This window comes from Cheilinus undulatus, linkage group 12 (genome assembly GCF_018320785.1).
Source record: "Cheilinus undulatus linkage group 12, ASM1832078v1, whole genome shotgun sequence".
NCBI lineage: Eukaryota > Metazoa > Chordata > Actinopteri > Labriformes > Labridae > Cheilinus > Cheilinus undulatus.
In genome coordinates this window covers 33,226,601-33,291,875 of record NC_054876.1, presented here as the reverse complement: position 1 = coordinate 33,291,875, position 65,275 = coordinate 33,226,601, and the positions used below count along the sequence as shown (strand labels likewise).

General features: G+C 38.6%; 3 protein-coding genes across 3 annotated transcripts in view; 1 reads left to right on the top strand and 2 right to left on the bottom strand.

The window, feature by feature from the left end:
* Window positions 1-8,398: 8,398 nt before the first annotated feature.
* Window positions 8,399-26,207, bottom strand: slc43a2b (solute carrier family 43 member 2b). The gene is made up of 14 exons (XM_041801434.1): window positions 26,157-26,207; window positions 25,097-25,371; window positions 20,628-20,919; window positions 20,456-20,511; window positions 20,295-20,371; window positions 16,620-16,712; window positions 14,351-14,484; window positions 13,722-13,918; window positions 13,495-13,638; window positions 12,697-12,826; window positions 12,410-12,542; window positions 10,197-10,270; window positions 9,979-10,102; window positions 8,399-9,880 (listed from the first exon to the last, which is right to left on the bottom strand). The coding sequence occupies exons 2-14, from the start codon at window positions 25,254-25,256 to the stop codon at window positions 9,719-9,721; spliced, it is 1,776 nt and encodes a 591-aa protein (XP_041657368.1). The 5' UTR covers window positions 25,257-25,371; window positions 26,157-26,207; the 3' UTR covers window positions 8,399-9,718.
* Window positions 26,208-28,919: 2,712 nt separating this feature from the next.
* On the bottom strand, window positions 28,920-56,863 carry LOC121518570 (ferroxidase HEPHL1). Its single transcript, XM_041800940.1, has 20 exons — window positions 56,357-56,863; window positions 52,488-52,732; window positions 48,442-48,654; window positions 45,405-45,614; window positions 44,546-44,800; window positions 43,864-44,035; window positions 41,239-41,369; window positions 41,009-41,140; window positions 40,203-40,408; window positions 39,074-39,209; window positions 38,738-38,950; window positions 36,210-36,426; window positions 35,953-36,092; window positions 35,748-35,873; window positions 35,551-35,657; window positions 33,191-33,425; window positions 31,342-31,481; window positions 30,891-31,044; window positions 30,766-30,777; window positions 28,920-29,332 (listed from the first exon to the last, which is right to left on the bottom strand). The coding sequence occupies exons 1-20, from the start codon at window positions 56,527-56,529 to the stop codon at window positions 29,247-29,249; spliced, it is 3,303 nt and encodes a 1,100-aa protein (XP_041656874.1). The 5' UTR covers window positions 56,530-56,863; the 3' UTR covers window positions 28,920-29,246.
* Window positions 56,864-60,649: 3,786 nt separating this feature from the next.
* tmem135 (transmembrane protein 135) overlaps window positions 60,650-65,275 on the top strand; it is a 13,782-nt gene continuing 9,156 nt past the window's right edge. Inside the window, exons 1-9 of the mRNA XM_041801457.1 lie at window positions 60,650-60,812; window positions 61,305-61,432; window positions 63,661-63,753; window positions 63,951-63,984; window positions 64,090-64,155; window positions 64,674-64,720; window positions 64,850-64,891; window positions 64,979-65,155; window positions 65,247-65,275. The exon at window positions 65,247-65,275 is cut by the window's right edge and continues 41 nt beyond it. Of these exons, the coding sequence (XP_041657391.1) occupies window positions 60,675-60,812; window positions 61,305-61,432; window positions 63,661-63,753; window positions 63,951-63,984; window positions 64,090-64,155; window positions 64,674-64,720; window positions 64,850-64,891; window positions 64,979-65,155; window positions 65,247-65,275 (754 nt within the window). The 5' untranslated portion in view covers window positions 60,650-60,674. The remainder of the gene's footprint in view (window positions 60,813-61,304; window positions 61,433-63,660; window positions 63,754-63,950; window positions 63,985-64,089; window positions 64,156-64,673; window positions 64,721-64,849; window positions 64,892-64,978; window positions 65,156-65,246) is intronic.

Below are 65,275 nucleotides of genomic sequence, written 5' to 3'. Positions count from 1 at the left end.
TTGTTTCGATATGGTTGCTGTAAACATGTGAAAACACTGAGATCTACATGTGACTGAATTTTGGATTTAGACCATAAAAAAGTTTTTCCACCTCTTTCCTGGCTGGGTTTAATTTGGGTGGGGCAAATATGTGGGGACTGACCCCATCCCCCTAACATTATGATATAAAATCAGTTGAATGCTGTTTGTTTGTTTGTTTGTTTTTTTTATCATTGTGAGGTAGATGTGCCAAATCTATCAGCAACAGTGGTCTATGGATCAGGCACAGAGCCAGGCAGCTGTGCTCTGATCATAAGGTCAGCATTAGTCAAGGGGCAGGTTAATAGCGTGAGAGCTTTTCTCCATTCAGATTGTAACATTTTTTAAATCTGAGAGGATAGTATGTCTCCTGAGTGGGCGTGGCTTCAGCTCATTCAACAGACACGCCCACAGCATCTTAGAGCAGATTTTATTGCCTCATTTTTCATGATTTTGAAGCTTAATTTTATAGACTTAGAGATGTTTTATTTGACTAAAATTTGACCTAAGGGTTCATAACACAGGGGCCTGCCATACAACAAATATAAATATAGATTTATTTTTCACTTTACAGGGTTTTTAAGGAAGAGAGAGATGAAAATCAGCTATTTATTGTGATACTCTGTTTATAACTAGGGGAAGCTACTGATTGCTGTTTTGCTTCTGCTGTTTGATATGAGAAATTATTTCAACATCGAAATGGTTTGAAATCAGCAGCATTTTTTTCTTTTTCATAAGTAACTTTAAAGCTGACACAAAATAATCTGTTTCAAATCCCTTACAGGGATATATTTTACATTCATCTGGGAACCCTCCCATAGAAGTTGTATGGGAAGGGCAGGACTTTTCATAAGTTCTCGGAAGGTGATTGGACAAACTTTCTGTCACATTCATGATGTGCGAGAGCAACAAGACTAAATGAGCTTGTAGACATGCCCATCTCCAGTGCTAACCTCAGCTACACAGGCTAGCCCTGTCCCAGTATTTGAATGGCACAGTTTATCATGCCAGAGCAGTTTGGAGAGCAGCAAAAAAAAATTTTTCCATCATGAAAAGCTTTAAGTGTGCCTCTATGCTCTTGTTTTACTGAAGAAGTGTGGTCCAGCTCTGATGAAACTGCTGCTATAATGTAGCTACATCCAAGTAAATGGCTACACTGACGGCAGCCATTACAATCAGATCACAGTACACCAAAACCCCGCCCATAGCTACCGCTTCGTTCGCCTCAAACAAAGCTGATTGACTAGAACCGTTTTCGGTTCAGCGCAAACGTAGATTGGAGCTTTTAAAGTTGGATCTGCCTGATGACAGATGTGGCGTCTGGCCAGTTCATCTGCTTTGCAAGGTTAATAATAACTTCAGGGAATTACTATGTAGATTACCTGAATATGTAAGGACAACAAGGAAAATTGATACTTTGCATTTTTACATTTTCAGAAACTGACCATAATCCCATTATAATTTAAAAAAAAAAAAAAAGTTAAAAGTCATAACAAAAATGGATGAAAACATATGAACCGACAATGGAGTTGGGCGTATTGCTACATCCCAGTGCAGAGGCGTAGCTAGGGATTTTGGATCCCAAGAAAGAATATTACACAGGCCCTCCCTTAACCAGCTAGCTAAGCAACAAATGAGATTTTTACACATATCTATGCATTTTAATGTATATTTGAACCAGATTTTCTTCATTTATGAGAAATATTTTTACTATGGTTAAATCAAATTTATTTACATTATTTCAAAGTGCTGGACTATACCATTTTTAAGGGAGAAGCCCCCTCAGTATTTTATTTTATTTTATTTGATACAAATTTCAGTCTGATTTAATAATGATACTAATTACAAAGAAAAAATAAATAAAAACACACTTTTCATTGTAGACTTTCTAAGGGCCCCTCCCTACTGTGGGCCCGGGTAATCAGTACCCTTTTCCCCCCTGTGCTACACCCATGTCCCTGTGTATAGCCTATATCTATGTTTTCAAGCCTTCCTCGTTTAAAAGGGGACGTGTGGCTCTATCTGCCCTGTGGTGGTCAAACTTAGATTTGTATACTCTTAAAATCATTATTAGACTCATACTTGATAGTTTATACAAATATGTTTCAAGAACAAAAGGAACATTGTTTTTATGTTTCTCTGTTGGTCCTGGGGGGAGCCTGACTGTTTTAAGACGGGGGTACAAAAAAGGTTGAAACCACTGGCCTATATTCTACTAGCTATTAATTTAAGGGTCACTTGCTAAAAGTAAATATTTTCTATTTTTACTAGTTTTACAAACAACAGGTCACTCGTTTCTACTTGTGTCGGCTATGGATGATGCCTCCTAGTGCCCAACGCAACAAAGTGCACTTCCTTATGGATGGATAGACAGCTGATAGAAACTACCTGTAGCCATAGTGGAGAGGATATTTGATATGTTTCTCACCATCCTGTAGATTGGAATATGTGTCAGAGAATTACCAAGACAGAACTGCATGTCAAGCAGTAAGTGAAGCAGTAGATTTTCCGATGTTACCTGGGAAATATCTGACAAAAAAGACTCAATAGCCAAACTAGCTAAGCTAAACTAACTCCTTTAGCCATGTTTACATATTGTCTCACTTGTTTTTTAATTTAATTTTGCAACTTTCATTCAAATTTGTTAAACTTATTGATAGACATATATTGACTGATAAATCATCCTATTAATATCAACGTGATCATATCTGACTGTATTTCATATTATGCTTATAGCTCGTCATAGCCTGTTAGCTGGTTAGCCACTTGTTTGTTAGATTAGCACACCTTCATGTGCTATCTCCTAAATTCACTGCAAAAGTTCCATTTTTTTAACCATCCAATTAAGGGACATTTCAGTTTAAAATATTACCGATAGAGGGGAGTTTCACAGGATATCATGGGGATAGGAATGAATTAAATTTCTCTAACCTCACCTGAGTAACCATGTGAAAATAAGGGGTAAAAATGGCAGATAGAATAATGAATAACAACAAGTATTATCAATGATGTAAACCAAAAGGCTGAATTTAGGTGTAAGACTGATCCTACATTAATAGACTACATCCACAGGCTAATACTAAAGCAGAAAAACTATGAATATGCCTTTTAATAGGGAAACTATTATTAGAAATGGGTAATATTAAATGTATTAGTATCCTTATACATGAATGAATGGAGCCAAAGGTACTTCTCTGGACCGTTTTTCTTCAGAGTGTGCTACACTCTCTGCGTCATCACTGTCACAGTGACGTAAGAGCTCGGTTATTCACCAGCACAGTATATATGGGCATGACACGGGGACCACCACCGCTGGCACAGACGCGCGGTGCGTCAGTTCCCTAAGCCCTTTAAACCAAGTCCTCAAATCTAATGTGATTATCTGCCTCCAGAAAGTCAGAACCATTACATGTCCATCACATCCCTGCAGAGCAGCACTGACGATTGTTTTTTTTAACAGCAGAGCAGCGGCTTTCAGATGATCGTTTTCTGACGATGGATTCATCTTACCGATCATGTAATATAATCATAGGGGCAACGGGAATTCTTGGCTGGTCTGATTGTCTCCTCTGGACTCTGTGGAGGTCTCCCGACCACGCTATGGTCCACCTTAGAGCGCTATAGGACGGTGGTGGCGCGTGACGCTATGACAAGGCATCACCGGTCCTTAATCCCGTCCCACGTCCCGGGGATCGCGGGATGTGAGAGTGTGTGTGTGTATGTGAGTGTGTGTGTGAGTCTAAAATTATGTAACAACACACTGCTGCTGTATTTATAGCACATCTGTATCCGTCTGCCAACATCCGCTTATAATTCCTCTGTGTCCTCATCTGTAGGACCTCTGCATCTATCTATCTATCTATCTATCTATCTATCTATCTATCTATCTATCGATCGATCGATCGATCGATCGATCTATCTATCGGTCTATCGTTCTGTCTGTCTGTCTGTCTATCTATCTATCTATCTATCTATCTATCTATCTTGTAGATATTACTCATTTATTTTATGCATGCAATAAAAGAAAACATTTTGTGCTATAATATTGATAATGACACCATTTTTTCTTGCCATTTCTGAAAGAACTAAAACCCCAATTCCAAAAAAGTTGGGGCGCTGTGTAAATTGTGAATAAAAACAAAACACAATGATTTGAAAATCTTATAAACCCATGTTTTATCTACAGTTTATCCACACAAACAACATATCTGATATTGAAACCGAGACATTTTACCATTTCATGAAAAGTATGAGCTCATTTTGAATTTGACGTTCCAACACATGTCAGAAAGTCGTGACACAGCAACAAAAGGCTGTAAAAGTAAGCTTCACTGATTAAAAAAAACAAACAAACAAAAAAAAAACAGCTTGAGGAGCATTTTGCAGCTGATTGGGTTAAATGGCAACAGGTCAGTAACATGGCTGGGTATAAAAGGAACATTTTAGAGAGGCAGTCTCTCAGAAGTAAAGATAGGCAGCGGTTTGCCAATCTGCGAAAAAAAAGGAACAACAACAAACAAAAGGGAAAATCATGCTCAGCCACATATCAAAGAGATAAATGGCCCTCTAATGCCTGATTCAAAAGCATCAGTCAGACTGCTGATGTTGTGGATTGCCTTCTTCTTGCTTTGCAGTGACTTTTTGGTGCAGTGGTATCATGCTGCTTCTTTGAACTGTGTCCCTGAACTCACCACAGGAGTTAGACAGCAAACAAACAGTGGGCTCTCCATCACAGGAGCAGGAGATGAAGGCCTGTCCCTGATTCCGGTGGTGCTGCTCTCAGATCTGCTCTCGGGTGTCAAGAGGGGCTGAGGTGTCGAGTGATAACCTGTTGGAGTCAAGTATCAGGTACAGTAGCTGAGCAGAGTGCAGTATGAAACACCTGATAAAAGTGAACATGCAGTGAGAGTGTAATGATGGTATCTGGAGGGAAAATATAGTATGACTGTGAGCTCAGTGCTGCAGGAGCTTCATGAAGGACATGGAAGAAAAACAGCTGGAGCAGCTAAGGACTGTTTTAACAGCAGTGAGTTATACGTCACACATAACCACACAAAACACAAGAAGTGAACCACTGAATCTTCAGCACTTTGTCATTTTATTTTGGAAATTGCAAATCAACTTCAGGTTGTAACTATCAGTGAGATTTTTACTACGATGCATAGACAATTGTCCAGGGCCTTTTGCTCCACTGGGCCTCAAGATATGGTTGATAAGCATGCATGTCCACGTCTGATATGATTTTCAGTGATAAAGAGGTGTATTTTCAATTCAAATAAAAGGCAGAAAGTAAATAGATAGCATCAAAATTAATTTGAATTATCTAAAAAGGACCTGGGGAGGACATCTGGTCCCAGCTGCAAAGTACGAGCCCTTTAAAAACTCCCCCAATTCTCATATCAGGCCAATTATAGTTAGGTAGATGCCTGCCTACGTAAACTGGAGGATCACACTGTGGTAAAATGGCAAAAAAATATGAGTTGTGACGGAAGAGAGGATATTGCATCAATATTCAGTGTGTATTTTTATGTTTTTATAAGTTACACATGGTCATGAGTCATGTTGGAATATTTAGGTGTGGTGTATTTGAGTTATAATGCCCATCTGAGGTCATGAGTATGAATTTTCTTTCAGATTACATGTCCTGTAATTAAGGGTCCTTGTTGGGCTTTTCACAGAGCTTCCAAATGACTAAAACCGCCCCTGGTTATCATAAAATACCTCATCTTAACTGTGTTTTCTCATGCAAGAAGTTTCCCCTCCAGAACATGCTTTTAATACTGACCTCTGCTGGTATAATGCAAAACAACCCATAACTTAATTAAATGGAAAATTGTCCTTTTTTATTATTATTAGTAATATGATTATCATATCAAACAAAAATAACTGAAAATCAGATTTTAAAACTCATTGTGTCACAATGGAGAATGTTAACTTTATATTACAGGGATAGCAATGGATTGTCACTGGAGACTGTTGCACCATATAACACACTTTATGGGTGCATTTAAACCCTAACTACATATTTGAGTAACAGGTAGAGACTCTAACCTGTAAACCAGATGAACTACAAAAAATACTACCTTACTCTTTAATTTCTTATTCAATGATTCCAACAACTGGTTTTCAATGGACTCAGTGGCAATAAACCATATAAGATACAACAAACAACTTACAAAACAAACCCAGTCACTACAGATAAGCATGTGCAAGAATCACATAATACAAACTCAACAGCTGGCAGAATATAGAGTTTAAGCCTAGGCCTATTCAATTAGTGGCCCGGGGGCCACATGCGGCCCAGAACCATCCCCCAAGTAGCCCAGACTGTGGTCATGCCAGAGATGCAGAGGGCAACAAGTGTCGCAAGTTTTCATAAATTCCCATTGTATTTCAGACTGTGAATGCAACACTCCGTTGCTAGCGTTGCTGACACTAGTAGCCCCTTGTATAAAACATCCTTTTCAACTGTAGCTACAGGTGTACAGATTTAGTTTTTATGCACTTTAAAATATGGGTAAGATGTGACCAAAATTATTATTTACAGAATTTCATTTCATTTTTTCATGCTATTTATTTTATTTTTATTCAAGTGAAAAAAACATTTCTACTAACTCAAGTTATATTCTAATTCAGCTCTATTGTTGTGTCTTTGTGCACTTTTTCATGTGCTTTTTTCATGTTGCCATATTTCAGAGGGAGTCTATGAATAAAAACGTGAATATTTTTCATCAAATTGATCTGTATTGGTTTGAAATTTGACATTAACAGCTGCTTACTGGGCCCTGAACGTGTCTGGCCTGGCTACATTTCTTGATTTTAAAATTTGGCCCAGTTATATTTGGACTTGAATAGCCCTGGTCTAAGCTAACATTAAGACCACGTGCTCACTAGCTTGATTAAACATACAGTATAAAACAACATCAAAATGCAGTAAAGTTAACAATAAATCCAAACATATTAAATTCTCACATGTTATTCATGTAACACACAAATCTCACATCTTGTGGCTTCAGTCAGTCCTGTGCTCTGCTGAACTCTTAAAACTCCAGACAGCACAGACCAACTACCTCTCATGGCAGTAGTGAACTCTGCCAGCAGAGGGCGCTACCACCACAGCTGACAGTCTGTCCAACAGTCGGTGACATTGACGAATTAGACTGCAGAGCACCCTGCACCACAGCAGTCACAGATGTAAACAAATCAAATGGAAAGATGAAGAAAGAGTGATGAAGCTGTGAGATGAGACAGAAGAAAACTCAACTGTGATGCTCAATAAAAAGTATGACAAACATGTTCCCTGCTAAGAGCAGTGGTCATGTGTTGATTGAGGGAGACAGAGCAAATGAGTTAGTTCTTACAGCTGTTTTGAAACTAGTGACCTCTCACAGGAGAAAGGTGACTGCTGACCGTGATGTGGAGTTATTTATTTATTCATTTATTTTTTATTTTTGCCCTGATAAGGCATCAAGACCAGACAACATCTCTGGCCATTCATCAAAACCCTGCAGTGAAGAATTTGCAGAGGCATTGTGCCTCATCTACAAAATATCTCTGGACACACATTCTGTTCCCTCTATTATTATTCCTATTCCAATAGCTGCAAAGAGAATTATGACTTTAGCCAGTAGTGCTTATTTAATGAATTGTTTAGAGAAAATCCTGATAAATCTGGTGAAATCTGCTCAGCTCTAGATCCTTTTCTGTTTGCATACAGGAAAATCAGAGGAACAGATGATGCCATCATAACTTTGGCACATTTTAATTTATAAGCAATTAGAAGATCCTGCTTCTTATGCACATCTTTTGTGTTGATTTTTGTTCAGCTTTTAATACAAAGCAGCTACATCTTTTAATCAAGAGACAAAGATTTTTTTTTGAGTGAACCCTACCATTATTAGATGGTACCATTTGTTTTTAACAAACCAGAAACAGCAGCTCAGTGTTGATGGCACTTTATCACACTCTTGCTCACAACATCCCTGCCTCTATGTGGCATATAAGGATGACCAAAATGGACCAAAAAGGAGAAATATTGGAGAAATAGTAACCAAAGAGTCACTGTTTTTACCATTAGCATCAAGCTAATGCATCATTATTCATGTTTGGATAGACGAACTTATATAGTAAAATAAATACAGTATGTTTATTTACAGTACTTCATTTCTTATCATCACATCGGACGTTATAACTGATTGTGTACTTCTGTTTAGTCTGCCATGTCTTGGTCAAGTCGTGGCACAAATGTATGGCTCTGTGATCTCCTAATCTGGCATACTGACCATCATAATAGATGATGTAATCTGACCTTGGCTAAACACAGACAGAATGTAACGTAGCTTGTGGAAATATTGCATTCACTGAAAAGGATCAAGCCGTCTTTATTAAGATCATCCACAATACAAACAGGAATGCTTTAAAAACAACACATCTCTACATCAAGAAAAAGCTGAATGCCAACAACACAGTGTAAGATCAGACACATGTAGTTGGCAGCACAGCATAATTTACAAAAAAACATAAAGACATTTATCTTAAAAGTGTGAGTGTAAAACAAAAATAAATACATGTAGTGGGACTTTCTATGTAGAGACAACAGGAGAGAAGTGCTGAGAAGCTGATGGGTGATGTTTGTGAAATGAAAAAAGTTAACAGATCAAAGTGCTAAAACAGAAGATCACTAAATTAAAAAAAAAATCATTTAGGCCACAATGATCGATATTTGATAAAAATTAAGCATGTCTAAATGACAAAAAAACCAAAAGGTGGTCTTTTGCGCAGTTGAGGGACTGAATAAAACGAAAAATATCTTGCATTTTATCAAAAGTTATACTCAAACGGTACTCTTGGTAAATGTTAAGTATAAAAAAAGAAGAAATAATATAAATATGTTAAACATGTAAGAATATTTTGCCAAATGGAAAAAATTAAGAAGGCTTCCAAGTCCACATTCATCAAATACTACAGTAAATCCAAAACAACAGTAGTTTTTACTGTAGTACAATGTCAGTGTTGCAGAAAAAAAAACCCAGCTCAGTAATTAATAATACTTAGCCGAGAAACATCAGCAGTAAGGCTCTTCTCTCCTCTTTGTCACTAATTAATGCCATTTAGTCCACACTCACTGAACACCATCTATTAAAATATACAGCTGGTGGATTTCTAGGTAGCACCATGTGATGGGGTTTACACTCAGGATGATTTAAGGACAATATACCATACAAAAAGGAAAGTCATAATAATGGCTCACTCACTGATGATAGTGAAGTTGCCTGTGATGTGGTGCATAAAAAGGGCTCTCTTTATCCTTTTTCAGACCCTTTCAGAGATTTTTCAGCAGTCTTATTCTGAAGGAGCTGCACTCATGCATGGGAATAAAAAGAGAAGTCAGAGGATTTGGGGGAATGCGGAGGACTGATGCCTCCTTCCTTTCACAGTCTTTCCTCTCTCTTGTTCTCTTTTTTTCTTCCACATTTCATTTTCCTCCTTGATAGACCTGTTTCTGCAGCATCAGTTCATCTTGACGGGATTTTTGGATATGGATGTAGCAGTCTGTTTGTGTGCACGCTATAACATCAATCAATATGTTAGATGTGAAATTTTGAAAATTGCAAGAGGCCTTTTCAACATATTTTACTGAATATTTCCCAGTAAAATGCTTCTTCATCCTTTTTTCATATTTCTCTGCAGTCAGAGTCGTCTACACGTAAGCCTCAGGGATGTCGGTGCCATTGATTTTGATGTAGATCTTAGCGTCGTTCTCCTTTTCCTCCTGCTGCTTAGTGAGGGTCCGTCTGTACCAGACCAGGTAGAGAGGCAGCAGGAAGCCCAGCATGCTGAGAGCCAGGAGACCAATATTGACCTGGGGGGGGGACGACACACACCATAATTAGACCTGCCTGAGGGTCAAATGCATAATTGTGTTTTAATTTTTACGTGTTTATTTGTTTGTATTCATACCCAGAAAGGGTCTCCCTGCAGGGGTCCCATCATGGCCAGGAACAGGGGCTGCTGCAGGAGAGCAAACACAGCACTGACTAAAGACTGCATGCCTGTGAGGCTGCCGAACTGTGAAGATGGATACCTGGAGGGACAAAAGTGAAAAGTTCAGATTTAAATGTAGAATGAAGAAGACAATGAGTGTTTGTGGGTGTCAAAAAATGCAAAGTGAGACTTACACAGCAGCATACAGGCCGCCAACAGCAGAGTGGATGAATCCTCTCACCACAGTATGGAGAACAAAAGACACGATCTGAGGACGGATGAAAACAGAAGGGATCAATATCAATATTAATTTGGCTGAATCATTCAAACTGACTAAGAAGTATGGGACCAGGCTCTTTGTTAAATGAGAAGATACAGTTCGCATCAAGCTAGGCTGAGGCTTTTGATCTGTTGCAGGCTACAGTCAAAAAAAAAAAACCCAACATTATTGTCATTAATCTATACTCAGGACCCCATCATGACAAAGTGGAAACAGAATTTTAAAGAATGTGGCAAATAAATTAGAGATAAAATATATCCCATTGATTCAAGTATTCAGAACATTTGTGAAAAACACTTGAAATTTAGCTCAGATTCCTCCCATTCCTCTGGATCTTTACTGGGATGTTTCTACACCTTGATTGGAGTCTCCCTATGGTAAATTAATTCTTTTAGACCTGATTTGCAAAGGCACACACCTCTCAACAGAAGGCCTCACAGCTGACAATGCATATCAGAGCAAAAACCAAACCATGAGGTCAAAGGAACTGCCTGCAGAGCTCTGAGACAGGACTGTTGCAAGGCAAGTCCTAGTTGTGCCGAACTTTATCGAGGTCTCTGTGCAAATTTGTTGTAACCTTCCCTGGATCTGTGCCTTGCAACAATCCTGTCTCTGAGCTCTGCAAGCAGTTCCTTTGACCTCATGGTTTGTGTTTTTGCGCTGATACGCAGTGGCTGTGTCTGAAACCACACAATCAATCCCTACTCCCTATCCACTCTATAGTGAGCAGCAAATAGTGGACTCAACTGCAAAACAAAAACATGATTTCAGGCACTATTCCGGCTGCGGGAAATGACGTCATCGCCATCTCACAATTAAAACGTTTAGCAACAACGGCTTGTAGATTTCCATGACAACAGCTGAGGAAATTAATGATAGAATTTCACTGAAAACTGATACTAAAAAAACAAAAAAATAAAAATACTTATAGATAAAAAAGTGTAGTCTCTAGTGGTAAAATAGTACACATTTTTGTGTGTATTATCACTGATTTTTGCATTAAGATGATGGTCACATGTCTTGTAATCCTCATTGGGGGAAAAGTTACTCTGTTTTGAATCCTTAACATTTTCTTACAGATTCAATACTTTGGTTAAAACCAGCAAACAAAAAAAGCTTTAAAAACATTTTTATTTGTGTACCTGTGCTCCTCTTGTTCGTCTGTTATGTTTGAGAGCAGCAACAGCTCCGTGAGGCATGATGGTTAATATTGTTGGGCTAGTGACCATTGGTTGTTCACTACTTTTCATAATGCATTATGGGAAAGAGTGAGTGCACTATATAGTGAATAACAATGCTCACTCAGAATTCGGACACCACTACAAAATTCACTATATAGTGAAGGATATGGGAGTGATTTTGGACACAGCCATTGTCAGCTGTGAAGCCTTCTATAGAGGGGTGTTTGCCTTTCCAAATTATGTCCAATCAATTAAATTTAACACAGGTGGACTTAGATAAAGGTGTAGAAACATCTCAGTAAATATCAGGCACCAGGCTGAAATATAACCAAACTGAAAAGTGAAGAGGGTCTGAATACTTTCTGAATGCACTGTATATCAAAGATTGGCTGGTGGGGCTTTGTTTGCACTGAAGTCATTAAAATTAGCATATACTGTATTTTGCCTATTAAATGAAAGCTAGAAGTGTCAAAACAGCAAGAATGACTTTGTTTAAAAGTAACAAAATTCTTCTGGTCTCATGTCTTCATTTATAAAAGAATATGCTTGTTTAAAGCCATTTGGAGCATGTTTCTTTAACATGTTATGTCTTTTTGTACTGGCTATGTTCAAAGTAACTTAGCCACTGCATCTTGATTGTTTTCACTGTTAAACTTTATGCTATGTTAAGCTAGCTTGAACGCTAGCCCAAGTTAGCATAGCTGCATCACTATTAGCTGTTACATAAGCATATGTTTGAACAAAAAAAAATAAGACTGAAAATATAAAGTTTATATAAAGAGCTTGATTTCCTGCCAAAGTACTAATGCCAAAGTAAACTAGATTTAAAACTGGATTCACAAAAACCTTAGTAGCCTATACATGTTTTTCCCAGAAGGTGAATTTGCTTATAAGTTGTTATGTTCCTGGGTCACACTAGGCTATTGTGTAGAAGTGGACCACTCACCTGCAGGGGGAGATTTGGCACCAAGCAGGTGATCCCAAATCCAACTAAGAGGATGTTTGTGAGTAGGAAGGCTCGCAGGGCATTGGTCACCTTCTGAGTCTTTTTGTCTCTGCGCTTTTTCTTTGGTTCCCCCCTAGTCGTCAGAAAGAAGAGATTGAATGTTTAGGCAGTGACATCAGATTTATTTCTTGGTATTGCACTTAAAAAAATCTACTTTACGGTAATGTCTGGGCCCCTGAATGAACAGTGGCTTGTGAAGTATAAAGGAGAACTCAAGCTTGACTCACTTGCCACAGGGCTCCTTCTCCTCTCCGTCATCGCAGTCCTTCAGCTTCCAGTCCATGATCTGACCGATCACGGGGGTGGTCATCAGGCAGAGCAGCTGCAGCACGCCAAAGATGGAGGAGTACAGACCCACTGAGAGAGGGATTAGAATGAGTAAAGAGAGGGTTATCAAAAGGTGTCATAAACAAAATAAAATATTAAATGATATCAGAGCAGGGTTAGAGGGTAGGTTAAAAAGATAAGATGGAGATTTAAGGTCTTTTTTCTACATAGTTAATGACTATGATGGTACAGGTTATTATTAGTCCTACAGGCGGCAGATCTATATTCACTCAAACAAGAATGGATAAGAAACTAGCTCTGTATGAGTCGATTTGACTCCATTATGAGGAGATTAATGACCTGGGGAGAAAGGATAAATGAAAAGTGAATTATGTGAAGTTCCTGTGAGAGCGAGCTCTAGGGCCAGAGTTAGTTAATGAGCAACAAAGGGTATTTGCTAGTTATTGACAACAAGGTCAAATAATGAAATAACAACACTAAGCAAGGAAGGAAAACTACACAAGACCAGATAGTGTTGTAAGCTTTAAAGTGTTCAATCTAGGACTACAACTAACTACGACTAGGTCTTACCAACTTCCATTTTCTCCACTGAAAGTCAAATTAAAACCAAGTAAGTTCAGCTGCTTTCAAATGATAGATCAAGGTAACAGAACAGTGTATTTATAAGACAGTGATTCAAGCAGAATACATTCAAACATAAGAACACAGTTGGATAAAAGGTAGGCTGTAAGACATACCGGTGTTAAGGTCTCCATCAGTGAGTGCCTCCAGGACGCTGTTCATCGCTCCCATGTAGAATAATAGACGAAGCTGAGTGATGGACATGGTGACAAGACTGAGCAGGAAGACCGGTGTGGTGATGGTTTTAAAGAACGACGGGGCTGCAGAGGTAAAACAGATTTGATTATGTGTACGAAAATAAAACATCACTTTAAGACTGAGAGTGCATGGTTGTACTTCTTACTCTCGTTTTGAGGCTTGCAGTCCATCTCCAGGTCCATGGTGGACAGGCAGAGCTTGTGTCCTTCCTTGGTAGCCAGCTCCTTCTGCTTCAGGCTGTTGCCCACACTAAGACGCTGGCCAACTGTGGTCACTTGGCGGTAAAACTGCTTCCCTGTGATTTTATGGTCAAAGCCCAACCAGCTGAACTTGATCTTCACACTGAGAAAACCAGAGAAGGAGAAACTGATTTAATGGAGGAAGTGAAATGGAGATCAGGGAGAGTGATAACTAAAGAAGGATGCCACGGAGTATGAAAAAATGATCTACAGAAAGAGAAGCCATCCTGATTTTACAAGACTTGCACAGTCAACTTGTGAGGTTTTTTTAGCAAAACAAGCAGATCAAAAGTGATTTAATTCAAAGGTATTTACCACAGGGGTGACTTTCATTTACAAGTGCAACACTCAGCAGATAGACTTTAACCTGGCAACATTACTCGGCACATTTTTTTCATGTATTACATAAGCGATGATAATAACCAAACCCTATACTTTGGAACAAACAGGACACTGCTGATACTACATTCCAGAGAGTTATCGTTCACTTTCACATGTCGGATTTTATCTGTGTGCAAGTATCTGTGGTACTCACGTGTAGTCCATGTCCTCGGGTCCTGGGAACGGTTCCAGCGGCCAGTTGAAGAAGCAGTTCAGAAACACGAGGCCTGCACAGGCAGCCCACACAACCAGGATAGTGATGAAAGGTATGCCTAAGTCATAGATCACCTGTGGATACAGAAAAAACATATGGCAGGTAAATACAAAACAGGAGCTAAAGCAAACACACACATGGGCAAAAAGAGCTTGTCAAATCTTTTAAATATGTTAGCTGAATTGATTCAAATGCTTCTGGATTAAGGTTTTCAACAGAAGAACAAATATCTTGAAAAGATTTCTGCACTCCTAAATGTGTGACGGTAAATCAGAGGATATGGCTTACAAAAACGCAAGAAAGATCCCGCACCCGGTCTTGTTGCTGATATTTACTGAAAACAAGGTTTCATTTTAACTGATCTTCATCAGGTACAACTGTATAGTTAAAGACCGAGGCAGTCTCTTTGTTTGTATACTGAACTGTGAAGATTACCTTCATTCAATAATTACAGAAGTTTAGGTATAATCCAGGAGTTTGGCACACAATTTAGGAGAAAAGAACGGTGTTTCTCAGCTGGTGAGTCGCAAATTTTGCAGAGAAAAATAAGTGTGGCATAATGTAAGAAAGCCCTAGGAGGACACAAATCCATATAGTTTCTTTTACTTCATTTTGCCATAAAAACAAATAAATTCTGGTTGTTTATCACAACCCTGACTTATTTTCATGAAACCACTAGATGATGAAGATGTTTTTTCTTGGGAATCTTTAGAACACAACCAATATTTGGAATTTATCACATGGAATTTAGCAAAAAAATAGAATTCATGCATGTTTAGTTCAATCTTAAGTCCAAACAGCAGCATTTTCATCAACAAATTTAAGTTGTTGGAAATTTGGGACAGCACTGCTAATTTTTGAGGTGTTGATGGGTCTTAAAATCCTTCCAGATCCTACCTGTCTAATAGAAAGTTTTGTGTTTCTGTTGTGTTGGTCAGACGGTGTGCGTCAGGGGTCAATCTTAGGACCAGTTTCATTTCTTTATCCATGCTCCCCTTATGTCACATCCTATGAACACATTTTTTTCTATCAATTTTATGCTAATAATATGAAGTTGTAGCTGTTCATGACATTCACAGACCCTGGCATGCTGGTTTCTGTAAACAACTGTTTATCTCAGAATAAGAGATGGATGCCTCAACTTTTTTTATAGTTGAATTCAAACAAGACCGAAGCAATTTTTATTGGATTGCAGCTCATAACAACAAAAATATAACTGCCATGTGTTGATTTTTAATCAATAGATTGACTTCAAATGTTACAGAACTCAGTTAGAACTAGGAATTATGTCCACATCACTCCTGTTTAAGTGTACTAACACTCACTCCTAGTATGTTTTAGAATTGATTTTAAGATTTTAGTGAACAGTTTTAAAACTCTGAATAGCCTTGCTCCTAGCTACATCTCTGACCTTCCAGTACCATATGAGCTGACACATACATTGAGATCCTCAGGCAAAGGTCTTCTGGTTGTTCCCAAAAATAAAAGGGGAGAAGTCATTAATAGTGAGGGGTCCAAAATTGTGGAACAATCTGCTCCAGGAAATCAGATCAGCTGGGTCAGTAATCTCTGTTAAATCTCTTCTAAATCTAAGAGCCTATCCTGATTTTAATTCATTTTTTTAACATGATTTTAATGTCTGTGTGTAATTCTAGTGTGTACACTTATGGATGATTTTTAGGTCTCAATACCTTTGACTCTCTTTAATCTTCATTTTGCTTATGATCTTATGACTGCCTATTTTCTGCATTTAAGTTTGATGCTTTATTGTTTCCTTGTAAAGTAACTTTGTCTTTTAAAAGGGGTTTATAAATAAAGGTTCTTTCATAATCTTGAGGCTAGACCAGTTCAGAACCACTGGTTTACAAAAACATTTCCACTTGTACATGATGAGTTTCCCGAATATTATTCCTTGCTGTGCTCACACATCAATTTTTAACAAATTTTAAGCCAATAAAAGTGTCAAAAAGATGCTGAGTATTACCATTCAGTGTTGAATTATTCAAAAAGGATTTTTTTTTTTAATCACCAAAAAAAGTGATGATTTTGGAGATATGAGGTTTTGGCCTGATGTAAGCGACATGCTTCTCACTCTGAAAATTTCTAGATGTTTTATTAATATTTCAGGAAACATCCTAGAGTCTGTTGCATGTATAAAATGGGCTACAAAGTTTAAGTGGATATGACTGGTTGTTTCAGCTTGTGTTACCTTAACACCAGGGAAGGTGACAGCAGAGGAGGCATATGAGCCGATCATCAGGGCAATGAAGGTCGAACGAAGGTTTCCGAACATGGTAGGAAGCTGGAGGGAAAAAGAGATATTTTACCTATTAAAGCATTTAAGCAAACTTGTTTCTATGTAAAAGGTTAGGCCATCTGTAGCCGAGTTCCTGGTGAACTCAGCTGCTCTGTGCCTGAGGCCCAGGACAGATTGGGGACACTCTGAGGACTGACATCGAGGTTAAAGTGGACTGTAGGAACCAATTAGCAGGCAGGAACAGTGTGACAGAAAGAACATCAAGGAAGTTTAACGGACACAAAGTGACACCACATGCAGCTGTCCGACGTAGGACATGAACTCAGCACTGACGAGTTCACTACAGCTGGAGGTGACGGAGGTGAGGTCAAGTTTTTTTTTCTCCCTCTTTACTCCCGTTTTGGGACAAAGAACAGAGAACTGAGAGAAAAAAAGACACTGGGTGGCAAAATATCCAAAACACAAAGGCGTTCAAAGGCTGTTCTGCTTTCAAGGGGCTGAGCAACAACAAGCAAACTCAATTATGTAAGACTGTGGAAGCTGGGGAAGAGGTAGGCTACATGTTTGTGTGTTTAAATTGAGAAAGAATGCATAATGAAGTAGCCAAGTTACAGCAGGAAGTAAAATTTTTCGACTATCTCCTGGAAAAAACAAAGGATGAAATAGTAGCTGTCGGACCAACATGAAATAACAAGGTGACCCGACAGTCGACAAGGGCACAGAGCCAACAGCGGCCGCTGAGGTATTACCCAACAGGCCTCAGCTGAGAATAAACGCCTGTAGGTCTGAGGTGGGGTTGTAATTAAGGAGTGAAGGAGCTGCATAGAGTGTAATGATTAACCCAACGCTGAGGCTTTTAGTATAGTGTATATGGTTGTGAGGGACATGGTATTAAAGGTGGTGTACCAGAAAAGCAGTAAATTCAACATAAGATTTAGCATACCTCACAATAAATGTCTATGTTGGTATAGAAAAGGGAGTTTAATTGGGTGATTTATTGGTTTAGAGCCTCTTTCTAGTGAACAGCATCACCATGGTACAGCCCTGGACTGCAGGCTGAGCTGGTGGGGAGAAAAGGCAACAAGAGGATGAAGAGCAGCAGGAAAATAAGAGTGATGGTGAGGGGCTGACCCTATGATCTCTGGGAAATCTCATAAAACTTCAGTTGTTTTTCTGCGTCAGTGTACCTGTTTTTACTTTCTTCAATGGGCAGACCACAAAGTTTATCAGTAATTCCTTCAATACTACTACAAATAAAAACTAGGTCTTTGCAGAAAAATCATGGCATGTATAAAACATGGCATTAGTCTCAGAAAAGTTTCCGATTTGTTTGTGAAAATGCTTTTTTGAAGTGTTTTACTGGAAATGCTATACAAACTTATCAACTGACCTACACATTTTAACAACTACATTTAAGACTTTTTAAGACCTGAAATGAGAAAATTAATACCGCTTTTTACGCAGCAAACAGTCAAAAATGAAAGCACCAGACCAGAGTAGAGTTTTAATGCACTCTTTATAAAATCTTAGATGGTAAAGGGCAAAGAGATCTTTGGTCATAAATGCCAAAATTTAATGATTTCTGGCCAACCTAACGCCTCTGCTCTACATTGTATGGTGTTATTTTTCATGACACACTGTCAGATGTGCTGAGCTGATATAAAACATTTTCATTATTAAAAAGGAGATTTACACTTTATGTCAGGGGGATCTGTCAAAATAAGAGGGGGTCTGTATACACCTTAAGTAGGCAGTTTGGTAGGCTTGAGAACAAACATATACATAAAAACAATGATTTAAATCGTGTACAGGCGGCCACAAAACAATGACTTGACAGAGACAAAAGTGCGATCTAAAATGTAAGACTTCTTACAATTAAGACTTTCTAAGACTTTTCAAGGATCCAAGGGAAGTCTGTTTCATGAAATTGTAATGTGTGTGTTGTAAAAGTTAATCTGCAGTGCAGTTTTAGCCAATAAAAAAAATCAGCTGTTGGTACCGTATTTATTCCTCAAACCAGGTTGGAAGCACGTTAAATTCTGCTGTAAACAAGGATACTTTATTTGGGCCCTATTGGGCACTTCTTTGGTTTTAGAATCAGCCTCAAGTGGACACTTGGGGAACTGCAGTTTTCAAACTAACCCATAGGCTACATGCCTGATAATATATATCTTAGCTTCAGTTTTAAAGACCTAAAAAGAAGATGTCAGTATTCACAATTTGAAGGACTTATAAAGGCACACATGCAATGCACTTAAAGCAGGGGTGTCCATCTATAAGGGCCAAATGTGGGCTTCGGTTCATTTTAATTAGCTCCTAGCAAATTCTAAAAATAAAATGTAGCATGTTCCATATTAGAATGTGAAGACTGTGCTTGTTTTACTTAGTTTTAGAACTGAGTGGTGCTACCATACTAATTTTTTAAAGCAACATTTTGACAAGAGGTATTTCATTTAGTTTTATGTAGGCCTGGGGAATTAATCACAAATTAGATTAAATTGCAATATGGCCAGCTGCAATTTTCAAATCACAGAAGTTGCAATATTTTTTAATCTTGAATGGTCAAAATAGCAGTTTAATAAATTCATTTTTTGCAGCAGCTTTACAAGCTTAACCTCCTCCACCCCAGCTGCCTCCTTTATAGCTTAAGGCTTGTTGCATCTTCATATTCAGATTCATGCTACTATGGAATAATTGCTTCTGAAATAATTTCATTTTTTCAATACTTATTGTCATTTTTTTAACCAATCAATATGGGGGTTTCTAGCCATGTGCTCCCCAGAAAGTCAAAGCATGCTGCTTGAGTAACTCAGGTAGCATCTTTAGAGCAGAGCCTCCTCTGCCAAGTAAAAATGTAGGCTACATCCATTTTGCAATGAAATGGTTAAATGCATGATGAGTGTTCCTGACTGAATGTAGGTTATAATATTGATTTATTGCTTGAATTTGTTGAAAAGTGCATAAGTTGAGTGATCTAATAATAATCACATATTAAATTGCAATATCAGGGAAAAAAATCACAATTAGATTATTTTTGCAAATTGTTCAGCCCTAGTTTTATGTGACTAATCTAAAGCATTGCTGTAACCAAAATCAGAAAGATATCTTGATTTATCACACACTGATGGATTATGGCTATTAATAACAGAAAGTACAATAACAAACTACTTGGCCAATATTAAATTTAAAATTTTTAGGTGGCCACTGGGTTGGCCAGTTGAATGTCTTTGGTGGCCATGGTCTTCTCCTGTCTATGCTCTTGTTTGTGTGAAATGTTTAGGCACTAAACAGCTCAAAGGCCAGAAGAAAGGTGCAACAATAATCCTGCTAAAGCACATTTATTCATGCAAGTAAACGTGATATAAATGGTTTTGTTTCTCTCCTTATGCCAATCAATCCCCCCCTCCTCCCTCTATCCAAAAACTGAGGTCAGTTGTCTGCAAAAACAGAGAGCTGAGTGAGAAGCCCCCCAAATAAACTCCAAAACAAAGTACCAGACAAGAGGGGAGGGTGAGCAGGCAAGGGGCCAGAAAACTAATATAGGAGAGCAGCAACAGAAACAAAGACCTATGATGAAAGAAACTATGAATCTGGACAAACAAAGAGCTCTGAGAAACAAACACTTACCGTGAGAGAGGTGAAGGTCATGCACATGCCCCCAAAGCCGTTAAAAGTCAGGGCGATGAAAATTAGGACGGAAAGTTCTGAAAATGACACAACATGTAAGCCAAGAAAATATGCAAACAACTATTGAACATTGCAAAAGGTGGAAAAGATGAGTAGCTCACCATTAGGCTGGTAGGCTCCATAAGCAATGAGTAGACAGGACAATCCAAAACAAGTGCTGAAAGGAGATAAAGATGTCAACAATCACAAGAAACAAAGTAATGCCATTTCTGCTTCCTAAAGGTTTGTAAGATGTCTTTCTTGTAAAGTTAATTTCTCTCTTCCTTTGCCTACCTTCCCAGGAGTCGCAGCTTGCGAGGCCCATATTTGTCCATGACGATCCCCAGAGGCAGCGTGATGGCAGAGAGCAGGAAGGAGCCCACAGTGAACGCCAGGTTCAGCATCTCATCCTGCTCTTTGCAGATCAGCCAGCCATTCATTGTCAGGGGCAGGTCCATGGGGACCAGTGGCCTCATCTCCACACCATCTCCAAGACCAACCACACCGCCCTCACTCTCGTAGAACTCGGTGTATTCAGATTCCTGGGGTTCAAGGGGCTGGGACAGATTGAAGCTGGTGCTGTTACCTGGGATCAAAAAGAAGGGAAATGGAAAACAAAGAGTTAGACATTTGGATAGAAAAGTAGTCCGACTGATGGATTTGTCAGGTCCATCAGTGTAAATAACCACATGTTTGTGAAGAAGAATGAGTCCAAGCATCTGTCTTGCAAGTGGTTTAGCATTCAAAGAGCTGTGGTTTCTTGTCATACTGATGAAATATCAAGATGGCAGTTCTGCTTATTCACAGGATCCTGATACATCAACACATAGTGGCTACTTGTGCAGTCAACACGTGCAGGGTGGGCTGTATGAAAAATTGTACAAACTGGTATCACCATATAAGAGGCAGGGGCAGACAAATGCATTTCTGCCTACCATGCAAAGAAGACAGTGGTACTTTATTTAACCTTGGAGAGGCATAAAGTCTACATGAGCATGAAGAAATAAAGAAAAATAAGCAGACAGAAGATACATGATGAACAGGTGAAGTGCATTATAAATACAGTACTGGCTTACAATAAAGTATATACAGAGAGAAATGGGAATAGATAAGAAATAAAGCAAGTAAAACAATGAAGTGAACCAACACACGCATTTTGGATTGTTAAGACATATAACTGCCAAGAATATAACACAATAATATGAACCTGACTTTAATTTCATACTATAATGAGTAAAAAGAGAGAAAATTTAAAAATACAAGCAGAATTGACAGGCTGTATCTTTGGCTCCAAAGCTGGAGTCCTAGGACCCAAGGGAAAGCCATGAGACCACAGTCATTCAAAATTGAGTGAAAGTAAGGAATGTTTACAGTTTTGATAGTGATGGATCTTTCCCATGGGAAACGTTTTGAACCACTGGAGTTAATTGGCAGCAGCATTTTATGGCCTTTTTTTGCTCATGCACAGTTTGTCCGCAAAGTGTTTTGGATTTTGCTGCCTGACACTTCTGTGGTTTCAGTCTCCCGATGTCTTTATAATCACGGGAGGAAAGTATGTCTATAGCATCCCTGTGTGAAACACAATGACGCCCTTCAGAACAAAGTGCCAAAGTCTTTCACAGGAAACTAGATCACACACTCCGGGGGCAAAGCCTCAGGGAGCAGCAGGGTGGTTTGTATCTGCACGTGCACATGATGCACATTGACATTTGGAAGATGTGGTTGAACTATTTGTACAATGCAGGCTTAGTTTCCCAAATTTTTAAGGTGCTTTCAGGCAATGAGTGTAACAATGAAATAATCTGTTATTTTATTGATTGTTGGCAAGAAAAAATCAACTCCCAAGTCATGAAAAAAAGCTGCCATGAGCAAAAGAGAAGGCACTACCTGATGTGATGTGTTCAGTTTGACTTAAGTATTTGGTAAAGACAAAAAAACAACACTTAAATTGTGTACTAAGAAATTGTATTTTTGATCCAGCTTCATCAAAACAGATATTAATACTATAATTAAAATTTTACTTTGAATCTTTATAAATCTGGTATCATGACAAGCCAATTGCAGGGATGCATCATCAAATTAATAAGGGATCCATGCGAGAACTGGAAATGACATAGTGACAGAGCTTCAGGGTGGACTTGCATACATGGGGAGCAACCTAAGCGCCAAGTGTTAAATTTCATTTTCTATGATACAAATTATATTGTATATGAAATAAAATATAAGCATTGTTGAATAATAAGCTTACTCCGACAATCATCTGGTCCCTATCATGTATAAGTGAACTCAATTTTTAACCTCAAGAGTCCAACCCATTGTGAGCCATCACTCAGCCTGTGTGACTCCTCTTCTATGGTGACTTGGACCCGTTGAACTACAAATAAACGATCTTTAAACCATCTGGCTGATATCTCTGCTGCATGTGCACAAACCTTAACCTTCAAAGCATCGACATTATCGTTTTCATCTTCCATTTTTCAACCATCAGTCTGTTCATCACTTTACTATCAGTGTGTCCTTTATCTGTGGACTTTACACTTCAATATTACAGTAATAAACTGTGCTGGACGTCTCTGACCTTCTGTCACATGTGTGAAAAGAGCTGAGCTGATGCTGTCCCTCTTATGTCACCAGGCCAAGATAAGACGGGGTGTGGGTGTGCTACAAGATGTCACAAACAGCGGTGGATCTTCTTTTGTTGATTCTGTGATTGGTGTTAACCCCTAGCATTAGGGATACTGAAGACAAAATGCAGCTGACTCTAAGATTAATTTTCTCTGTATATACCATGTTTTTCAGAATTTGTATTTATTTCAGTTAATTGTTATTGTATGTTATTTTAAGTTTCAAAGAAAAAAGGGTTAGATGGGCTTCCTGTGATGCAAATGAGAAAAATGCACCTTAACATCATAGCAAAGCAAACCAGGCTTTTTGAATGGGATGGCCCATACTAGGCAGTAACCTTACTTATATTTGGGCAGCCTACAGTTTTTACAGGTGTTATATTCTTGAACATGTACTTAAACACACCTCAGGGCTACACTCATATAGATATCTTTATCTGGTGTCTGTGTAGATACCAAGCCTCTGTACTCGTGCTGTTGCTCATAAAAGATTACAGATACTGTACCCAATTCATATTACAGCATGATGTTAGCTTATTATTTCAGGAGATGGTTGAAGGAGCCATGTACATAGGTAAGGGATATTTTAACATAAATCAAGAAAAGTAGAGCAATGTGCAAACTTTGCACTGCTGAATTGTCAAAATGAGGGGTGAGGAACATGTAATAAAACAAAACTGTCATAGTCATTCTAGGACTTTAAAAGGTTTTATCTGCAGTTTTGTCTGCAGTTTTTACCACCAGTTATTTTAAGTAACACAACCCAAGTGGTAATATCTTATTTCTGTGTTTCTTAATGGCCTATAGCAGGATGTGTGGCTAAAAAAAAATAAGAAAGCACCACATTGAAATGCAAACAAAGATGGCGGCCTGCTGCAATTACTGATTTTGCCATTTATGAGGCATGTAACCAATCATAGTTTAGAATTACAGGGTGACCAATCATATTTGCCATCTGCTGGACAGTATCCCCACTCAGGCTTACAAAGCTAGAGTCATGCAAAAATTAGTGGCAAATGACTAAAACTATACAGCTACTAAAGATACTTTAACATGTGTAAAAGAGGCTGTGTGTTGCGTATATGAATATGGTGTGTCTTAAGATTTTGGCTTGATTTAAGGTGGGCAAATAGAGTGTGAAAACCGTTGTCCTACAGGACAAGATGCATAAGATTGTTTACTGTGTAAACTCTTACCTACAAGATAAGATAAAATACTACGGTGCAAAAATGAAAGGAAGTGTGATAAAACTTCAATTATTTACATGTTCTGTGTATATCTAAATTGTGTGAAGATTTCAACCCTTTATTTCTTAAACTGATAATAAATCATATTGTCCCACTAGATTGGCCCCAATTTATCTGACTGCTTCAAAAGGCATGAAAGAATGCCCAGGACTTCATCCAATATGTAGAAGGACACATGCTGAGTGAGTAGTACTGTTTATTATTATTTATCAAGGTGAATCCAGACTTTTTCAGTTTAGTTATTACAAGAGCTTATATGATGATAAACACATGATCTAATTATAATATAGCAATCAACTGGGCAGCACTGTAAAGCTTCCTTGCAGACAGCTACTGTTTCAGGCCTCCAGCTTAGTGCCCTTTGATAAGTGGGGCCTCTACAGTAAAGGCAGTGTCAGCTGAGGTCCAAAGTATGACCTGGCCTGATTCCTCACCCGTCCCCTATGCTTGCTCTCTTCTGTGTGAACTGACACAGCTTACTGTGTGAGGTTATTCTACTTTAGTCAAACTGTTGAAAGAGGTTGATGTTTCTTCAGATTGTTTCTTCTATTTTTGATCAGTCTGCTGCCCTGTTGAGAGTAAAACTGGAGCATTTTGACTCTTCAACTTTGAACCTCATTACCAACCTAACTGTGCTGGTTTTATCTCCCAAGTCCATAAAAGCCTCTAATAAACCCTGAACATTTATTCTTCCTGGACTATGGAAGAGACAGAAGGGCACTGATATTACATAATTTTAATCAAACTTTGCAGGACAAAAGGAAAAACATCCTGAAAACTTTTTATATGCGATGCAGTGATTTTAAGTGGTTGTGTTAATTGTGTCAGATGATGAATGTGACTTAACTTGCAATTATCTTATTATGTGCACAGAAAACAGGTTGTGACCCACCTTCCTCGTTGCAGAGGTATGAGTAGAAGCCCTCTGACTTCAGCATGATAAGGAGTGATCCCCATCCCAGAAGCACGGCTGAGAAGAGCAGATTCTCAATGATGGCAGTCACTGCCATCCACCAGCGCCGGGCAAATGCTGTGGCCAGGGTTGGAGCCATGGTGGAAGGAGAGAAATAAAGTGGAGAGAAACCAGAGAGAAGGGAACAGAGCAAGCTGGAAGCAGAGAGAGGCTCCCTGACTGACGCTCAGGATGAACAATCACTGGTCACTTATCTGTGGAGACAAGGGTGAGAGAGGAAGGGGAGGTTTTACAGTTAGGCTATCAGTGATGTAACAGCAGGACGATCACAAGATAAAACATTTAACTTTGAACTGAGTAAAAGATAAATTACACTAAATATGATACCTCTGGTTTTCACACATGCTGTGGTTGCACCAAACCCCCAAATCCCACTTTTATTAGACACAAATGGGAGCTAAATAACTAATAGAAGCAACAGATGGAGAATTATTAACAGTCCTGCTGGTGCAAAGATCATTACATCACTCTGCTGCCTGGGACAAAGATCTTACATCACATTACAGGCACTAATAACCAAGAAGCATCCGTCACAGAGGTTCTGCTGTTCACTGAAAATGGCTAACTGGTCCAAACTGGACTCAGGAGAGACAAAATAGGCCTCCCTCCCACCCCCCCTCTCAAGCCCTCTCAGACTCATCCAACCGAGACTTTCCTCTGCAATTACTGTGCTGCATCCAAAACAAAAAAGGAGATGCCAGACAAACAATAAACAAATCTGCTCACGCAGTCAGCCTCACTCTCTCTAACAGACATATACACACGAACACAACACTGCACATACACCCACACACAATCTGTTTGTTCATTAAAAGTTGTTGCAGAGTTACATGGACATCCCATGGAAACAAACAAGTGAGCAGTCTAGATTTTGCATCAATGTGGTCCTAATTGATAGAAAAGGAAACAGATTCTCCTTTAACAGTCTTGAAGTGAACTAGAATTAAATTCAGTTGAGTCTAATGGTAATAATCCTCACCTTCCCAGATTGTCAGCAGCACCATCCAGCTTCAATCCTTGTTGTCCTCTGGATCAGATCAGTGAGAAGTTGTGTGAAAGCAGCCAGGTATATATACTCTGTCCTCGCAAGGCGCCCCCTATCGACTGATAACAGTATGACCACTGCATCTCAGCACCCAGGGCAATAATTTAAATAAAGCTAGCTCCTTTGACATTTTGCAACCTGCACTTTGTAGATTCAATTTAAATAAATACATTTTGATTTTGATAAAATAAATTCAGGTTTTATAAAAACTGATTGTGGTATGGGGGGTCAGAACACGGTCAAATGACCTGGCAGAATGGAATTAACCAGTCTATATAGTCTCGTTGGAAAACATGATTGACTTGTGCAGATAAGGATGTGTTATTGTCTAAATCAATAGTCTACCAGCAGAAGGCACAGTGAAGCCGGAATTGTTTCAACTATTGCCTAAATTAGCTGTTTACCGATCAGTAAGCTTGTGTTGTCTGCCTTGTTGTGTTTTTTGCTGGCAAAGTTGGCTAATTTCTAACAAAGCCAAAATTTGATATATACCTTAAATACCAGCCGTAAACCCGAGTGACTCGACTATTCATTCGCGTGATCTTAAATTCGCGATGACATATATTAACAGAAAAAAAGGCAAACAGGCTTTTTATCAGGACGTCTGTGCGATGACCGGTGTAACGATTTAATGAGTAACCGTGTTTACTGGAGACATGCATCATTGCGTCACTGGTTGACGTAGTTACTAAAATAATGCAAACAGAACGTGACTTTATGAGAGCTCATCCCTTATTTAATCATTATTTAATAACGCACTCATTTGTTATATATTTAATAAGAACAAAAAGTGCTCGTTACGACATATACCGAGTGTATGCAACGGTTTTGCTGCCAAACGCATTCAACTGAAAGTCGTCAGTTAACACGGTCACATTTGAAATCCTTACCGCATTTTTTAAAGATTTGACGTTAAAAATATAACTACGTGCCCAATGAATGAATGACTTTGAAAAATGGCTTGAAGTAGCATATTGGACGTTAAGATAAGACTTAAACCTGTGTCAACCAAAAATTCGACGACCGTTCGCCATGACTTTTGCAATTACCCTACAAGATATTGCACATGATGACACATTTGGTGTAACGGTAACCCCCCCCCCCCGCGCCTCAAGCTAACAATTCAACATGTAGCTACTCTCATTTTAAAAGCCTGCTAATCCGTTTTCTTTACGTGTTATTAAAATATTGTAAAGTAAGACTTTAGTCATTATTCGAAACCAGGGACTTTTTCCGGTTACAGTTTACCCACTCCCATCACTACTCAGAAACTGTGATCATTATGCTAATCGATCACTGAGTGACCAACAGTGATACCATCTACATAAACAATGATGTGGTAATTTGGGCTGTTACTGTGATCAATACAATGGATAAAAGGCTAAAAACAACGGCATTTGACATTAAAACGAAGGCATCTCCTAATCTGTCTGTTTATAGCCCAGACTTCTTGATGGGGCATTTCACCAATCAATCACTGGTTAGTGATTGTGGGGCTATCAGGAAGAGGATTTCCATTCTCCAAACACTAGGCTACTTCATATACTTGATTGTGTTTTATTCCCTTCACATTTTCTTATCAAAACATTGATCAGATCAGCGACCTCAACATACTCTACCATAGTAAGACTCTCAAAACAGGCTACTAAAATCTACCTGAAAATATGATGTTTACATTATCATTTATCACATTTTTGCGTTTTTATGCTGTTTCTGCTCAAATCCATTCAAAATTAACCTCATACAAAAGCAGTCAAACAATATATTCATGCAGGCAACTGATAATTAAAAATGGGGTCAGGGGCTACAAAAAAATGGAACTTCTGCTTTTGTTTTGAATGTATTTTTAATTTCTTCCACTGATTTCAGATCAGTAGGACCTGACGAGTTTTAAATCTTAGCCTTGTCTTTGAACAAAAAATTAGTTTTGACGAAATATGATGTCCACAAATCTCCTGAGGGTCTGGTTTCTGATAAAAAATAAAACACATGAGAGGTTTTAAAGCGTGTGATTTGGTTGTGTTGACCAGTTGGTCAGTTGTTGGGGGTCTTCAGTCAGTAAGACATGGGGTCAGTCACTGAAAGTTCTACATTTCTGACATTTTCCTTTCCAAAATCCATATTCCCTAAAATGTCAAAGAAATTACCCCAAATTTTAGCAAAAGTCTTAAACATATTTTCAAAGTATCTCAAAAAGTAACTAAATTTCCTCACTTTCTCCAAAATTTTCATTCAAACGTCATCATAACCATAAATATTCAAATAAGCATTTCTCAAACACTTCCATGTAAATTCCAGAAAATTTTCATGGGAGTTCTCCCAATTTTTAAAGCAAATCCCTCTTAATATGTCTAATCAGATTACCCCGAATTTATAAATTCATTTAATGTAAATGAAGTAAAATTCCCCCAAACATCCAAATTCCCTTAAATTTCCATGAAATGTTTGAAAATCTTGAAGCAAATTTACTCCCAAAAATCTAATTAAGTTCCAAAAAATAACCAATAATTTTCCCCACATTTACACAAAAGCATCCAGATCCAGTAGGAAGTTTGATAAAGTGTGATTGATTTGACAAAGCAAGTTAACCTGTGGACTGTTTTATGTGCTGCTTGTTTATCAAATTGACTTAACGCCCCCTTGTGGTGATTCTTGAGACTGCAGTTGAGAAATATGACATCACTTTAACCATTCAAATGTGGAATAAATGTCTTTATTGCACATTCATTGCTGTGATCAAATATTTGGTAAAGCTGTTTTTTGCAAAAGCAGTGAAAAATATTAAACAGTGCAACATGCCAATAAGGCAACTCAGAAACAAGTCACAAATATAAAATGATTTACTTTCTAATAAAATAAAACAACTCTGAACTTTACATAAGATTGTAATTTTGTTTATACTTTGTCTTGCCTCAACTTTGCATGATATATACAAAAACAACCTCCAAGCAGCAGTGATTTTATCCCTGGATATCTGAAGTGCATTGATAACCACTGGTTTAGCTCAGTGTCAGAGTCCCTTCTTTAGTGCAGTCCAGCTACGGCCAGAAGACAGAGAGCCAGGGAGAGCAGCACAGTCTTTATGCAGCCCTCAGTTCCTGCTGCTGCACCTGGAGGGAAAAGAGCATCAGAAATAAAAGGGTGGACATGAGCGTGACATATCTTACATGGTGATTTAACAACCTGTGTCACAGCCTTGTTTGTGCCTTTGCTTTATCAGTCTGGAGCACTGGGGTTACATCTTTGCCTAGAACTAAATTTTCTATGGAATTTGGGTAAAACTTTGTCAGTGTTTACATCGTGAAGGATGTATCGACTGTGCAGCAACTTTCAAGTGTTGCAGCTCCTAAGAACAGCCTGACCCAAATGATATTTTGTTCCATCTTCAATACAAACTGACCAAGTAAAGATAACTTTCCACAACACATTCCTCATTAATGACCCAACAGCAAACGCAGCTATCCTGATAACCACTGTCCAACTTCAGACCTGTGTTGAACCAGACAGAGCAGTGAAAGGTTTACTGTGACCATGACCAGGCCATGTGAGATGATCAATAAAGCTTCTTCATGTTTGACCTATTGATTATGGATTCAGTTTGTTGACTTATGCTGCTGCGTTTAAGAAACAAGTTCCATTTTTGTCTTTGTGATAATTGGAAATGAGTCCATCACATTGCTGTGGAGGAATTTTGGCCCACTCTTCTTTGAAGAGTTGTTTTAAATCAGCCACACTGGAGGGTTTTAAAGATAAGCGGCCCATTTAAGGTCATGCCACAGCATCTCAATCGTATTTAAGGCTGAAGTCCAGTGTTAATTTTGCACTCTTTGAGTAATTGGGAAGGTTCACCACTGTCACAAGTTTTCCCCATTTGTGGATAATGGCTCTCACCGTGGTTCGCTAGGATCCCAAAGCAATTGTGTTTGCAACCCCTTCCAGACTGATAGATGACTTTATTTCTCATCCGTTGTTGATTTTCTTTTGATTGCAGCATGATGTGTTGTGAGATCTCCAAGCCTACTTCACTTAAAGGATTTTTTGGGATTCAACAGGTGTGGCAGTAATCTGGTCTACTGAAATTGAACTCAACAATGTGGTTAATCACAGTTAATCCATGATTTAATAAGGAGGGGCAATTACTTTCCACATAGGGTCAGGTAGGTCTGGATGGCTTTTTTCCCCTTAATAAATGAAATCCTAATTTATAAACTGCATTTCATATTTACTTGAGTTATCTTTGCCTAATATTAAAACGTGTTTGATGATTTGAAACATTTAAGTGTGGCAAGTATGCACAAAAAAAACACTGACGTCCTGCTCTATTATTACAAATTACTAGAGGTCCCAAAGTAATAATAGTCCAGTGCGAATAGGGCATAAGATGCACAGTAACCTAATGACAACAATGGCACTTCTGTCCTCCACTGTAGTGAATGATGCCATAATAGTGGCATGTCTGCAAAATGTCTACATAGTATGTCTGTGTACATGTGTGAGAATCCTAATTATAACACAGATCAGGGATCATTCAAAGAGGACCTACCTGTGGATTTTTCTGTAATTGAACAACAAATAAAAAGAATATATTAGAGAAGTCATATTTCAATTAATGAATTAATGAATGTACTTGTCATTAACACATTAACATACTCCAGCACTCACACATACCTTTGATGGTGAAAGTGGTCTCCATGCCTGCGTGGATGTGGTCGGTCACATGACAGTGGAGCAACCACGTTCCTGGGTTCCCCGCCACCATCTCCACGGTCTGGAAAGTCCCGGGGAAGAGGTCGAAGACATCTGCACGGTGCATGAGGTCCGTCTTACACCCACACGAACGCATACAGAGCACAACAAGTACATCAGAGGGGAACAAAGACAGGGAAATAAACTCTTGTTAAAGACCTGTGAGGAGAAACTTCCTGTGTGAGAGGTTTTCATGCCAAGGTCACCATATTTGATGCAGTCCAAAAACAACAATTCTACTGTACATCCTGTGGATATAGAGGGAAGGAAAATTCTCTGGAGGATGCAGCACCATCTGATAAAACCTAAGAAAAACTCCCCTGGTACTGCTTAAAAAACAGGAACTCATTGTGATATGGTTTAAATTGCATACCTTGTAGGTAAAAGTCTCAGCATGGAAATGAACAGTGTGCATGTCCACCTCGTTGCCCATGCCAAGCAGATACCAGTCAACCTTCTCGCCCTGAGTCATGACCAGTCCTTGCAGGTTACCGTACAACCTCCCGTTGATTCCTGCAGAAGAGACATTCATGCATGGAAATGTATTGACAAATGAGATACCACTTGTGACAGGCAAAAACCTCCTATCTGCAATTCAGCACTTCACAGGAAATGAGAAATACCCCAAAACATATATAATATACACTATATTGCCAAAAGTATTCACTCACCCATCCAAATAATTGACATCAGGTGTTCCAATCACTTCCATGGCCACGGGTATATAAAGTCAAGCACCTAGGCATGCAGACTGTTTCTATAAACATTTGTGAAAGAATGGGTCACTCTCAGGAGCTCAGTGGATTCCAGCATGGTACTGTGATAGGATGCCACCTGTGCAACAATCCTGTCGTGAAATTTCCTCGCTCCTAAATATTCCACAGTCAACTGTCAGTAGTATTATAACAAAGTGGAAGCGACTGGGGACAACAGCAACTCAGCCACGAAGTGGTAGGACACGTAAAATAACAGAGTGGGGTCAGCGGATGCTGAGGCGCATAGTGCGCAGAAGTCGCCAACTTTCTGCAGAGTCAATCGCTACAGACCTCCAAACTTCATGTGGCCTTCAGAATACCTCAAGAACAGTGCGTAGAGAGCTTCATGGAAATGGGTTTCCATGGCTGAGCAGCTGCATCCAAGCCATATATCAGTTCAGTTTATATGCAAGTCAAGGCAGGTGAGCCAATACTTTTGGCAATATAGTGTATACAATAATTTAACACTAAAAGGTCATAGTCAGCATCTGTTTTGACACTATTTAAATTTGTTAAACCTACTGACAGATGTAAAGCGTGACCAACAGCACTGATTTCCAAAAAAAAAAAAAAAAAACATGAAAAATGGAGACACAAGGTTTTTGCCTGATTCCCTTGTGGACATCCCACTCGTGATGCTCCTAGTGATAAAATTCTCAATAGTGACACTCTTTATAGTATCAGCTAACTTGAAACTTTGCCATAGGTGATATAAAAAAAAGTACCAGGCATGGAAAAAAAAAAAGAAAAGAAAAAAAAAAGAAAGAGTAGAGTAAAGATGGGTCAAGCTGTTACTGCATAAAAAGAAAGCTAAACTTGAAAAATGGCATTAACCTTTCAAGTCACACCAGTTGGCGCTCCCCCTATTGGCTGGTTGCAGTAAAGGTTGCAAGCTTCTCCTCATCAATTGTAACAGATGGGACATGGATCAAGCTTAACAATTAAAATACATGACAAAATAAAGTGTTTCTCAAACATGGTTTCAGTCTTCAAAGTATCTATAATAATAACTGTCTGCCTCAAACTGAAAAAAGAATCTGGAATATATGGACCTGGTTTTGTTTATCCATCAAAAACATAAGAACCACAACAGCATATTATGCAAAACTCTCTAAATGACCAGCACTTTGTCTAAACATGTGCTGGGGGTACAGGAGTTATTTTGGCGTCGCTTTTATGGAATAAAATGAGGAGGAGACGTGCTATTTGGTCTTTATATACAATAAGCTGATATGTATATTACTATTTCTGTGCATTAAAGCTTTGTAAAACCAGTTAAAACTCCTTGCATGTGTGCATAAACCTAATAAAAATAATTCTAATGTTTCCTTTCATCATTTTTAATCCCATCCAGATGCTTCTACTGCTGGTATGATCGCACTTTTTCTCACAAAAATCCTAAACTCCAGCTAAAATTCAATCTGGTACAAGACAGTTTAACTGTAAACCTTACTCCTAATCTCTCACCGTGCATCAGGTTACTCTCCTCGAAGTCTTCGTCAGGCTCGAAGGTCCCGGGGTCAACCCCAAGGTACGTCCTGATGTTGTCCTCCAAGTACCAGGACTGGTTTTCATCATGCACCATAAAGAGCAGAGCAAACTCTTTCTCCACGTCAGTCCTCTGCCTGTCAGACCCCACACCACGCTGTAGAGTGCCGGGCCTGCAGACCACCAGAGGCCCCAGAAGACCGCTGTATAGATCCTGCACGTAAACAACATTTTAAGACTCCTTCACAGGCCTAAACATGCAAGTTTATACAATCCTTTACATGCAACAGTGAATTATGTGCTCCTCCTGACTGCTGGCTCAGTCACAGCCTCTTTCTTTGGCTCCCTGATGGATATAGAACTAATTTAAAGATTTTATTTATCGCTTTTAACATACATCTTTATCTGGCTCTGAGCTACATGGCCAAAAGTTGACACTGTATGATTCAGGGCCTTTTTAGTGCATTGGTAGAGGGTGAAGGAACTCAGAAAGGACTGGATGGGTGGTTTATGTGATTGCGCAAGTTTTGTATAGTTAAACAAGCAGCTTGTAAACATCTGGGCAAACCACAGAAGATTTTTTCCAAAAAATTCCCATTCCACCAAAGAAGCACTGGAGTAACTTTTCCATTACACAAACTGATGTGAATTATTTTGTTTTTTGAGTCTGGATGGGGTTCAGCTAGTCTTTGATACCAGAAGAAGGGGTTCCTAGGAGGAGCGGTTGGGTACCTTGCCCTATAATAAAAAATGATTTAATAAATATATAAAAAGACAAAAAATAAATGCCCATAGTCTGTGTTTTGGGAGAACGCAACCTTAATAAAAAATCTTGGAGGGTGACTGGATGAACCTCCTGTCTGTCTCACTCATTGAGGACCAATCAGAGCACCAAAACATTTGATAGAAAGCGGGCATGTGCTGCCCATGAGTGTACGTCTAGTTTGCTGGAAATTCAAAAGAAGAAGAAGAAGAACCTGAGTGCACTTACCACAGTAACCATTATGGTTTATAGGACTATATGCAAATATGCATGCGTCATCTACAGTATATGAAGCTTAACATAAGTTCAGTCAGGAAGACCATATTCTCCATGCGGGTTTAGTGGTTCATGCCTGCACTATTTCATGCACTCCCTCCTTCTGCTCTCTGTCACATCATAATCAGCTGTTCACATCACCTGGTAACACCTATCCAATAGCACTGCTCCACTTCCTCATTGTAAGCCTATCAAATCATTGCTGCCCCTTTAAAATATGGCTTTCTCCTCCATCAGTTCATTCATGGCGTGGTTCTGAGCGACCCTCCACCTCCCCATCATCGCCAAGTCTACAAGTCCATCAACGTTCATATGGACTAAGATGACTTCTTCAGCCATCACCACCACCAGTGTCTGGACTCCACGGGGGGATAGATCTTTCCGCTGCTCAGGGCAGACACCCTTCAATCACGCTATATCCTTGTGGACTTCAAGCACCAAAGAGACTCTGACAATAATTCAATATCACATCTTTGTTAATAAATATTATTCAATATCCGACATGTAAAATAAAATGTTATCTTTAAATCAGTCACTGGTCTCCCCTGATTGAAATACGCATGCATCTTCTTAATTTCCTTGTATCTTTGGATACTGTTTACCACAGAGCACTGAGGTTCATTATCAACCCTAAGTCCTTAACTAATCATTGTACTCTGTATTATCGAGGCTCATGCAGATAAAATCATTGGCATGTCCTTATTTATAAGGCTATACTTAACCATGTTTCATCATACTTGGTGGACTTTTCTCACATACCGTAAGTACCGGAAGCTACAGTGACTCAGTCACAAGACTTACTTTTGCTATCTGTGTCCAAAGACTGCCTTGAAAAGGTAAAAGCAGTTTCAGGTATGCTGCTCCTGCAGCCTGGAATCTACTAGGAAAATCTGTGCCTGGGTGAGCTGGTCCCTTTAAATCTTCTTTAAAGTACGCTGAAGGTGTTAGAGGAAGACCAGCAGGCTGTAGATGTTTTGACTAATGACTTGCTGCTCTGTGATCTGGATTTGACTAATTTGTGTTTTGTATTAGTTTTTATTTTCTATGTGTGTAAGTGTGATTGTGCTGTTAACCATCTTGGCCAGGGCACTCTTACAAATAAGATTATTGATCTTAATGAGGTTTTCCTGGTTAAATAAATCTAAATTAATAAATAAATTACTGAAGTGAGCTAATGGAACAAACTCATGCCAAGGTGGGAGAAGAGCAAAAGCAATTTTTTCTGCTGAGAACAGCTTTCAGTTTCATTTTGAAACATCTTGCACAAAGAAAAGTCATGGTTGTGATTTTGATGATGTACCCTGATAAAGTTAACGTTGGAGTAGTAGGCGTAAGAGATGCAGTTTGGATCAGAGACTCCTGGACCAGAGCTTTCAGGAACATCCCACGTCAACTCGATCATGTAGCCTGAAGAAAAGAGATTATTAAACCAATTTAAATCAAAACACTGCTGAAAAGAAAGCATCTTCTTGCGTGAGGAACATATTTAGTTCTCACCTGGATCAACAGGAATGTGTTCACCACTTGCTTTAACTCCATGTGCACTGATTGAGTACGGCCGGCTCGCTTTGTTCCTAAATGTAATCCTGATCTGCTCTCCTACCTCTGCTTTAATTATGGGGCCTACAGAGAAAACAAAAAAACACATGAATAGTCATTCTTATCCTGGTGTAAAAACAGCAGAGAGTGCTTCCAGTCTTACCAATAATCCCCAGGTGCTGCTGGCTCAGCTGCCGTTTCTTCTGCACTCTGAAGGTGTCATCGGTGTATTCTTTGTACATCACCTTTTTATAGCGTGAGCCAATTCTGTTTTTCCCTTTCTCCACAAATATACTGCCTGGGCTGGGAGACATGTAGCAATTTGCTTCCATAAACAAACAGTAATAACTTTTCCCACTAATCACACGCTCTGGCTGCATCGGTGAAACACATCATCCTGTAATTATGTTCGTCACCCACCTGTCCTCTGATGTGGTGTGGTGTTTCTCCAGCTCCCAGTGTCGCTCAGGGGAGTAGTCCCACTCAATCTCTTCAGCGCTGATGAAATAGTGGACTGTCCTGGTTGGCTGTGTGTGCGTGGTCTTTACCTGGCGCTGAGGGCACTGGTCTACTCTGTACAGCTGCCTCATGCCGGCTGAGAAGTGGTCTGTTACTCTGCAGCTCACTTCAAACAAACCTGATAAGATTAAGGAGAAGATTAAGGTTCTGAAACAGACACACATGTGATGTTTGGTGGTTTCAGCATCACACTTGTAGTCTTGGCGGGTTTCTCTCGACTTAAGCTTTGACTTTGACATTAAAACAAAAGAATTTAAAGCTCCTTTAGGAAACTTTTTGTTTCTGTGTTGATTTTTAACCCCCTTTTGATAAAGTGATGCCTCTCATTTCATTTGCCATTGGTCCTACACATGTGTATGTCATATTTTTCTTTTTTAATACAAAATAATGCTGTTTTTTCATTCAACAGTGAAATATATCAGTCATGAAGAATCTTTTGGCTGTTGTGTGCAGTTAATCACTTTAACAACTGTCCTGCTAGGGTGGTTTCAGACATCTATAATTATAATAATTGGAATAATTTATCTTAATGCTGATGATCTTATTTGCTACTTTAAGTTGTAAACAGACATTATTTTTAATTGCAGTCTGGTTCCATGGTACAGCACCACACAATGACTGTTTAATGACTGCATATTAGGGCAACTCTAAAAAATAAAGAACTCTCATCTCTGTTTCCGACTCCATCCACTTTTCTCCTCTCTAAATGAAGGCATAAAAAGCCCAAAAATATATCTTTAAAAAAAGTCATATTCTGGGCTAACATCACAAATATTTACTTATTAGTCAGTCCGAGCAAAGTATGATTCATATCAATCTGTCTGTTTGAACTCCAAAATGTCCTTTTTCTCACAAATTAATGGCTAAACAAATTTAAAAAATCGGTTTCCTATTTGCATAAATTGGAGACTTTGAAATCTCAAATCTGAGTTTTTCTTGAAAATGATCAGATTCTCTTTATAATTATTTTCGGAGTGGCTCTTATACGCCTCCTTACTTCGAAACTACACTAAGGAGATTTTGCACCCTCAGCCTGTTTATATTCAGATGTGTTTTTTTCAAATCCATGATCCAACCCCCCCCCCCCCAAAAAAAACCCTGTCACACTCTCAACCTTGCACCCTGAATCTGTTGCAGTTTATTTTTATTAACTGTAAAAATTCATAGAATGTGGCAAATTGTTTTGTACTGAGATGAAAATAGCAGGAAAGATGAGCCTGTGGCTTTATCACTCCTTAAAATCACACTGGATTCATCCATCCTGACAGAGATCTTCATATAACACCAGCTCGTACGCAAGAGAACTGTACCAAGTTGAAGAGGAACTTTTGATTCAGTCTCATGGTTGATATCCACATAATACATGGGCAAACTACAGTGTTTAAAGTGAAGTCATAGTGCCAGGGAGAGAAAGAGAGAAGGGAGCAATAGGCGCTGCTCTTATAAGTCACTTGTTGAAATCACTTGGATTGATATAAAAAAAAAAAAAATCAAACCTGTTCTGAAAACATGACGAAATAAAGTTTCAGCACCAGTGTGCCAACATGATAAGAACAACATGAGATTGTTTTTCTTTTTAACATGCTAAAAATGCCTATGAAAAAACTGACCATGCAAAGGCCTTTGATATGGTTTTTTTTGATACCACATGCTTGAAATGATATTATCGGTTATTTTTCTAATTTAAAGAAAAACATTGTACTTCAACCCAAATATCTCAATGAGAAAGCAATAAAAAAATCCTTTAGTCCATGAAAGATACGTAAAAAAACATACCAGACACAACTTCTACATGGAATTAAATATGTGAGGGGGATTGTTTCAGATTTCTCTAAGCACCTAAACTCCTCACCTCTGTTCTACTATGATTCTGTTGACCTTATTAGCCTGTGTTTAACTTTTGTAGTGTATGAATAACCATACAATAGCTTAGTGACGCATGTATACTTCAAACTGTGTTTGTATTGAAGTTTTGGCTGCCAATTTTAAAAGGAAAATTCCTCTTAAACAAAGACAAGTGCTGTATCAGTCACACCTTCTGCTATGCAATAAAACATTTGTCTTTTGACTCATTTGGCTAAGATAACTTCATTACTGATAATGTAAAAGGTTATTTTACATCTAAAGCTAAACCTACATCATCACAGATCACAATTATGTTTTAACAACTTCAAACCTTCCACAAAAAAAAAAATCACCTCTAATGTGATTTATTGTGGAAATGCCCTTTAATACTGCTCAAATTAATCTCTGAAGAATAAACAAGATGAATGCTGCAGATAGTTTAGACATTTCCTGTTTGTCATGCCCTTATGGATGTTTCCTGTTATTTCATGCTGGGAGTAGCGCTTGTTTGGAGAGGTCATCGGAGGACACTGTTAAAGAGTGAACCTTGATCATGGATGCCTTTCTGTGTGAGTGAAACTGACCGGGGATGTTTGGCTGCATGGAGACGGCTGCAGTGGTGTGAGGGAACAGGCTGACGGTGTCCCGTGTGGTGCTCTGCTTCTTGAAGGTGTTGCCTTCGAAATAAACCCCGTGGATGTCCACCTCAGTGCCCAGGCCAAACGTGTACCACTGGACTCTGTCCCCGGCACACATCTCTAGGCCAGGAAGGTTCCCGTACATCCGGCCATTTACAGCTGCAAAGAAAGGGACAGACTTTAAATAAATAACAAAATGTTCAACAAATAAAGGCTCTGATAGGAGCAGTGTAATAATTTATTAATCCAACAAGAAAAATTAAGAAATGACAGACTGATTACCATGCATCAAATTGCTCTCTTCAAAGTCCGGGTGATCTGGGTTTCCATGAAAAGTCTTGATATTCTCCTCTAAATACCAGCTGGAGTTTTCATCCATGACAGAAAAGAGGAGGAAGAATTCTTTATCAACGTCTTTCTGTGAAGAAATCAGAGTGGCAAAAAAAATTATAAGTTTCAGATCACATCTGCCGTTAGCAACTTGAGTGGAGCTGATATTGTATCCACACACATTATCTTATTAATATAAGAGATGGTTGATGTGTTTAGTAGATCACTGACCATGTTTTACAGACCTTCACGCCCCCTCTAACCTGACATGCTACACTGTTTCATATCTACTGCATAGCTGTATTTCACATTCATCCGGGAAAGCTCCAACAGAAAACGTTTGGGAAAGTAAACTTTTAAAAAAATTCTTGGAAGGTGATTGGAGGAATGTTCTGTCTTTGCTCTTGTTCTCATAAAAGAAATGCAAGTTCCGATTGAATAACCGCTTTCCTGCAGAAACACTGTCACTGTCACTGCTGCTATTCCATAGCTACACCTGAGCTAACCACCACACTGGAGGCAGCAACTGCAAACGGCTGTTATACCTAAACCCCGCCCATAGCTACCAAGGTCAAGATGGATTTACCTGATGACAGACATGAAGTCTGGCAAATCCATCTGCTTTGCAAGGTTAGCCCCCGCCCCTCATGTGAACGTAGCTCAGAAAGCTTTCCCCTTCAAACCCTTCACGCACAACCTTAGGTATCAGGGAAAGAAAGCAAAATAACATACTGGCAAGCATAGGGGGAAAAAGGCCCCTGACTGCATTAAGATCAAACTTGTAGCAAACCAGTTGCATGATATAATGGCATCACCAGCCTGCTCGCTTAAAATCTCCTGCAGTTCTTCCTGATCTTTGCAGTTTTTACAAAAGTATGCTTTGTATTTACACTTGCATCTCACTCTGAACATTTAAAGAAATTTCCGAGAATTCTGTGCCTGGGAAAAGGGCTATCTAGTGGTCAGATCTTCCAAAAAATGCAAGAACTCTCTGCTTTCCCTTGTACGGTAGTATTTATGTGTGTATGTCTGTGTATATTTTGTTGGTGTGGATGTGTGTGGACGGACAAAGAAGCAGTACCTGGGTGCCGTTCTCCCCTAGAGTTCCTTTCTTACACACGAGCAGAGGTCCCACTAACCCTGAGTTGGTGTCTTCGGCAGGATAAGTGGCAGAGTAGTACAGGTAGGGGATACAGGGAGAATCAGATGAAGATGGACCCTCCAACACCTGCCAGATGTAAGTGAAGTTCTGCCCTGGAACTACGTGGGAGCCTGGTTTATTCACACCTACAAAACAGCACATAAAAACACAACAACAAAAAAAAATCACTTCCTTCAAGCTATCAGTCATCTGATCATCAGATATGGTTTCCTTAATTACTCATTTTAGTTTGAAAACTCACAGACAGCTCAGTGGGCACGTTTAAAGTCATCTACATCTCGTATTACCAAACACTTATTACGCTACCATTCTCTTATTTTCTTTTCAATCCATAACAAATTCCTTTTTTCCACTGATGTCATATCATAAACTTCAATCTAACTGTAAAAGCAAGTCTGTATCTAAACAGGAAGTCAACTTCTCTTTGCTTAAGACAGCAGAAAAAAACAAAAGAACAGTTTAAAATGCAAAATAGTGGAATTTTAGAATCCAATATAAAGAGTGAAATTAATTGCAATTAACTACAGAAATCCTGAGATTAATCTCATTGCAACTTTTTACTGTTTAGAAACGGAAAATTATAACACATTCTTTTCTGACATGTTTAGCTGACTTAAAAGTAAATAAATAAATAAATAATGGGTTTTGTTGAATCTCCCATCACTGAAGCTGGTCCTTTTATATGTACGCTTTTGGTTCTTTGGCATCTGTCTCTGCCTCCTCACCGTCCTCATAGCTGCTCCCCTGGAAGCGTTTGTCATAGTGCAGGCCGTGAGGCTGGATGCTGAAGTTCCTATCAGCTGAATTCATGAATGTCACTCTGAGAGTGTCTCCCTCCTCGGCCCTCAGAACAGGACCTAGATAAACACAAGAGACCATTGTGACCAGACACAAGGGGAAATCTAAGAACTCAGTCAGACACAAAAAGAGGGAGTGTGAGATTCATTTTTCATACCTAAGATTCCCAGGTGTAAATCCTGGGTTTTTGTTGTGGTAAAGGTGTTGTCTGTGTATTCCTTGTAAATCACTTTGTGGTACACACCTCCGATCCTTCCACCTTCTTTGCTGAAAAATACCTCTGATGCACTGAAAGAAAAGGTAAAAATATGAGGAACAAGACACTGTAGGTAGAGAAGGACAACAGTCTGTGACCTAGCTCAAACAGTCCAGTGTCATTTCTTACTACAGAAAAGTAAACACAGCAAATAGCCGCTCAGTCTGTTCAGCTTCACTCTGTCAGGCCAGGCAACAAAAACAAAGACACAATAACAACTGAGTCACAGCATCACTATCCACACGTCTACTCTACTAGCTCACCACAGGAACGAGGTGCTGCTATGTAAACAGCTGTGTCCAGAGGTCTGCCCACACAAACACAGAAAACTTCATTCAGAGTTTTTTTTAAACCTTAAAAGGCATGTGATGGTACAGCTACTCAGGATCTCAACATGTAAAACTAGGTCATTTTTTTTAGTTTTGTATTTGGATGTTATATGTCATCAAAAGGGAAAAAAGTGGGCTGGAGTTAAATTTGATTTTGGTATTTAATTTGTCCAGGTGATGAGAATCACATCGCCCTTGCCGAAGCACAAACCACTCACTGTTATGCAAGACATGGCACAGCTTAAAAATGATATAAATCTGCTTTTTGGGGGTTAATCAGCAATGAAAAACAATCTTTGTTTTAATGTTTGATAGACTCAGCAGAAAAAGTTAATCCACATTTTTTATCAATTCTTTGTTGCCACTAGCTCAAGCGCTAACGGCCATATTGTTTTCCCAGAATGTTTTGTGAGAGGCTGTCAACCAATGGTAGGCTGTTCCATCATCACACCACACTGTAAAACTAAACAAGTTGAAAACACTTAAAGTTTTTGTTGAAGCTGATTACATCAAAGTTTTAAAATAGTGGAAATGCCTTTTTTGAGTAATCTGCTATAATGATAAGTTAATAAAAGATAATAAAATTCAAACATTAGAGGCAACAGATAACGTGAAAATTGAAGTAGCTGAAAAAATGGTATGTGTTTAGTAGCAGGTACCTTACCTCTTAATTTAGTCATATCAAGTCAATTTTAGTCTTACATTTATGTTAGGCTAACTTTACTTTTAAGTTAAACTACATTGTGGAAGCTTTCCCACACTTTATAATTATTTTTAAATTACACTCAGAACAACATGTTAAAGTATTTCCCTTAAAGCTACAATTTCTTCGTCCTCTGCAATTTTATTTCTACCACATACTTTATTCTTGTGCATTTAAGCCACTCAAGATAGCTCAACTTAAGTGACTGTAAGTGACAATAACTGAAAGGTGCACACTGAAACAGGAAGTCCTCCTCTGTCATGTTCAGTCTACCACCCATGCTGTATCATGGTAGCTCCCCACAGGTGGGACTTCTCTAATTGAGTAAGTAACTTCACTAATGGTGCAAAAGTGTCTGATGCCTAAGGCATTATGGGAAAACTCTGCAGATAAAAGGATGATTGTCAAAAAAACTTAAAATGATTGAGTACTGTTTACTTAAAACTTTTTTTTGCTATCTATTAAGAAAAATAGAGCTGAAAAAGCTTTTCAGATGTTTTCAACAACCTTCAACTGTTCGTTTTTTTTTTTTTTTGAAAGACTGAAAGGTGCATTAAATCAAGAAAGTGCACTTCCTCAGAGTTCAGTACATCTTCCTTAAAAGCCTAAGTTAGACCCACAGGCGGGGCTTCTCTAACTGAGTCAGTAACTTCACTCATGGTGCCAAAGGGACTCTGACAAAAAATCTGCAGATTAAGGGAGGATTGTGAAATAATTTGAATACTTTGACAAAAAATACTTAGAGTGATTGAGTACTGTCTACTCAAAAACTGAAACAGCTGTTATGATTTTTTTTTAAAAACCTTCTACTCTTTGGGTGAGTCACAGAGAGGCTGTAAATTACCATTCTATTTGTTGAGCCATGTTCTCGGTCCACTGTAGGGCTAAAATAATGTGCCAGTTTTCCACAGCACAGTCCGCACTCGGTATCAGCCAATACTGAACGCTCTGTTACCAGAATCGGTATCAGGAAAAAAAATTGTATGGGAACATCTTTAGTTCCTTATATCAGTTATTGGTCACATGGACTACGAACAATTGCTATCAGTATTGGTCTTGAGTAATCAATGTCTGTCAACCTCTAATTTCAACAGTCAAATGTATTGCTCATTGTGAATCTGTAGTGTGATGTAATCTGTCAGAGCAGCGTGATGTCATTCTTCTTGCTTTCAGCTTCCAAAACATTATTTTCAACTTCATAGAAATTATAAATTTTGGATAGTCTTGTCATTTTTTAGGCCATAAAGAGGCTTCAGTTTCATAATCAGCTTAAACCTCCTCAAAGGTGCTTTGAAGTCATGATTAATACTTGTAAGGCAACAATTATATACAGAAATAAAAATGTCTTATTGGCTAAATTTGAGCATTAAGGTATTTCCAATCCATTCCATGACACCATTTTTCAACACCAGCTGGATGTTGCAGCCATCCTCACAGTTACACCTGATGGAGGCAGTAGTTTGTCATGTAATATCTGACGAAGTGTCCGCCCACCTGTCTTTCTCAGTAAGTGATACATCATTGATCAGATCTTTCCCTGAGGGGGCGTAGTTCCACAGAACTTTCTCTGCTGCCAGGTAGTAATCCCTCACAACACCACCACCCGTCTGTGTGGAGTTGGCCTCACTGTCGCATGACTTCACTTCATAAAAGGCCTGCATCCCAGCTGGAAAGGAGAAAATACACACAGACCTTAAATGACATAAGCAAAGTTTAATGACATCCTGTTTGTTAAAAAACAGGGTGTGAAGTCTAAAAGGTCAGATTTAACGGTCAATAAAATAATAAATATTCAAGGGTTAGTCAGCACTTTTACTGCTGTATCTTTCCTTCAAGTACAAGAGTCAACTCCCTGAGAAAGAAAGGACAAGCAACCTAAAAATAACCACCAAATATTGATTTATAATAGTTAAGATATCTCCTTCATATTCATTGAGAAACAAGTTTTTGAGTATGCATTTACATATACTAATTTGAAAGAAAGTGTTAACATTAGTTATGTAACTATCTATGCTAACTGGACTTTGAACCACTACAAAATACAAGACCTGACATGTTGAGAGCCAAACAAGCCCTTCAAACATCACTCCTTGACAGAATAAAGGGTACACCTCACAAAAAATGCATTCCTCCTTGTCAGAAACTCTGTACAACCAGTAAAGGTCAGGTGCCCTACCCTGCAGGTGGTCATTAACCTGGCACGCCAGCAGCCATTTTCCCTCAGCTTTCGGGACCATCTTGGCCGTGGCGAACGTGGCGGGGAACAAGCTGAGGACGTCAGTGCGGTGGCCGCGGTCCAGGAGAGTGTTCCCATGGAAGAAGGCAGAATGAATGTCCACCTCGTTCCCCATGCCAAACAAATGCCAGGCCACTGCACGGTGCTGGCACAGCTCGATCCCAGGCAGGTTACCAAACAAGTAGCCGTTTATAGCTGTCACACAGAGGACAATGCAGACAGAGGTTAGAGGAAAGAACACAGAGGATATGTTAGCATTAAGGACTCCTTTGACATACTGTTTAAGTTATCTGACAGTTGTTACTCCCTTCATCAGGGTTTGAGAAGGCTTCACCCCCTGTTAAAGTTACAATACATCATATCCTTGTGAACCTTTTGACCTGACATGTTTGCAGTCACACTATCTATGATCTCTGTTCTCTCTATGAACAGTTTTTGTTTTGGGATGAGCTGAAATGGAGATTTCGAGTCAGGCCTTTTTGTCCAACATAAATGCCTGACCTCATAAATGCTCTACAGAATGAATGGGCACAAATTCCCCAGAAACACTCCAAAATCTTACGGTAAGCCTTCCAAGAAGAGTGGAGGCTGTCAAAGCTGCAAAAGGGGGACCAAGTCCACATTAAACTACATGTACTTGATCTCAATGGCATTAGCATCCCTGTTAGTGTAATGGTCTGGAATACTTTTATCCATGTAGTGTTTATATTGTGCATATACATATATACACTGGCCTACTGAGAGCCTATTATTATACTGATGGGTTCTGAGGTTGTATATCGGCAGACTTAACCCTCACCATGCATCAGGTTTGACTCCTTAAAGTCTGGGTCTTCTTGATCCAGTCCACTTGGGTTGCTGCACTTCTGAAGAATGTTTTCCTCCAGATACCAACTCAGGTTTTCATCCACCACAGAGAACATCAGGAAGACATCCTGGTCCACATCATTTCTGGCTGAATCCACAGCAGTACCTGGTTTTGACTGATCGTTAGTCTCCTTTAAGATCCCTGCATCCAGAAAGAAAGGCAAAACATGGACAAACATACAGAAAGGAGGTTAAAGGGATAAATATTCATGTGGACAAGCACTAATAAAAGAACAGTCTGTCTTAAATTTAAACATATGCCTGAATTAGTGTTGATCACATTTAAATGAGGATTGGTTCAAATTTGGCATGAATCTTTATTATTCTCTCATACTGTTTTTCTCATGCACTTGTTGTTGCAGTTCCACTTGTTGTAATGAAGTACTTAAAGCTTGGCTTTTGTGAAAACTAGATTTTCTTGTTCCCTTTGGAAATTATGTTATGGTATTTTTCATGAGCTTCTGCACAGGCTAATAATCAAGCTTTCAGCATAGAAAAACCTGAACACAGGTCTGTAGCCAGCCTAGCAGAAGGGAGGGGGGTGGTGGTGGTGGGGGGGGGGGGTCTTTTCCCCCAAAAAAGTGGACTTGTTTGTAGCTTCTCACCTAATTTTTAAACAATATGTTGAACTTAAAATTACGTGCAGCTGCACTGTATACATGGCTTCCCACACACAAGCTCTTAACATATTCTTATAGAAGATTAACAAGATTAGGGCTTCAGTTTTATTATGTAGGATTAGTTTAAGAATTATAGTCTATGGTTATTTAAAAGGGGGGAACATTTATTTAAGATTTAAAAAGATTTTAATGTTTGACCTTTCACTGTAAGAGGGATTCTTTAAAACCCTCCAAATCCTTTGGTACAGGACTGCATTAATACAACCATGCAATTTGCACAAACATAAACAAACCCCCCAATAGCAACATGTTGATGTTTTTAACATCCCCAGTTTCATCAAACTTCATTGACTATGGTGGAGAATCTTAACAGACACATGCTAAACAAATGTTTTAAGTTGTTCAGCTCTGTAGGACCCTGATACTTCTACCAGGGGGTAAAAGATGGAATGTGAATAATATCAAACTCCATTTCCTGTGCCTGGCTGATAAAAGAGAGATTTGTTTTTCTAATGCAACATAGCAGCACAGTCTATATGAAGTAATACACCAGCTATCCAAGGGCAGACACTCAAACTAAGATCACTATCAAAATTAGCCAAATGCCAGGTTACGCAAGATATGAAACAATATTTCATGCAAGGTTTAGAAGAATACAATACAATACAATAAGATACCATGCAAAACGATACAATACAATATGATACAATATGATTAGATTTCATACAATATGATACAACACAATAGGATTCAACACGATAAGATCAAGCGACAACTGGTCCAGAAAAATTAAGGCAACGCGGCAGTGCCAAAAATTGCAATACCGCAAGTGTCCACCTGAGGCTGGCTGCAGGAACACCAGAAGCTCTGCACACAGCACATGTTAAAAGGACGTTTTTTACACTAGAAATAAACTGGTTTACAGCCTGGTAAAAAAAAAAAAACAAAAAAACAAATGCATCTCATCAGCTAATGTCTTCATGCCCTCACACTGTATGTGGGGTACATTTTTTTGTACCACAATCGTTTCGATTATTTTTAGGAAAAACCTCACTGTGCACTGATTGGTGCGTCTCATTTGATTGACAGCTCAGCAGGCTGACGCTACCTATCTGTCAACCAGAATGTAAGCTAGCTAGCTGACAGGAAGTCGAGTTTAGTGGGTGGGCTCTTGCCTGCCGATCCAAAGTTCGGTTGAGACCGCGATTTCAATATGGAAGCTGCCGCTTCCAAGGCTGTTTGAGTCTGCCTATTGTCATCAAAAACAGCTGATGATGTCAGCTGATACGATACAACGTGATATAATATAAGAATATGACGCGAAACAATATGACATCATAAGACAGTATGATTTCATATGATACAATACAATATGATATGAAATGACACAACATGGTAAAATATGATACAATAAAACACAACATGAAACAACACAATGCATATGATACAACACGACATGTTACCATATGATACGATATGATACAATTAGTATATGATATAACAATACTACAAAATTAGACATGATATAATGTATCAAAATTTGTCACACTATGATGCAATATGCACCGCTGAACTCATCATTATATTTTAGAGAGTTGAACATTTATTGTGGTCTTTTTCATCAGTTTAGCTGTGTGATGACTGAGAGTTTAAAGGTGTTGTCAGTGTGTAACACTTCACCTAATAGCATTTAGCAGATAGAACATAATAACAGGTAGAGAGAGGGGAGAAAACACAATTACAACATGCATGAAGCCTAGAAAGACAAAATACTGGCATATAAAACGGTGATGACCTATATAGGAAAGAGGACTGATCCACAGAAGTGGGGCTTGGACTCCAAAACATCTTTAAGTTTAAGACTGGAGAAGGGAATGCCAGGAGGCCCACATCAGATGATCCCTGAGGCCTGGAGGTTGTGTGAGAGCTCAGGAGGTCTGCTTTAGGGGGGCAGGCGATTCATGGCTTTTAAAAAATAAACCGCAAAAAATGATCTAAATGAACACTTTTCCTTTTCTTTTTTTGCAGCAGGCAGATGAAATAAGGAAGACCTGTTAAAAATTCAAAACCATTCCATGGTCCAGTATAACCAGGCCAGAAGACTTAAAAGAATTGTAAGCGAGAAGGTTATTACAGACTCTGAAATTAAGACTTGCTGCTGTAGGAGTCATCCTGAAACCGGACCAAAATTTATCCATGATTTGGTAATAGTGGCGGTAAGGCAACAGTTTTCACAAAATAACCTTTCCTGTGTATCTTTGAGGTAAAAATAGCAGAGTCTCCTCTTAAACTATAGGGAATAAATCTTGAGTCGGAATACAAATCATACATAACAGGTTATCTACATACCTTTCTTGCAGGTGAGCAGAGCTCCGATAAGCCCTGAGGCGATGTCCATGGGCGCGTCCACATGAGAGTGGTAGACCCAGGTCAGGCAGTTGGCATCATCATCTGTGGGGGCAAATTCTGGTCTAACCTCCCAGCGGTAGGTGTAGCTGCCTCCTGGTGGAACAGAGTCGTCCTTCTTCAACATGTTTGATGTCCCATCTGGATAGAGAGCCCCTGGAAGACGAATACAAGACATTCATGCTGTGATCCCCATTGCAGTTTAAAGAGCTGTTGGGCTCAGTCCACTCTTTGTGAAGCTCCCCAAAGTTCTTGAATCTGCAGTTTGTGCTACAGTCCTCTGAAGGCTGAGCCCATCCCTATTGCTTTGCACCTTTTTTTTAACCACACTTTTCCCTTCCAGTCAACTTTGCATGAATCTGCTTTGATACAGCCTCTGAGAACAGCCTGCCTCATATCAGTAGTGACCTTCTGTGGCTTACCCTTCTTGTAGACAATAGTCAAATCAGTATGGTTGCAGTTGTGTGTACTGACCCAAAGTGAGAGAACTGAGGATCAGGAAACCTTTGCAAATTGGACTTTTACACAATCTTCTAACATCTTAAGATAGTGGATTTTTTTTTATGAGCTGCAAGCCATTTTAATATGTGTGAGACGTATCTAGGATGTAGTGAAGTTTCACTTCATGAATTAAATCACAGAAATAAATGAACTTTTTCTCAATTTTCCAATGTTTTAAGATGCACCTGTTTGACTTCTAAACATCATAAATATAACTTTGAACTCAATCAAAGCTTAATGTTACTTCATGGAAGTAACCCCCCCCCCGTTCCCCCTTTATTTTCAAGTTCTGTGACCTTTCTTGTATAAATTGATCAAAACTTGTTTTATAAAGTTGTGACATGAAGCACACCACCTCCACACATTTTAATAAGCCCATTCTCACACGGAGGTTTCACTGATCTAGGTCATAGCCTTTTTCAGTATAGCTCTTATCTCTGTTGAGCTGTCAGCCTCCACGTGTGCAACTGTGTATGATCTATAAACACTTAAATGACCTCAATATAATTCTCTGACCTCTGCACTAGCTTGCTCTTACCACATGACAGAAAAATTGTCTGATTTGACCTTTTTTTTTCTTGATGTGTTGGCACCACTTCCTCTCTCCCTCCCTTCCTGTGCAGTGCTGTTTATTAACAACCATTCAAATGCCTTTACGTATTTTGTTTGACCCAAAGACAGACATACATCATCTATTTTAAGAGGAATTACTTCAGCAGAAGAGAATTTAGTTTCAGTTTCAGTTCCCGTAAGTCACTCGGAAACCTGAGGCAGGATGCTTTCGGGGATAAGAGGGGAAGGGGGCTTGTTGTGTAACAAAGAACTGCAAAGTTCCCAGTACTCAGAGGGGATGTCTGACAAAGGGGTTGAAAATGTGCAGTTTTACTTCTCTGCTTTGTACACCTGCATAAATGGACTTTATTAGTCTGTATCTGGGACGGTCTGGCACCGAAGCAAAGGAGACAAAATATCAAGGGACCGTACTTTCATAAAGCAGCAGACAAAGCCACAGTGTTTGTGCGGAAAAGACGGAGTAAAAAACACCATCATGTTGGCTGAATAAGCTTTCTGAATATCAATACACTGTCTCACTATGCTAGATTAGATCTGTGTGGCCAAACTAAGGTTGTAAAAACTTCTTCTATGACAGAAATAGACAGCACCATCTAGATAGGCCAAAGATTTTGGTAATGAAACACTAACATATTTGTAAAATGTAGAAACTTGTGTTGATTGAAAAAAAAAATTACCAATATCTGGTGCTTTTAGATTAATGTTAAAGAAGTAATTTGTATTTCACCAGTATCATATCTCAGTTTAAAATTCTGGTATTGTTACAGCTCTAGGTCAGCGTGTCCTTATTTTCTGAGGAATGGCGAAACTTTGAGTCCAAGAATATCTTGATAAGATGGAAAATTAGTTTTTCAAGGACACAAAAGTCATGGATGCACTAGATCTGGACAAGAAGGCTGGCTGTTTGATTCATTACTCCTGAACTTGGAACAATAATCCCCCCACAAAACCTTGAAAAAGGATATTTTGACCAAAGAAGGGATCCATTGCACGTCCCATCAATCAAGTTGTTTCCCTCACTCATACAGTAAATGTCAAATTTGCTATCCTTCTTTTTTTGTCTGTATATTTCCATTAGATGTGTGTGCAAGAAAGACCATGCAAAATAAGTATCACTGATTATTGAGAAAAAGGGACACAACCTGACTTTGTACTTTTGTTGTATTACAATAATTTGAAGTGGATTTTTGTGATGATTATATATACATTTAAATATATAAATATATATATATATATATATATTGGATTCACGACCCCAGCTCTGGATCATGGCTCTTGCAAAGTTTTTTTTCAACAATTTCTCTCTTTAGTTGAGCAGGGTTGAGTATCACTGCCCTAACACAACAGCTGACTTGAGTCGTGTATTCTGATTGGACAAAAAGCATTTGATAATTGCTGAGTAAGGCAACACTAATGAAACTTTTCCCAATGTATCACTCCACCTATGCCAGGTATTCTGAAGAGAGTCAAAACCAACCAATACATTTACATAAAACAAAGAACCTTTGTCTGGTAAATGCAGGCCAATCCTGGAGATTCCTTGGCTGCTTGGCAACAGGTCCGTTTCAATAGAGATGTAGAACTTGTTGAACTGGTGGAGCTTCATAATATAATCTATTGTTTTTTAAATCTTTTCTTTAGTGTATTAATCATAGAACCATTGTATAAAAGCATGATCATACTTGAGGACTAGATGTTGAATGGATGTAGCAGTACTATAGTTATCTTCAGCCAAACCACTGCAGTGCTGTTACTCAGGACAACATCACTCCTTCTTGTATGATATTGCTTATTATACAGATAAATTTAAATTTAACACACCACAAACTAAGAAAACCCCAAAAAGGGTTAGGGTTAGGCACCCGAACCCTAAAGGATATGGTAGGGGTAAAGAGGGGGGTAAAATGAATAACAGCACACCAGGAACTAAGGAAAAACCCAACAAGGGTTAGTACATTACTTCCTGCCCCATGGTTGGGGTTGTCCCATTGTATAGGTCTACAACAGATGAGCCCAAAATGCCCATCCTTTGAGGTCTTCAGCCAGACGCCTGTAGTGGAAAATGTATTTCTAGTCATGGTCATTTGTTGTAAACATGATGTTCTGCAGACACAGAACTTCTAGGGTGTGAGATCTCAGACAAGAAAAAACAACCTTTGAAAGTATCTTGATCTATTTGTGTAATCACTGAGGACACACATGCAGATGTCAGTCAGTCAACCTATGAAATACCATGTTTGTACTCAGCAGATATTTTTTTATCCAATGATCACTCTTTATTGAATTATACAGTTTTTATCTTTGTTGTTATCTATAAAAAGCAACTTCACCCCGCGCCTAGCAGAACTCTCCCTTCAGCTGTCTTTTGACATTGTTGTTGTGAGACTTCTTTTCTTGCAAGAATAACTTTCAAATAAACGTATGATAAAGACATCTCTGACTTGGGCTCTCTTTGCTTATATCCTGAATCTGAGAAAACTCCCAATACATGCCTTTAGCTTATAATACAACATGCCCAAGCAGTGCTGTTCTTTGCTCTTTTCTTCATTAAGAAATGTGGTCCAGTTCTGATGAAACTGCCGCTACACTATAGCTACATTCGAGCTAACCGCTCCACTGGTGGCAGCCATTGCTATCAGCTTCCAGTTCAACTAAACCCTGCTGGTAACTACCGCCTAGTTTTCCTCAAATGAAACTGACTGGTCTGAACCGTTTTCAGGTCTGCGAAATCCGCGCAGATCGGCGAAAACTTTTTAGACTGGAGCTCTGCACAGTGGATTTCCCTGATGACAGACTTGAGTCTGGCAAACCCATCTGCTTTTAGAGGTTAGAGGCCTGATGTCTCAACTGAATCCCAGCAGTGACAGTACTAAGAACAACAGAACTCCCTCCTGCATGATATAGCTTATATTTACCCTCTGCATTCTTCTCATAGAAAACTCCATGGGGATGCATAGAGTAGTTCCTGCTTGCAAAGTTCTTCAGGTGGACCACAATGACGTCGTCAACCTCAGCTCGCAGGACAGGCCCCAGGAAGCCCAGCGAGGCTGGCCGAGGAGCCAGGTGACTGTAGGTAGCATCGGTGTACTGTCGGAACATGGCCTTCTTGTACACCCGGCCGATACGCTGAGGTCCTCTTTCCAGGAATACAGACGCATGCCTGAAACACAGAGGGAGAGGAGTGTGGAGGTGGGAGAGGAAGAGACAGCTGTTAATCCTGTTTTTGTTGGACATTTCTTCAGGTCAAGGTCAGGGTACTGTCACATTATACAAGGCAGGATTGCATAATGATATGAAGTTTCCTCCCTGTCTGGGTGCACATGTAGCTTTTAACACAAAGAACTACAATTTTGTAAACTGAATGGGAAATTTATGTTGCAAAAATAAAAGGCAGGATGAAAAAAATGAGTCAGAAGAAGGAAAAAAAGGGTGACAAATACAAATAGTTGATTTGCTAAGTCTAACTTAAAGGTGCAGAGACATAATAAAGACAAGAGTTCATTTGACTTTTTAGGCAAGACACACACTGTTTGGTTGTCACCGGCCATAAAGCTGTATATAATAAATCAATAATCAAATCACAGAAGAATCAATGCTGATATAGAAAGTAGCGCATAGAAAAGAAGGTGGCATCACTGTTGCTCACTTTGTAAGGTTCATCAAAAGGCTCGGGTCCCTCTGTCAGATTATTTGACTTTAATTATAGATGTACATAGCTGAAAAAATTGCACCTCTCTAACAATTAGACTTGTAATTATTGTTATTACAGGTTTCTGTGGGCCTGTTACTGGAGCTGTTGTTTACACAGTTGTACTACACTGTATACCCAAGCAAAAAGATGGACAGGGAGTTTTTTGGTAAATGCACAAATGGGCCTCACTGACAGCTCTACTGGAAGACGGGAAAAAAGGGCTTTTTCAAAAGCCTGATTGACGAGATTAGCGTCATTATGCTAGATCTGTGTCAGTGATCCCTTGAAACAGGACTGAAGCAACGTTACTACACAAGAATTATTCAAATAGTTATACCAACTATGGTTATAGTTCAAAGTCTCATTTTTACTCAAGTGCATCTAGCCAAGGTAAGAAAAAAAAGCTACAAAGTTTAAGTATAGGTTAAGATGAGTTTTCTTGCTGTTAGAAAACCGATCAGGCGCGTTGGGGATAGCACAGACATCTGTCACAGCGCAATCCATCTCTGCTGTTGTTGTGTGATAGGATATATCACTAAAATAAAGGTTAACGTGTGTGTAAATAAAGACATCTGTATGCTATTTGTTTCTTAATGAATGAACTCAAACACCACATAATCAAGTATGCTGTGATGTTTGCCCCGTGTATGAGCCGGACATACAGACAGATTCACTGAATCCAAGAGCAATACTTCTTCACTGCTATTTTTATTAATAAATTATCGCTGGCCTTTATTATAATAGTGTATATTTGTTATTATAATATTAATGATTAATGCTGGTCTATTATAATAGACCATAACAGGGAGTATGGTCTAGACCTGCCCTCTTTGTAAAGTTTCTTGAGATAACTTTGTGTATTGATTGGTTCTATACAAACAAAGATTAACTGATGTACAGAATAACCTTACAGTAGAGCAGTGGTTCCCAACTTTGTTTTCTTCGGCCTCCCCTATTCATATCTAAGAAAAGTCAAGCCCCCAGGACCCACTTGGATAAAGTGCACATCCGTTTTAATTGCTTTCTTTGACAAAATCCCAACATAACAGGCCGACACACACTTGTTAATGACAAAAGATCTAGGTATAAACTGCCCGTTACGATGGTGTATTAGGGCAACTGGAAAAAAATAACAAAGAGGTGCTGTTAATTTTCAATAAAAACTCAATTTAAAACAGTTGTTACTTTACAAGTAAAAAATAAATACACTTTTGACTTTAAATGTTGCAAATGTTCATGAATCAAAACTTTAAATCTTTGAGATTATTAAGTTCAAAAGTTAAGAATCCTACCACTGTTTTTCTTTCAGTTTCTTGTGAAATTTTGACATTACACTGTAATTTTACGGTTTTATAAACTTTAAATTTTTGAGGTTTTTTTGCACCCCCCAAATTTTGACTTTTTGGCTTTGAGATGAACAGATTCTTTTTCTTTTAAAATCTTTTTGTTGTTAAAGATATGCCATCATAAATTATGTTTCTAATCATGATTTAAAAAGCATATGTGAAGACAGGGTCCCGCACATCCCAAGAGTTCCTTGGCGCCTCCCCCAGGGGTGCCCAGACCACAGGTTGGGAACCACTGGTCTAAAGTTTGCAATGTAAAAAAAAAAAAAAAAAAAGAGAGAATGGAGGAAAAACTTCCAAAAATCGCTTTACGTTGTAACAAGCAATTGAAAGAAGTTTATTTAACTGAAGTTAACGAGTTGCGACTCCCATTACCTTCTTTAAACGTGTTCACTTGAGTTGAATGACCATAATTCAAATGTTTGTTCCAGCTTGAAGTCGTTTTCAAGTTGTTCCAAAATTTTTTACTTTAACTTTAAAATGACATTTTTTACAGTGTGCATAAGAGACTACACCTGATTTTACTCACTGATGAGTAAAAAAGAGTGTGAGAAAAACAACTTTATGTATTTTATTAAAATGTCATACATCTCCATAACACTACTCTAAAACAGTCATTGTTTTGGTATCAATTTACTAATGTCTATATTTCAATGAGGCCTGATTGCTGAGCGACCATTCTGGGCATCAAACTGAAATATGTTATGATCTCTAGAGAAGATAAATGTTCAGTGCTTGCTTAATTGTCTGGTCTTAAGTAAAATGAATATTGTTTGAATGTTTATCCATTTTTTGCTGAGTTTAGGTCAAGGTCAAGTTAGGTCAGGGGATTTCAACATTACGTAAGGATGCAGAAGTTGTGTTGCATTTTAAAGTTACTCAGCTGTCCGAGAAGAGAAGAGATGAACTGTGGCCCAATCACAGCACACACCATAAGAGGAAACCTAACATCCTATGATCATGACGGTGATGGTGGGCTGTGGGCTTTATGACAAATGTACTGACTGTATTGTATCTTCACATTCATTTTTATAATCGCTTTGCAATCCTTCTTTACTTGTCACTACTTGAACACTTATCAGACTGAATCTGTTAGGGATTCTTTGCACTGGAAATGAGGGATACCTTGATATCCATACAAAACAAATAAAGGTTTTAATTAATTCATTTTAGTAGATAATGTTATCTTAAGCCCATCAAAGACACCATGTTTGCAAAGACAGCCACAGTCTTTGTTTTGGTTAACAATGCTTTGAAAGTCCAGCTGTGCCTCACAGATGAAAACAGTGGGCCATAACACCGGGTCACAATTTTGGAAGGATATGCTTTCTGGCCTGGACATGTCCATTGTTCTCTTTTACATCACTCAGTTTATTCTTATGCTACTAAACATTGGTGTAAAATCACAGTATTGCCCTGGGTTGACTCCTCTGTTTCTATAGAGGCAGCTGTCTTTGGTCAGTGTAACACACTGGCAAAGGAAGCCTCTAATCTCAAAAAGGAAGACAGTCATTCACTTTAAGTCATACTGTCATCTTTCCTGTGGATCTGATGCCAGACAGCCGTGAAAGTCCAAAGACAACAGTACCCACAGAGGTCTAGACACTGTCACACCCTGACTACATGACCCACCGTGGTCCTGCTTGAGGGGAAACTTTCAGGTTTAGTCCGCGTGCTTCCATTTACTTAGCATAGTTATCCCAACAAACCCTATAAAGACATGATTATCAAAGGTGTCACAACTCACTCATCATCTTCGACGTTCTCCCCGTTCAGCAGGTTTTTTCCACTGGGTGCATAATCCCACTCGTCCTCAATGATCCCCACATAGTAGACTCTCTCCCTGCTGCGCTTCCCCTCCGCGCCGGAGGAGAGAAGAAACAACAAACAGCTCACAAACAGCCCCAAAGTCCGAGCCATGTTCACACACTCGCTCCTCTGCTCACAGCTCGCGGAGAGTTCACTTCAGAGTGGGGTTTTTTCAGTTCAGGAGCGACAAGTGGGAACCTCCGTGGACTCTTCATGCAAACAGGCGCGTGTGTCAGCGGCGCGCGCACTTATGAAACTGTGCGGAGGAAAACAGTTGGTCTATTCAGACTCAGAGTAGCGGAGCAGTGACCGCCTCCCCCGGTGCTATCACGGATAATAACCGCTCAGGGCCCTCCTTGTGTTTATGATAAGATGTTATTGGAAATGGCTCTAGGGAAATTAAAGGTACTGATCTAATAATGCTAAAAATGCACACTCAAGCGCCAGGGGGTCGTCTCAATTATTCCTATCTGCCAATTTTCAGGAAGTGATGAGTCAGCATGTTATTAGTCAGCTGGTTTGCGTGTCAGCAGGTTTTGCGGCTATAATGATTTTGTGACTCTATTTATGGACTTTTTTTTTTTTTTTTAGCAACAGACGAAATAAAACGTAGCCTATTCTTTTTAAACACTGAACTGTTGTTGTTATTACATGTCTTAAACTTGAATTTCTATATTTAATGACGTTTATTAACACCAAAGCACCTTCTGGAATAATTTGTACAGAACCCTCTGTGTTAAAGTGTCAACGGAAGTACTTAGCTTAGTTTCCGGTCAACTGAGTTTTATTTTGACACAACCAAAATCAAGAAACAACCTTTTTCTGACTAACTGTTTAAATTTAGGACATCAAAACATAAAAATGTACCCTCAGTCCTTTCTGGAATTTTTAATCAAATTGAGAATCAAAAAACTGAAAATGAAAAAAGAACTGGTTTTATTTGTCATATTTTTATTTTCTGCTTTCCATTTTTAAATTTAATTGATTTTATTTTATTTATTTTCCATTTTTCTGTTTTTGTTTCTGAATAAAAAAGTGTGTTTTTTATCCAACCATTTTAATGTTTAGATATAAAAGAAGGATCAAAGAAAGAAACACTGGGGCTGTAACATTCTTTTATTTCCCATTTGTGATATATGGTGCAGGTGTTGTGAAAAAAAGAATTCCAACAGTGACAGTCATTTATTCTACCGTAATAAAATTAAGATGAAAAACACTCTGTTTTATTCTTTACTTTTTTTTTTGGAAAATAATTTTTTTTATTTCAGTTTTTCTAATTCTCAATTTAATATATAAATATTGAAATTTCCTATTTTTTAATAGTTGTCCAGAAAAAGGCTGTTTCTTGATTTTGGTTTTCTCATTCAAAATATTAAAAATCAGTTGACAGGGAAATAAACTGTCCTGTTCTACTAAATCATCCTAGAAAGTGCCATGGTGTAAAAAAAATAATTTAAATGTAGAAATTTAAGTTTTAGATATGAAATAATAGCAGTAAATTTAAGGTATAAAAAGTACACATTTGACATCACCTGTGACTGAAAAACAGTTTTTCATTTGTTGCTTCCTTTTTGGAAAACAAAATAGAAACAAAACATTTTTTATTTTTTGTTTTCAGTGTCTTAATGGTCAGTTTTATTGAGCTGCCTGACATCGCCCAAGACAATAAAAAGTCTTAAATTCTTTCTAACCACTAAGAAGTTGTAAAGTTTAGATGGCACTTGACCGAGAAATGTCTGAATATTTAAACAAAAAATTACTTTCTGGTTAGAATTTAATGATTTTTCAACCATTTTTTTGGGGGGGGGGGGGGGGGGGGTTGCTTATTAACTTGACAATTCAAAGTGTTAATGGCAGCATTTAAAGTAGCATTTTTGCATACAAATTTTCATTGTGTGCATTAAAGCTGTTGAGCTCTGTTTGAAATCTAAAAGGCAAAAATGCTCTACAGTGTATAAGCTTTCTTTGTTTGGGTCTAAAAAAAGTGTTTGAATTGACTTTAAAGTGTGTGCAGTGTAATAAGGAGTATATTTCTGTTGGTTTCTCCAAATTTACCTTCATATTTATCACATAATCACAGGTCATCAGCTCTTATTGTCTCTGATAATGAGTTGATTTCTCAAAGAAGCAACTGACATTTACTTGATATCATGTAAAACAAAATAAAAAAAGTATACAATTGTCCTCTTAGGGCTTCTGTAGAAATGTCTCAAGTTGATCCTGTTTGGTAAAAATGTAGCTGTTTAATCTGAAACAAGAGACACACGGCTCTTAATTGTAGTCCATAAAGGTTTTCAATATGAATGATCTATAAATAAAGCTTTGTGAAAATATTTAAAACCAGAAATACACTACTTTGTCAGGTAATAATAATAATTTATATGTGGAAGCTGTTAGCCTATGACCTTCCCTTCCTAAACTGTCGAATAATATGAAATCAATTAAAATATGGCGTCATGTATTTCAGGAATTTCCCCTGTTGCAGCAATACTGGAAACCCTGTTCTTCATAAAGCGGAAGTTTTCCAAGCCAACACATTCCACATTTACCCAACACAGCACTGTTGTGACATATTTTACCAGTGGGTTATGCTGACACCTGCTGACCAACTCTGAGCATTACAACAGCAGAGATTAATTTAGGTGAACCAATGGGTGTGACCTTAGACAGGTGGAAAAGACCCTGATGGCAAACAAACAACACTCAGTTCTGCTTGTACATAGTTGGGTGTGTTCATCTTTCTATGTCTCATAAATCTACATTTTCAGAGTATTCTCTGCCCCAGTGCTGCTTTTAAAGCAGCATGAGCACTGGGTCTTCAGGGTAACGTGTTACTTATATCAGCAAGGCAACAAAAATGGTTCAGTAGTCTGTGTGACTATTCTGTCATGGACCTATATGCCATTATTTGACCTGAGTACTACATAAAGATTTACAGATCACCTATGCCTTGAGTTGTTTTTTTACTGTGACATAAGAGTATTTTCTTCCCAGTACTCACAGAGTCACTTTGGTCACCTATACATGCCTCAACTTGTGTACCAACAAGGCCTTGCAAAGTTTTAACAGTGCGGTTAAAATCCTGTGTCAGATTAAGACTAATCTGATTAAGGCATTTAGTTGAGGAATTAGGCAGATTTGTGTATTTGGTTGAAGCTTTATCCAAAGTGATAATGTAGAGAATTGAACCTGTAATGTCTGCATTTAACATAATTCTTTCATCTGTTCATTCAGGTACTGTTTTCTATAGCCTATGGCTGCTTTGTCCCAGTGATGGCCTTTTTTTTTCTATTTGTTTCTTTATAGAAAAATGGAAGATCCGTGTTTGAGAGGACTAACAGGCCTGCAGGAGAAGAAAAATGACCTTAAAGGCCAAAACTTTTGTATTTACAGATGCCCAAAGCGGATAAATTCTATCCATAAACCTCATTTCAACACTGTTAAACAATTTAATCTCTTGAGATTTTGTCAGCACAGCTGTTGAGAAATGAAATAAAACAGCCTCGCTGATCTCAAATTGGACTCAGAAGCTATGTGATGATGATTACAGAAAGTGCTATATTTTGCATTTCTATATTATATAATTTTTCATAGTACAGTGTTTTTGTTTTGCTTGAGTTGTTTGTACTTTAGAATTGACTAATAGCTCATTATATTTATCTTACTTATGATGAAGTAAATTACAATAGGCCTGTGAAAAAGCTTATTTCAGACAAATGACAGTTACATTCTTGAGTGTATGAGGACATCATTATAAACATTGGATCAAGATTATTATGGCTGACTAAAACTATAAAACTGAACTGTAAAAACCATTGTAGTGAACGGAAACTAAAAGAATATTAAAATTTACAAAAAAAAAAAAAAAAAAAACTAACTAAAACCTCATTAAATAAAAAACTAACAAAATAAAATAAAATTAGGGACAAAATACCCTTAGTTTTAGTCTTTGACCCGACTATACTAACTGACATGTACACCATAGCCTGGGGAGTTTATAAAAACTAAATCAACCAAAGAAACCAGTTGAAAAGCTCATTAAAACTAAACTGAAATGTAAACTAAAAGGGAAAACAACTTGTGCAAAATCCAGGACCTTGCCCTGGACACAAACAGCGAATTACTTTTCATCAAACTATTACAAGCGGTGTGTATGTTCACAACTGCCATGCGTGAACGCGCTGTCCTCACAGTGAACGCGCACGGCAGCGCGTACCCGTCTGCCTCCTGCTGTTGGTTGTCAGTGGAGCAGAGACATGGCTGCGTTCAGTAAGATACCGCACAACTGCTACGAGATAGGACACACCTGGAACCCTTCTTGCGTGCGGTCTGCTGTGGATGTAACCAAGGGGGCTCTCGAGGTGTCCTTTAAAATATATGCCCCTCTCTATTTGGTAAGTTTGCCCGTTTTGACCGGCTGTATTTTGCACTTGTAGACTCCGAAGCTAAAGTTAGCTAGCTAACCAGGTAGGGCTAACTAACAGCTAGTTGTGGAAAAACGTTGAAAAGTTAAAGATTAGCTGGATAGTTTATACGAGGGGTCTAAGTTCAAGTTCGTAGTAAGAGAAGCATTGCGTGTGTGATGTTGCCATTTAGAAACACAGCAAAGCACATCGATAGTAAAATAACTGTAACAAGAGCTAACTAACAACCACTTAACATATCTGATAAGTCCAGTTATGCAAACTTTAACCCGTTTGACCAGTTATTTATCACGTCTTTGTAATTTTCCTTGTCCCCCTTACTTTAACATTGTTCAAATAACCATCAGCTCCAAAGGGATGGTTAAATGCTATTTGCAACACAAACGTAGCAATGATTTGACAACCAAATACATGTCAAATACTTGACTGCCCTCTGGACTGTGTTCATTTGTTTCTGTACAGATAGCAGCTGTTCTAAGGAGAAGAAAGAAGGATTACTATTTAAAAAGGCTTCTCCCTGAGATCCTGTGGTCCACCTCTTTCCTCACCGCCAATGGAGGTCTCTACATTGTTTTCTTCTGTATTCTCAGGTTAGTAGGTACAACCAATCTCACTCAAACATATATTTGGAAATCAGCAGACTGCTGACTTTTCTGATATCATGGCACATATGAAAACAGTTGTGTACTGATCATCATAAACACATGCATGTGTAACTGGTTTCCATTGTGCATTATTTATCATTGTCATTTGACAGGTTATCTAAAACACATCTAATTTGCTGACCCAAACAAGTTCCCTGTGGCAGCAACTGTAGAAAAGAAAAAATCTGAACTTCCTAATTTGGCCGCACAGCTTAACTTGATGCACGACAGATGTCTGGTTGCGTTTTGCTTTGGTTATGTGCGGACATGACCACTAGACTACTGATGCCCCAGATCTTGCATACCAAAAGAGAATTTCCTTTAAGTTATATTTGCACCACAACAACTCTATAGACAAAGGGTTCAGAAGCACAGTAAATATAGATGGGTGTAAATGTTAATCGAATGAAGATTGATATCATTGATGTCATTGCATCATGCATAAGCAAATATCCAGTCCAAAGAGGCTTGCAAGACACTGTTATTAATGAAAAAAGGCCAGAAACCAAAAGTAGAGACCTGGTAGAATACTACTAATGAAATTAACCATCATTAAGTTTCTTCCAGGCTTTTTGCTTCAGAAGAGTCCAGCTTTTAAACATTGCATCCTATCATCATTGCTCCAATTATTAGTAATCATTTCATTCATCAGAAGTGATCTTAACTCATCACAGAAAGGACAATATAAAAGAGATTCATTCTCGACTTCAAAATTCACATAGTCTCTGCTCCTCTGGTGTGTTTAAATCTTCAAGAGCCAGTGGAAGAATTCTTGTCCTTATCTGAGCAACCAAAAATCTCTGACCTCTTACCAAGTTTGCTTAAATATGTTACAATGTAACAGTCATTAAGCAGACACTTTCGTCCAAAGTAATGTACATCTGAGAGTAAGTACAACACAAGCAGGCATCTAGACAGGACGAAACAACATTAATAAGTGCCAAGAAGTGCTGCAAGTCTAGTCAGACACAGATGCTGCAAGTGCAAAAGGCAATGCACTTGTGTGTAGATTTTTTTTGTTTTTAAAGTACTAAGTGCTGGGTCACTCACAAAGAGCTGGACACAAAACCCCCTGAAGTAGAGCAGGACAGTGCTAGCCAACAGTATTTGGGAGACTAACCCTACCCTTACCACTGGGGACAACAGAAAAAAGTCTAGCTAAGTGCATAGTGTTCTCTAAAGAGCTGGGTCTTTAGCAATCTCTTGAAAGTAGAAAGGGACTCTGCGGATTGAATCAAGTTGGGTAATTCATTTTCACCATTGAGGGACAACAGAGGAGAAGAGTGGAGTTAGTGACTTAGGGCCCTATAGTGATGGAGGTGCCATTTGCTGGCCGAGCCTAGTGGGTGAGAGGGAGTGTAGACCTAGATGAGGGATTAGCAGTTTTAGTTACTGCTGCTTTGTAATTACTGATTAGAGCTGATTTGAACATATATTTGCTATTTTGGTTTTACCAGGACATCATTTAACTATTTCTCTTCCAATCTTGATAGTAGCTTTTTTTCTACAAGTGTTCCCACTGCATGGTAAATTATTTCTATAGATATATTGTAACTGAGCTTCAACAAAAACAAAGCCCTGCAGCCCATGTAGAATTCTGCACTCTACTCCACATGAAATTGTTCTTATTGAATAAAATAATTCCACAGTCTAAATATGTCACATTTCCTATTTATCAAGCCAGGAATCTAACTCATGCACCTTCAGCAGCCAAGATAGGAGTGAATTCATAAATACTCAGTAAACAACAAACACTTCCGTTTTGTTTAGAATCTGAAATCCCCATACACCAGCAGCGTAGTTCAAACTAGGATTAACAAAAGTATCATATAGTTGAGAATAAGATCAAGATTTTTGTTTGTTTGTATCCTGGAGGTCTTAAAAATACGTGGAGCCTCTGGTCCCTCACAAGACATTTTCAAAGTTTATACAAAATATCTTCTGTTTTATGTGTTTATGATTTATAACCATGTTTATGAATATCATACCAGTTGTCTTTGTGAGCAGGATTTATTGAAGCTGAAAAAGTAACACATGACTAGTTGTATCAGTTGGTATGGTCACAATTTTCGAGTAGGAAAAGGAAATGGATTAAAATCAGAACAACTCTACTGATCTTCTTTTTTAAATAAAAAAAAGAACTGTCAAATAACACTGTTTATTTCTATCTTTAGGAGACTGTTGGGAGGATTTTACTCCTGGTCGGCTGGGTTTGGATCGGCTCTGCCAGCATCTTATATTGCAATTCTCCTGGAGCGCAAGAGCAGGTTAGATTCCTACTTATTTTCTAAATATTTACTAGGCTCTCTGTCTTTAGTCTTTTAATACTGCTTTTAAAAGTTTAACATTCAGTTTGTGACCCAGTAAATATGTCTCAAATTTCAGACTTGGCCTTTCAAAATGTAATTCTTCTTATTTTTTTAAAAAATGCACTATTTCTGTTTCTGTCCCTTTCCCATACCAGGAGAGGGCTGCTGACGATATACATGACAAATCTTGTAAGAACTTCTCAGCTCATTTAAAGCTTACAACTTTAGTTATACACCAACAAATAAATCTGCTTTTGCCACACAGTTTTGATGGCATTGTGCAACGTTTTTCAGGCCATTGAGACTTTGTTCCGCATGGCAGTGACACGAGGTATCGTCACACCCATCAAACATGGAGAGGTAAGATGGGAGGAAGGCTTAACACAACTAGAAATCAAATGAGCTTAATCCTATAACACCCATTAATCCAAGGATGGTTAAGCTTTCTTTTATAGGGGACACCTTGTTATGGTTTAATCAGCTGTTGTTTAGTCATGTCTGAATTTAACTGCCTGAAATTGTCTTGAAATTTACAGTTCATATGTGAAACCAGCTTCAGATCCTTGTGTCATATGAGTGTATAGTTACTCACAACTGGTGCAGAGGTGTTAACTTCTTGAAGATCATTATAACTATGGATGCAAATGAAAGAGCTCCCCCATCATGTCAGTTATAGCAACAACCTTATTTTTATCTTCTTGACACGATTTAACCATTTCTTGAACATAGCATAGAAATCTGATGGTTTCTTTCTTGTGAAGAAAACCTGCAAATAACTCCTAATGGTATTCCACCACATATCTTACCAGTGAAAACAGCTACATGGTTCAAAGTTGCAGTTTGACATCTTGTTCTAATGCTCTCTCTGCCCCTTATAGGTGCTGTTGTTCTGCATAACTGCATCACTTTATATGTTCTTCTTCAGGTCAGAGAAGTACATAAAACATATTCAAACACTGAAAAGTTAAACAGTGGCCATTATATTATAAAGAGCTGTCTTCAAATATATAAAAACAGCCTAAGCTTGAGTTTAATGTTGTGTTTTCCACTGCAGGAGTCAAGATGGTCTCAAAGGCTTTGCATTTTCTGCACTAAAGTAAGTTTTCCATGTCGTCACTGTCACCACCAGTGTTGACAGTGTTTTGGTTGTGATAACTGGAGTCATGTGCATGATCTGTCACAGGTTCATCATTGGCAAAGAAGAGCTTCCAAGTCACCCTGTCACAGCAGAACACATCTGCACAAGGCCTCTGGAGAGAGCGGGTACAGTACAGAGTGAGGACTCCCAAGTGGTAGCAGAGAGATTCAGCTCCAGAAGGAAAACTCTGTTAGCTTACACCAGAGAACTGCTAGAATCAATGTGAGAATATGAACACATTATAACAGACACTGATGAACTTTGAAAGAGTGTTCAGTATTGACTTTTCTTTTTTATTCTTGTGATAACCTAGATGCAAAAAGGGTCCAAGACACAGATGTT

Coding starts and splice junctions, on each gene's coding strand:
- slc43a2b (XM_041801434.1), bottom strand. CDS start 25,256: ATGGCTCCAACCCTGGCCACAGCATTTGCCCGGCGCTGGTGGATGGCA. Junction 20,512..20,627: donor AAGCTGCGACTCCTGGGAAG/GTAGGCAAAGGA, acceptor ATCTCCTTTCAG/CACTTGTTTTGGATTGTCCT. Junction 13,919..14,350: donor CCCGAGGACATGGACTACAC/GTGAGTACCACA, acceptor TGGTTTTCTCAG/TGTGAAGATCAAGTTCAGCT.
- LOC121518570 (XM_041800940.1), bottom strand. CDS start 56,529: ATGGCTCGGACTTTGGGGCTGTTTGTGAGCTGTTTGTTGTTTCTTCTC. Junction 52,733..56,356: donor GAGAACGTCGAAGATGATGA/GTGAGTTGTGAC, acceptor TCTGTGTTTCAG/GCATGCGTCTGTATTCCTGG. Junction 38,951..39,073: donor AGAGAGCAATTTGATGCATG/GTAATCAGTCTG, acceptor CTTTCTTTGCAG/CTGTAAATGGCCGGATGTAC.